This window comes from Phytophthora infestans, genomic scaffold (genome assembly GCF_000142945.1).
Source record: "Phytophthora infestans T30-4 supercont1.33 genomic scaffold, whole genome shotgun sequence".
NCBI classification, from domain to species: domain Eukaryota; phylum Oomycota; class Peronosporomycetes; order Peronosporales; family Peronosporaceae; genus Phytophthora; species Phytophthora infestans.
The window spans coordinates 1204152-1272486 of record NW_003303726.1 but is presented as its reverse complement, the minus strand read 5'-3'; the positions used below and the strand labels follow the sequence as shown (position 1 = coordinate 1272486).

Genomic DNA, 68335 nt, shown 5'->3' with positions numbered 1-68335 from the left:
GTCTATTCCATTGACAACAGGCACTCCGTCGCAAAATGGTGGATCTGCGTATTCCAGAAGACCAAAACAAAGATGCGCTCAGCCCCGGCAAGTTGCACTAACACTCATCCCCGTGGCCGAAACCCGGAAAAAGGTGAGGGTTTAAATTTTGTTATTTAGTCTTGTCGAATATTTGATGTTAACCAAATTTTTAATTAGAATTATGGAGGGAATTTGCTACGTGCGGAGCTTGATCGCCGAGTCTCGCGCCAAAGGCAAGTGGAACGACTTCTGGAGGTACTTTGTGAGGACTTGGATCGAGCGGTACGACGAAGCGACGTGGAACGTGGAACGTCCAGGAAATGGTGCGGTGCGAAGTTGATATCATCAAACGTACTAATAATCCATTGAAAAAGTACAGCCGTGACCTTGCATCGCGGCTCGGTACTCATCCAAGCCTTCATTGCTTTTATTGAAGGAATCAAGAAGATGGCAGAGCGCTACATTCGACTGATCGACGACCTAAAGCACGGTCACCAATCGGCTCCTCATCATGCACCACCGGTGGAACCGGTTGTTCCGGTCAGCTATGCTTCTTCAGCTCCTCGCCCGTTTCAGCAAACAGATATGCATCCTCTTCGACCATTCCGCATTCAATGTCATTCTCTTTGGCAAAACGCCGCATATACTGAACGGCTTCCTCGTTGGCTTCATAGTATAACTTGGCTTTCTCTGCTCCGAAATGATCAAGAAGCTGAACATAAATCAGCCCGTGCTGGGCTGTAATTTTAGCAGTTGTATGCCCGGTTGTGCCGTGCAGAAACTTGTCGTAACGTCCTAAACTTGTCGCTTTTTCAGTTTGTCTGCAAGTAATCTATATTCCGATTTTAGCACAAATAGGACGGTTTAAGACATTTGTAGCACGTATTGTCTTCTACCAGCCCATCCACACACAATTAATAATCAAAGCTTTATGTTCTGTTTGTCACATACGGTATATCAACTAGCAAATATCAGTACCTCACGATTTTAAAATGTAATGCAGCGTAGAAAAGGCCTGATAAATAGGGACAATTGATGAACTCGTGGACACAGGTGGGAATATACAATAGGTAATACGCAGCTTTCGACATTCGTGTACTTTCTAGACAATGAAACCTTAAGTATACTGTAAGGATTTCTACTCACCGATTGTGAGGGCTCCTAAAAAAATGTGCAATTCACTCCGTGTGCTACAGTAGCTGATACTTTCATTTTGCGGGAAAGTCTACAGTGGCATCACTCGGTACATTTTAGCTAAATCAACAATGCACTATTGAAAGGTTTGCAAACAGCAAAGCCGCAGTGTTGATAGCCCTAGTTTCTATAACAAGCTTTTCTTTTTATTAAAAACATTCATCCAGCAAAGTGAATTGGACTGTGAAATTTTCACTTTTAAGAGCAGCTTATCTGTTCATGTATAACGAAACGATACAACCAAACGATATGTTGTCGCTTAAATATGATTACGACAAATGGGCCCGCGGTCGCAATCACTGTTTCTTTGACTCTAGAGTACCTCATTCTGCAATCTACTCGTCAGGCTCATTTCGAATAGAATCTCTCACCTTCGTTGTTGTGCTCAAAAAAAGACAACACGTATGCGCCTCACGTATCTACTCGCAGCGATGGTCGCGGTCACTTTGCACGCAACTGGGATTGCGCAATCTACGGCTCAAGCGAAGGCGATCATTGAAAACGGGGCTGAAGCTTCCTTTCCAGCTTATGCACGTGAACAACGTGTACTGCGTCGTGTCGATGACGACAAAAGTGTCATCGAGGAAGAGAGAGGAAGAAGCATCATGGAGTAACTGAAGAGTGTGGTGAAGAAAGTAAATCCCAAGAAAGGAGTGGATAAAATTAAGGAAAAGGTACAGGAAACTGACTGGCAGAAGCTGCTTAAAGTTCAGGCTCTAAAGGCAAAACGACTGGGGTATGATTAGTCAGTGGACACCAAGTCACTTGGTCCAAGCGTGCTATGATCTGCGCCAACTCGTGAAGCTCATCGAAATTCTCGATTGTATTGCTGCATAGGCGGCAATAACGAAGACTGATACGGCCACGTTCTCTTTTTTTTGCTGTCTATCTATTCTCTCGAAAGCTTTCAGGCTAATGGGTTGATTGTGGTTTACACTAATAAAATCGACAACAGTAGTTTCTACTCGTTGCCAGACTTCTGTTGGCTCACCACCTATGATGCGTGCAGCAAAGGTTTACGTGAGCTTTTGAAAGAATATTTTTTTCCAGTATTAGAAAATGATAACCTCGCTCAAATCGTATTACCTTCTTAAAAAGAATTAAAAATTCTAGAATTGCAAGAGTTTAGTGTGGTAACGTATCTTATCTGTATATGATCGTAGAACAGATACGGTAAAATTTAAAAGCGCCCGATACGGCCTAACGACACATACGAGTGGCTTTATTACTTCGCACAAAATACAGCATGATGAGGGAGAGCTCCGAAATTACCATGTCCAGGAGCCTCAGCGCCTCGATGCTGCATCAAGTGGCAGCAACAAGGCATTGCAGCTTCTATACTGCCAGTCTTCCGACCATATTATTTGCTGATCGACACACACCTCAAAACCTCTGCCTCCTCGACAGCTTTGTTAACAGACATCTTTATAGTTATAAAGATCAACAATATTCTTGCACAACACCTAGCCGTGTAAGAAACACTGAGAACAATATTTTTTCTAAAAATAAATCTCCTAGCATTTACGTCGAGGGGTAAATTGAGCTTTATTTTGTTTTGTACACCAAGTTTCTATCGGTTTATACCCATGCCAAACCCATACTGTGGAGTGAAACTTGTGAAGTTTATACAATTTGGTAGGAAAATAAGCCTTATTCCGGAAAACATGATTCTTCGAAAAGCACATACTTGTTTTTCGCATTTATCCTGCTGTTTTATATATTCGCATCTCATGGTTCAGGCCGATACTTATGGGATAAGTACGATCCTATGAAAACAGTTGGCTACATTTGTGGCCCATACAATATAGGTATAGATGCTTCTACCCAAGCGTCGGTCTATTTCAACGACACCTGGGTTCTGCCTATACAGTATCAGGTACTCTACAAGTGCATTTACAGTAGCTATTCATAGACACTTCATCTTCCTCACTTTCCAACTTGCCATCAACTGGCCAAGGGGGTGACGGGCTGAAGTACTGTGAACGTCACACGCATACCCCTGTGGTGCATTGTGGAGTTTAAGACGGCGGTGTGGTATTAGTGGGCAACTGGCATTAAGCGACTTCCGTGGTTTTTACCGCTTTGAAGTTGCTGCCTAATCCTTTCTAGCTGCACGGAGCCTGATTACATCCATTTTGACGACAAGTTGGAAAGTCAAGCGTAGGGTTATAGCAAACAGTAATCTATTTAATGTCTTTAGTCTTAGGAAGCTAGGAGCAAACCGAATATGACCGGGTAAAGGTGCCTTACAAAGCGTGATTTAGGGAGTCGTCCGATTCAGATTGGGTCTCACGCTGAGATGCGGATAGGCGAGAGCGAACGCTATATGGTCCAGGGCGCGAGCGCTGCTGCTGCCGAGCCCGATATAGACGCTGGGCTCTAGCGCGCAGGGTGTGAGCACGCTCGCTTATTGACTGGTACTTGGACAACACCATATCGTAGTGCTCGAAGTCGTGAGCTCGTAGAGGCATCGAACCTACATGGAAGTTGGTCAACGCCACACGTAGCCGAGCAACACCATTAAACGGTCTTCGTTCCACCTAACCGTCGCATAGGTAGCTTTCCACAGCATACACATCCGGCCAATATAATTCTCAACCAGGACGCGATCTGAAGAAATTGCACGGCTGCGGGAAATATCGTCACGGTCAAGAGTGCCTCCGCGCGATTGTTTCTTTGGCTAAATCGTTCGAAGCACCCGCCCGGCACCCTGGTAACCCTTGTCTACTAGCACGGCCCACATATGTAGAAACTGCGTTGGTTCAGATCCCATTTAATCAGTTGTTCCCTCCTCCTTGCGCAACATCTGACGATGAATCGTGAGCCTGTCGAGCATCATCGTCGGATCCGACGTTGAACCAGGCGAATGATCTGAAACATCAATAGCGAGACCGGATGGTGTCACAGAGCACTCAATCTTGAGCCCATACAGCTTGTGCGTAGCGGAGAAGTAGACCTTATGTTCTGCAAAGCGACCACTAGGCCGATACGCTGGCTGGAACTTGACGTCAGTAGCGTAGAGAGCATGTGGATAGTTCGTAAAGGTGTTTCCAGCTTCCATCTGCTCGGACATCCTTACGCGCTTGACCATCTGGGAGTACTGCACGGGCTCAACTGTCTGAATGACACGGTGAACCATTTTCTCCAGCGTCGAAATCCCAATGTTGAAATCGATCGCGTGCTTCTGCCATGTGTCAAAATGCTTCAACACGGTCAGGGTAATGAACATTGCGTCTTTCTCCGACACAGTTACATCCACGACCTTGCGTCCATGTAATCGTCACCGCAGATTCCATAAGAGCCCAAAGCGCATCCAGCTCGGGCGCAGAGAGGTTGGCCATACCCTTTAGCGCACTATCACCACCTGCCGCAATATACTCAGACAGAATAGGTGAGCCAGAATCGGAGGCTTCCTACTCTATATGGCGAGCGACATCGCCATAGTTCTCGTAGCAAACAACGAGGTTGGAGGTCTCGTCCTCCCACTGTCGGTTGAGGCGGTCGAGCACTTGACTGGCTGTACTGGGCATTTTGGTAATTGACAAGCGAATCTGAACTTCCTCTCTGTGCTTTAACGTTTTTCCAAATTAAATGGCCAGGATCTCGCGAAAACCAGATATGTTATAGATAATACGATGTCGCACTAGCTTCAGATACATATTTTTCAAAAGGATACCACGCTGTTATGTATTCTTGAATGTTACAGCTGCAGCCTAGTTATATTAATAGTGATAAAGTTATATGCAAAAATATCGCAGCTTAGAATTATTATGGCATTTTAAATTTGAAACTGTATTGTTTGCGCCAGATAGCGTTGTATCGTGAACAAATACTGCTATTTAAGGTACATGCACATAACTGACGAAAAATTCACTTTTTTAGCCTGTGGCCTAATGATTGCTCAAAATTGGGAATAAAAAGTCAAAATTCCAATGTTGCGTTAACGACCCCCGATTAACACCATGATGTGGAAGTCATTTTATACACAAACGCAGCGTTAAGATATGATAGTTTACCCTGTCATAGTCTAAAACATGTCGTTCAGATTGGTGGAAAATGTAATTATCCAATACAAAGTAGACGAAAATCGTAATCTATGCAAAAGCGCAAAAATGCCTTTTTACAATGGTATTTTTCACTGTGTTAAAATAGCACCATTAAGGGCGACTTTTGCGCCCTTTTACCACGAACGGGTTAGTATAATTCGCAAGAAATACCGTAATAATAAAATAAATCACGTGGTACTCGCAATCACTAACCCTGTCTCTTAATATATTAATTAAAAGTAAAAGGAACACTTTGAGTGATTTTGACGTCAAAATGCAACTTGATCAAGCCCTGCATCGGCGTCAGAGAATATTGGATGAAACCAAAATCAGGCTTGCGGTCTCCAAGCAAACTTTCCGGTGGGCCATTCACGTAAAAGAAACTGAAAATGAGCCAACGTGTGACACTTGTGTAGAACCGGCCAGCGTACGTGAATATGCCTTTTTTATTTGAACTATGCTGGCTTTCAATCGCATTTTCTCTTTTTCTGGTAGTGCTACGAGTAGTAGCACATACAGCCCTATTCGAGATTATGTGCAAACACCAATAGTAGGTATCGATTCGATACAAATTTCAAATGAGACATGAAATTCACATAAAATCAGATTTTATGCGAAATTAAGCACCATACGCTAAGACACACATTTTGAGACTGTTATCTATTGACATTAATCAAATGTAAAAAATTGGAATACCTTTTTTTGGCCAAAAGCCCGAAAATTGCGGCCTACATGATACAAAAAATGCTAAATCCGAAATTTCCCATCCGGTAAAGAGACCTTTGTTTTGCCATGACCTCATAATAGGCGATGCGAGCAGAAGGTGAGCGCGCTACAGTGGAAGAAAGCTGGGCTCCTGAAAAAAAAAATGTATGTCTGAAGATTGATAGGTAAGTATCCTGACCATTTCTACTAACGCAACTACGAAGCGATGGCACACCGCAACCTAAGCCGTCGACGAGGTGACAAAGGCGCTATCTTGGAAATAAAGACATATATTCTGCATTTCACATTAATCGTTTGCGATGGAAGTCCAAAAAAGACTCCATAGTTTCTTTTCAGATACAAACCACACTGTGAAACTGTTTCTTTAAATTTAACCCCCCTGTTACCGACGTCGTAAGTTATGACGTAATCTAAATTGTAAGTCGTAACTTACGACTTACAATTTTATTGATATAGTAGTTGGCTCAGAAACGGCGACCCGATACTAAAATCAAGTTCAATTTGGGCCACCTGTAATATAAGGCGGGAGAGGTTTTTGCTGCTCACACAAAGACAGTACGAGGGAGCGGGCTAGAGTGCACCTCTCCCGCTGTCAGGCACTGTCAACATTTGATGAGTCGCCAGAAGACTACGTGAATTCTCAGCCATTCGAGATTTTGCCGAGTGAGAAGCAAGTGAAATGCCGACCCGTTCAGCGCGAGGACAAAAGCCGCGGCTCAAGCGTCGGCGTCAGCGTCCACGCTAGATACGCGCCTGGTATACTTCGGCCACCTGTGGCGCCAGCTGATGGCCGATGGGTGGAAGTCAAAGCCACCCACCGCACTGTAGAATGCTTAAAACCGTTAGGCAAAGCTCCTGCAGAGAGGGAAAACATGTTCTATTGTACGGGTTGTTACTGCTGTATTACTATGGGTCATTTCTAACTTGCTGTTATTATGGGTCATTTCTAGCTTGCTGTTCTCCTCCAGGCTCCGCAAATACTACAAGAGCCATTTTCTCGGACTTCTCGACCTGGCGCTCGTCAACGCGTATCTGACGCACAAGGAGGCGAGCCGTCCAGCGGTCGTGCAAAGTGTGCTTGTTATATCGAGGCGAGCTCAAGAAGTCATTTTCAGACGACCTATTACTGCCCGGACTGCTCCAACGGCGACGCCAAGTTTTACCTGTGTGGCAAGGCACGCAGAGGTGGCGACAGAGCCTGCTTTCAAGTGTCGCATGAAGACTTCGCGTGCTGTGGCGCACCCCCAAAGCCGTCGGTGTCCGCACGAAGACTCGCTGTGAGATTCTTCGCGAAGACAATGAGAGTGCTGACGAGGCGGTCTATCCGTGAATGCGAAGGAGCGCCAGACGATGGGTAATGTTAAGGATACTGTGGTTTGTCCATGTATAGTTGTTGCTTTTTCTTGATTTCTGTCGGTAACTGCCAACAAAAATGTCTTTGCCGTTGCGACGAATAGTTATAATAATAGTTGTTTTCGTCGGCAACGGCATATGTATTTTTGCCGTTGTCGACGTAAAGTACATTTTTATTCTGACTTTTTCTTTATTTTTATGTGAGGGCCAGCCCAGCTGGAGGGCCCTCCTTAGTTTTTTCCCCAGACGATGAGTGTGTTCATTGCTTCATAAATTTGACGTGCTTTACCATATGCTCTGTGTCTGTTCATCTTTTAGCATGTCAGTCATCGCAAAGCCCCGCTCTATGTGTGCATTTGCTTGCGTTTTCCCGTATTAATTTTTATGTTTACTCTTACAATGTCGTAAGTGTCGGTGTCCGTGCCGTTTGGGTCATCCTTACGTCGTATGATATACGACATAGTGTGTCAAAAACTTTAAGAACGTATACCTCCCATCGTGTTGGATAGGCGAGTGGAAGATACAACACCATACAAACGCGCTGGTAAAAGCTACGCCGTAAGTTATGACGTAAAATTAGTGGTTCACGGGCTCATTTGGCGGTAACAGAGGGGTTAGTAACTTTTTCTTCTTGCTTCTATGTAGGGTTCCTCGAACTTACAGCAGAAGGATCCCTTGAGGCCGCAGCAATTACCATGCTTCTCGACAATTTGTTTTTGACGCGACCAAATGTCGTTACTATTAAACCGACCAGTCTCAGTGCTCTGGTTGATGAAGCTGTCTCGATCAGCACAAAAGACCTGACCAAGTGGTTCTCGGCGTGATCAACGAGATTATCATTTTGCCAATTAGCTGCAACGATGTGGTATTATGGTCAGGCTTAACGGGTTCGAGATCATCATTTACGATCCGACGTGCTCCAGATATCTGCAAGGTGTTCGAAGTGTCGCTCTCACTTAAGCACCCCTATTCCCAGCACTGACCAATTCCCGCTACGGATTCACCAATACGAATCCGATCTGGGTTTTTAGGCGGATAGCTACAGCTGCGGGGTATTCATAATGGTCATATTTGAAATGTTTGCGGCGCAGATGTGCCATGCAAGGGAAGCAAAAGCCTTATACGTAGTGTATGTGCTTCAGCATTTGAGGATGTAACTAAATAAGATAGTTTTGCTTAAATATGTACCACAACATCGCTTTTTCAACCCGCTTCGTTCTAGCTCACTTACCACAATACATCCTCCGTAAACTTCTCAGTAATGCCTGCCCATAACGACGCAATTCCATTCCCCTCGGCTCTACGGTTTCTCCTACACAAGACACAATATCCAGCGTGTCGTGTTTTGTCGCATCCCTAGCCTCACGTCAATTTCTTCTTGCAGTACTTCTTGGTTGTGGCCGCTCACCTTGTCACCACCTCGCTCGCAGACGGCTTCAAGCGGTATCGCAGTCTCCCCTTGACCTGCCGAACTCTTATCATTCTAATCCTGTCGTTTCTTTATGGCAACTACGTCTCCTCTTTTTCATTTCTTAATATTTTTATTTTTTTTAAATTTAGAATATAAAGCATGTTTTTGGAGAAAGTAGGACTCGAACCTACGTAGAAATGACTTCAACATATTTTCAGTCTGCCACCTGTAACCACTCAGCAATAAATAATCTATTAAAATTTAATATATTTAAAAATATCAAATATGAAAAAGCTTATTCGCTAAATAAAAAATGAACATGTGCTAGCCAGCCACCTAAAATTGAAAAAGTAGTTAAACTACTTATTAGTGATATTTGCATCAGTGCGCGCACTCCCCTCGTGCTTTGGCTTTCGGCTGCCCTCGTCTTGCCATTACCTGTGAACGAGGCTGTGCTACTTTGGTACGTACCTTTCGTCAGCGCTGTGCGCCATTAATAACAAATCTGGGTCCAAGAACGGACCATCCGCTATTATCCAAAGCATTGTTAGACAGAGGTTATACTGTGTGAATGTAGAAGTGATATTTGCTCTGTTAACCATCTTCCTGTGGCAGCCACCCGTGCCACCACTCCTGTGTGTCCGTATAGTCGGCGGCCGAACCGGTCTTTTCTACCGCCTTGAACCGCAGCTGCTCCAGCCGCACGGTCCAAATCCAACACTCCTCCTCGGTCGTCGCACTCTCGGCAGAACTCGTCACTTCAGCTTGAAGATCTCCCGCAGTTCCGCGATCCTCGGCGCCGGTAACGCCTTCGTGAGAAGGTCCGCCATCATCAGGCGTGACTCCACGTACTCGGGCTTCACTATCCCTTTCCTGGCAAAATCACAGATGAACTTCACGCGTATGTCCACGTGCTTCGCACTCGCCATGCTCTCCTCGGATTCTAGCTGCTTAATCGCCGCCTGGTTGTCCATTCTCATGGGCACTGGCTCCACTACCCGGAAACCCAGCTCACGCACCAGCTCCCGAAGTCCCAGCAGCTCGCGCCCCACCTGCGACGCTGACGTGAACTCGGCCTCCATCGTGGAGAGCGACACGCCGGTCTGCTTCTTGCAGATCCACTGCACCACAGCCCCGTCCATCGTCACGACTCCTCCAGTCACCGACTTCCTGTCGCTCTTGTCGGCGGCGAAGTCTGCGTCGCTCCAGCTCTCCAAAGCCATCACGTCGTCCTTCCTCGTCGGCGCCTGCATGGTCAGCTTGACGCTCTTCGTCCCCTTCAAGTACCTTGCGACCCTCTTCACCAGCTTCCAGTCACTCGTGGTCGGCTGGTGTGTCCTCCTCGTGGCCTTATGCACAGCGAAACTAATGTCGGGTCTCGTGCACCGTGCTATCCAAAGCAAACTTCCCACGAGCGACTGGAAACGGCGGATCGTTGGCTCACCCGGCGCACCCACCTTGGTCAACAACTGCGGCTCGTCTACCTCCGCCTCGTTGTGCTCATCACCAACAGGAACCCGCACACTGTTCGCGTTTGCCAGCCCATGCTGCTCCAGCAGCTCCTCGATCGTCGCCTGCTGGTCCAGCGAGTACCCCTCGCTGCTGTCCAGCTCCACGCGCATCCCCAAGAATTTCCTCACCTCGCCCAAGTCTTTCACGGACAACACGCTCATGGAGCAGAAGAAATCGTCCACCAGACTCGGCTTGGACGCGGTGACCAGGAGATCATCCACGTACACGCCCACGAGCGTCATCTCGCCGTCCTCTCGCTTGTAGTATAGGCACATGTCCGTCACGCACCGTGTGAACCCCGCCTCCTCCAGCTTCGCGTGCAGGAGTTGACTCCACAGCCTGCCTGCTTGGCGTAGGCCGTACAACGACTTCCTCAAGCGCAGCGCCAGCTTACCTTTGACGCTCACTCCGAGCCTGCGCATCACCTCATCTCCGATCACCATTCCCTGTGGGATCTCCAGGTAGATCTCAAGATGCTGCTCCTTGTCGGCCTTCACGTACGCGTTGGGGATGTCCCCGTGCCTCGCCGGCACGCCCCAGCGACGAGCAAAACCAGGATGACCTTCACCGTGCTCAGTTCCATGACCGCCGCGAACGTGAGCCCGAAGTCCACGCCAAAGATCTGCTCGTTGCCGCACGCAACGAGCCTGGCCTTGAACCTTTCTATGGCTCCGTCTGCATCAGTCTTGGTCTTGAATACCCACTTAGTGTGCAGTACGTGGCTGCCGATCGGTGGCACCACCACGACCCACACGCCGTTCTCCTCCAGCGCTTTGAGCTCCTCCGCGATGGCAACCAGCCATTTCCTCCAGAGCTTGCTCCTCTTTGCCTGCCGGTAGTTCTTCGGGTCGGGCTCCCGCACGCTGTTCACCACATCCGCGGTCTGTTCCACCCGATCCTCATCAGCGCCTCCACTCGCCACCGCCTCAGCGGGCTTCCGCGTAGCCGAGCGCGTCTGATGCCTATCCCGCGTCCAGCGAGATTTCTTCCCGCGACGCTTCGCCTTTTCCTTCGTCTTTGTCCTCGAGGTGTCTGTCTCCAAAGCGCCCGTGCCCTCCGACTCCTCGGAGTCCTCCAGATGCACGCGCTTCAATTGTTCGTTCTGCACGTCTGACAACGTCTCGACGTTGCTCACATGCTGCGTCACTACGACTACATTATCCTTCGGGAGATACACCCGGTAGCCTTTAATCTCGTCGTTCTTTCCCACGATCATGCCCGCCTTGCCCCTCTCACCCAGGGACTTGTTCTTTGCGTCCACGTGCACCGTACAGGGCGACCCGAAAACCACGATGTCACTCAAATCCGGTGTGTTCTTCGTGAGCATCTGCAGTGGCGACTTCGATCCTGGGTTAGCCTTCGTCGGGCTCCTGTTTAGGATATAGGCTGCATATTCCGCAGCATCCCCCCAGAAACTAAGCGGAAGGCCACAGGCGAACACCATGCTCCGCACCATATTCATAACGGTGCGGTGCATTCGTTCCGCCTTGCCGTTACTAGCCTGGTTTCGCGGCTCGCTAATCTGCCGCCTGATTCCGGTATCCTTGCAGAAGAGATCCAGGGTCTTGTATTCTCCACCACCGTCCGTCCTCAACACGTGTATACGGCAGTTGAACTGCCGCTCAAAGTACGCCATGAAATGCTTAAACTTCTGTGCCGCAGCGTCCTTAGTCTTCGCCAAGAAGACCCTGCAGTAGTTGGTGCGATGATCAACAAAGTTGACCATGTATCGGTTCCCTAGTCGATCTCTCGGAGTCATCGGCCCCTTCAGGTCGGAGCAGATGACTCCTCCGATCACGTCGATGGGCGAGTTAGCCCCGGTGTCCTTGCGCGACTGCTTCTTCTTGGTCTGTTTGCCCTGGGCACAAGCCAAGCAGTTCGCCCTCACCTCGTCCGTGAGTGCAATCCCGGATGCCGGGTCCTTGGCCATCTTAATGATCGTGTCGTAGCTCAGATGCCCTAACCTACGGTGGAAATGCATGAGCGGCCCGGTCTGCACGTCCCTGCCGACGTCCGCTTCACCTTCCGCCAACACCGACATCAACACGTTGCCCTCCGCCCCGTGTCTCTAGACTCCATTGCACGCACGGTGAGAACGTTGTTTGTCTTCTCGACGTCAAACACCGCCGGCCCGCCGTTGATGCCGGCTACCACGCGGTGCTTCCCTCGGTACGCGAGTCCGTACCCCTTCGCCTCCAACAACCCGTACGATATGATGTTCCTTTCCAAGTTTTCCGCGTACTGCACGTTCAGCAGCCGCACTTTGATCATCTTCCCCATCGCCGTGGTTACGAGCATTACGCTCCCGCGCTTAGTTACTTTTAGCGCTCCTCCGTCCGCTGCCACGCATTGACTTTCGTAGTCTTCCGCGTCTTCCAGCAGCTTCGGATCATTCACCAGATGACGGCTGGATCCACTGTCCAGGATCTAGTCCTCCGTCTCTGTGGCCGACTCCTCGACCGTGAGCACGAAGTCAGCGTCCGCGCCTTCGCCCCACCTCTTCTTCTTGTTCGGACAGGCCGCCCGCAAGTGGCCAGATTTACCACACTTGTAGCACTTGCGGTCGTCCTTCTCGTCCTCGTGCACATCGTTGACCACGTCTCGCCCCAGTTGCTTGCCCCGCAGCTCGATCTCCGTCGACTGGGCGAGGTGCGCCAGCTCTTCCGCTTGGCGCAGGTAGTCCGTGCGTGCCAAGTTCAGCCTGGACAGCATCGACACTCGCATGTTCGGATCCGCGTAGTGCACGATGTTGTCTAGGACCAGGTTGTCCGCACCGCCGCACGCCTCGCTAACTGCCACGAGGTATAGGTAGTGCTCTGTCCAGCTTCTCTTGGAGCTCTTCGGTGCCGTGAACATCTTCATGCTCTGCGCGGGTGTGATCTTCGTGGCGAAGGTGTGCAGCATCCGCTGCATCGCATGCTCGAGCGTTGGCTGTTCTTCCCACCAGCCTTCAACCTGCTGGTTGTAGTACCTCTCGGCCATTCCGCTAAGATGGTGACCGAGGATGTCAACCTTGACGTCCTCGGTCCACTGGAACCCACTAGCACGCTCGGCGAACTGTATCTGGCGCACAAAGTGCTTGCCCCACGCCAGGAAACCGCTCCCTAGCCCATGGTACAGCTCCTTTCCGTCGAACGGCCGGATCCCCAGCTTTCTCTGCCGGGTGTCAGGTAACCCAGCGAATCCCTGTCCTGGCGACGGTGGCGGTGGCACTCGATACGCTTGCGGCGGCACATAGTGCTGCGGCAGCGCCGGCTGTGGCGCCTGAGCCATCTCGACGTTCGCTGCTGCATCTCGGTACTCACGTTGCTTCATCCCGAAGTACGTGGCCGGCGAGACGGCAGGCGACGTGCGCCGCGGTGGCGTCTGGTCCAGGGCCTGCCTGTCCATGGCTCTGCCCAGGCCCAGCGACGACCCGAAAACGCTGCTCTCTCGACCCTTGCGTTCTTTCTCCTCCTGTCGCTCCTGCGACTCCTCCAGGCGTCCCATGCGCACTGCGAGGTCCTTGAGTAGGTCTAGTAGCTTGTCCTGCGTTCCTTTCGGTTCGTCGTCCGCCTTCTTGACTTCATCATCTTCGCCGTACTGGCTGCCTGCCCTTTCGCGACTAGGCTCTGCTTCCGGCTTGCCTTGGACTTCGTCCGTGGCAACAGTATGAACCATTGGGCTCATAACCTGTTAGACAGAGGTTATACTGTGAGAATGTAGAAGTGATATTTGCTCTGTTAACCATCTTCCTGTGGCAGCCACCCGTGCCACCACTCCTGTGTGTCCGTATAGTCGGCGGCCGAACCGGTCTTTTCTACCGCCTTGAACCGCAGCTGCTCCAGCCGCACGGTCCAAATCCAACAAGCATCGCCTGTGTTCTGTGGTCTTTCGTTTAAAAGGCGGCGTCTCATGATGTTCAGTCTCCAGGTCTTGTGGCAGCGTACCAGCGTTACATTAACGGTGCCGACCGCCATGACCAGCTATGACTTCAGGCATATTCAATGCAGATGGCCGTAAGGTACGATGCTACGATGACATGGTGTGTTTATGCTTGCTAATTTATGCTGTTTTGGCTATAGATTCAACAATTACTATCAGTGATTATTTCTCGGGCTTGTGGATATGGCCCCTGTGAACGCTTAACGACTGAAAAAAAACGAAAAGGAAGAATTTGCGCTTCAAAGTTTAGGAACAAACAGATCATCGTAGGAAGGAAGAGAGCTTTACGCAAACCCGACGACCATCCGCACAACATGGCAATACAGAGCTACCGGCTTTAGTACAGGACGAGCATACGATGACCCAAAACTACGGACGTTCGCGTCCAGCGCCTACGCCAACGGCAGTGCAAGGTGTGTTCGGTGCGGTGAGGTGGAACGTCTAGCTATTACTGCGGTACGTGCTCACGGAAAGGTCCCAGATTGGTGATACTCTGCAACAGAGTGCGCGATTACCCGCGGAATCCTACCTACACGTGCTCGCAGATTTGACACTTGCTCTGGCAGAATGAAGTGTTTGCCCCAAAGAGAAGTGGTATTCGAGACAGGTCTATTAAGAGCGGTAGCATATAAGGATACATCAGAGTACATGAAATGAAATATACATTGCGCGTTTTGCTAGTGAGCTGGAGCGTGTTTGCTTTCGTGTGTGGAGAGCACGGCTTGTCCTCCAGCGGCTTGGTTGATCTCTAGCGAGACTCAATGTGGCGACTTGGCTTTCTCTGGTCACCTTCTCACCAGAAAAAGATTTATTGGGCGGAACAAGATTGGCTCGAATTTGTGTAAAACGTTTCAAATGAGCTTAGTTACATCACATGCGCAAAGGTGCATTTCTTAATTATAATAAACTATGGTATAATTTATTCGCTACGATTTCTTATGCTGTTTAGAACAGCAAACCGCGCTTTCTCATCTTGTGTATGTCACCCCTCTGTGCTCAAAGGCTAAGGCTTTCTCGCCGAAACAAACACTTGAGCATACATTTTCATTTCATCAGAGATGAAGTTAAGCGCGACAATGTGTGCGTCAAGTACTGTCAAAGTGAGGAGCAGCTCGTTAAGATATTCGCCAATTCACTGCAACGCGTTGTCTTTTAGCGTCATAGAGCTCAGCTACGTGGGCTCTAAGTGGCATTGCATTTATGGGAGGCTGTAGGCTTGTAAAACGCTTGCTGTTTCTCTGCGAGTACCCGAGCGGATCTTGATGACCTCGACGGATTTGACCAAATAATCAAGCGGATGGTAAGTGTCACCTGCCAAGAACTCGTGCCCGATGAGCATGAGACATCAGGCAATACAAGCTTTGAAGCCACATGAGTAATTTATTTTAGTCTATGAACGAGCAACATAGCTTTGAGCGTGATCTTCTAGCGTTTCAAGCTGAGTGTGCGCTACCAGACTATTTCATCGAACATGTTTCAACCAATAGGCTGTTCGCACGGATGCAGCCGCGCTATGAGCTACCTACAAGAAAAGAGCTTGGAGGTCGTATCCTTAAATTAATGCAGAAAGCGCAGAAACTGCGTCGAATGAGAGCCTGCAAGAGAAGCAAGAGGATACTGGCGGGCGGATAAATTACCTTTCTGACGTATAGCAGAATGTCGCTCGACGTCACCCTCTTACATGCCAACTTTGCATGTTTGGCATTGCTGTCCAGCATGAGTTACTACCAGTCGACTCAGCTCACCATGGCATTGTCATAGCCAAGCACGTGGAGGGATCACTTATGAGAGCGTTGACACTAGGATGGATTGTCGGTGCCGTCGTTACTGACAGTGCGGGTCAATGCGCAAGGGCCAGACGAATACTGGCCTTAATATGGCCAAATATTGTGTTTTTACGGTACTTTGCTCATGACGTGAACAGCTTGGTTAAGGCCGTTTTGAAGACAGTGTTCAAGACAGAGACGAAGCAGGCAGCTTCTGCGACGGCAAGTTTGAACAGTTCATTGGCAAAGTGGCTCGTGCGTGCGAACGAGCGCGTTTATGCAATGTATCGGGAAACCTTGGTATTTATTATGCTGTGTGAGACCCGCTGGAATAGCATGCAGGCATGCTTTGCAAGCCTGCTTCGCGTTAGATCGGCGCTAAAAGATTTGGCCCACGGATATCGATATGATGCTAAATTCCCTACATCGCTACATGTATTTCGCGATCCGCTGTTCTGGAGAACTTAATCGATGCTGAGAGCGTCATTCGGCCGCTGTCGGAAGCATTCTACATACTACAAAAAGATGACAACACAATGGCGGACGTCGTGCGGTGCTTTGAAAAAATTAATGCTGCCTTTGTTGCCAGTCCATTCGCTTCTCATCTAGTCCCAGTGGTGAATAAGCGATGGGCGAGCTGTGAGCAACCGCTGATGCTTCTTGCTTTCGCATTGCACCCGCTCTACGTGACCCATACGCGTGCCTTAATCCAAACTCACGAAAATACTGTCTTTTTAATGTCAGTAGACGGCGTCTCCGCTGCTGCTGACTATTACTATCGCCGCTATGTTGTTCTCAACATCAATGGACTCGTAGGTGATGTTGACAAGTGGTTGCGTGACAAATTTACCCCGAAGAAGCACACTGACTTCACTGACCAGGCCGGTGTCCTTCAACCGAATGAGGTAATTGATTATTGGGTCCACGTTGCGGATTCGTGGTACGGCAAGGGCAGTAAACTTCTTCAGCTAGCGAAAGTAATTCTGTCGGTCGCAGTGAGCACTGCGACATGCGAGCGCTACTTTAGCGAACTGGAATTGATACAGACACCGCGGCAAAATAAACTTAAGTTTGATAAAGCTCGACTCATCAGCATCATTCGAAATGAGGTCCGCGAACGCAATCGTCGGGAAAGTGATATCGGCGAGTATAGAAGACAGAAGGAGCTTGTTGGCCCTGCAGAGAGACCAAAACAGCAGATGCACGGAGTTTCCGATTTAACATCCTCGCTGTCCGCTCTGGTTGACGTTACTGATGTAGACTATATGGAGACTGTTGGAGCAGTGGACTTCTGGCTGGACGCCATCGACGATATAGAAGACGATGGAGATATTGTTAATAACGTCGGTGACGAGGAATGGTATGTTTACGACCCAGAGCTGGAGCCAGTTCCTGTAGCTAACCGAAGCCAAGAGCTTCCGGATATAAAAATTCCATCGTTTCCACAGGAAAAGCTCTTGACGGGTTCGAGAGCTCAACCAGTTACGCTAGAAACGGTATTTTCAAGCTGGGTGGAGCTGCCTGCTGTAGCAGCATCGCAGTAAAAGCTGACCGGACGCTAAAGCTTCCTCTCTCGTAGTTATAGATAAACCGTGCCAAGTCGTAGTAGCGCTCTTATTTTCTGCCCAATACAAGGTGCCAACGTTGGCTAACAAGTATTTGCAGCATTTAAATCATTCGAATTCGTCGCTCATCACTCGAAGGAGCCAAGCTATTCTCTAAACACTCTGCTGACGTCATGTCCTCCTTGTCTTCTTCATTCTCACTATTCGATACCATTATCAGCTTCTTGAACGACCTTTCCTCTGCGATTCTTCCGTCAGCAATCACAGCAATCTGGTCGCAATGGCTCACGAAAAGCTCAGCGAGTGCGCCACTAGCAGCACCAGCTTGCCCTTCAGCGACTTCTTGAAGCACGCCTTGAGCCCACATGGCTGTCCACTACAGACAGAACGGCTTCCAGCAGATAAATGTCGACGTCCTGATACACTGCACAAGCGATGGCCACACGCGTGCGCTAGATGCTACTAAGATTGAGGCCCTTCACGCCGATCTCCGTACGGCCTCCAGCAGTCAAGGTACGTCTTAAGTGAGCTCACGCGCAGAGCCTCCTCGTACTTGTCGGCGTCGCACGGCAGTTCGAATGTGATGTTGGTGCACATCGTCTCGTTTTGGCTGAACGGCTGCTGTGATTCGTACTCACCTTGCCAGGAATTGCCACTGAACCAGAGCTACAGCGGCGTCACCCAAGATTCCAGCCAGCAAAATGGGCTTGCCACTACCCACATTACCTACAATGACATGCAGCCCTTCCATTCTGGCTGAAACGTCATTGTGACGTAGCGTAAAGCCCTCAACCACTGGTGTCGTCAGAGCCTTTTCTTCTTCGATCTTCAAGTCATTTATCTTGTCGTCAACCGGTGAGGCAGCGTCCGACTCGGATTTACGCCCTGTATCGAGCTCCTCACCTCGATCAAGCCGCCCTCACTCACCCTGATGCGCTCCTCGACCACCAAGTAGCTACGCAGACGATCAAACTTACGGTCGCTTCCACCGCGCTGTTCGGTACTCGTGACAGCACGAACACTGGGAAGCGCAGGATGTTGAACAGCGCCAGATTTCGTTAACGCCGTACCGACATCCACCAGCAGCATGTATGCATTGAACGTCACCAGCGACGGGACGAAGCAGAAGATCGTGTTGAGCCCCCCCCCCTCCTACCGCCAAATACGTAAGTCCGGAGACGCGCCAGCTCCTAGTCGTGGGACGTCATGACGCGCCCACAGTCACCAACACAGAATAAACTGCCTTTTGGTGATGAAGGATTCTGTCTTGTGTTCGAGATCCGTAAAAACGTGTAAGAACTCGTAAAACGTTACTGTAACGGGGTAAGAGATACCGTTACTAGCTTACACTATAGTGCGGAGGAAGCTCGCAATAATAAAACCAAGTCTTAGGTTTGTGTCAAATTCAACTCTGATTTATTTAGGACCAGGGTGGCTACCCCTGGCCTCGTGTGAACCACTCAAACACATGTCTATATCTGATTGATTAATAAGTGAGTCTGGCTCCTCACTATCAACCAATCAGATGATGACACCTTGGCACACACTACCCGTGTGCCACCTTACCTACTTATGTAATAACTAAAGAAATATCTACCTACTTATGTAATTGGAGTTGGGCCCATTACAGTTACCACGGGTGGTAAAAAGTAAATCACGTCGTTATCGCCAGCACTGGTCTACACTCGCTCGTGTCCACTCCTTGATCTTGTTTAGTCGCTAAATTCCGTCCCGTAAGCTTACCGTAAGCTTTACCCATTTTTTAGGTACCATACTTTTTCAATGGAAAAGTATGGTACCTAAGATCAGTAAGCATACAGTAATAATTTGTACGGATACGTCACATGCTCCACGTCCGTTGCTATTTATTGTGTTAATAGGAGAGAAGGTACACGTACTTGTGTGATGCATGTGATCGTGTAGGCTATAGAGTAGACTGGCTGTGCTTTTAATAGGATGCAAGCAGTGCTAGCGATTTGGATTCACATTTAAATTTTTCACAAGCCAACAAGTCTTTATTCACTGTACTGCTGTTGCGGTTTCTAAATGCAACAGCTTTTTTTTACGAGTGTAGTGCCGCCGATTTTGCTGTGATGACCAATACAAGAAACATCGGTCAAGTATTTAAACTGGCCCAAGGTTTGTAGTTTAACATTTCGGACTCAGTAAAACCGCGAAAAGACACGTGAGCCTATTTTATCGGTAATAATGGATTAAATTAAATCCGTCTGAAACCAACCATCATTAAGTACATGCAGGTGTGACCCAAAAACACTTGAAATAATCCTGTGGTGTCATTCTACAACTGGTCTATTATGACGCGAGGAGGGCACCGTAGAATACAGCGATGGCGTCGGTGGCGCCATGTTCATCAATATCAACAGCAACTTGTTGTCATTTAGCAGAGGATAAATAGGCACCAGCGGTTATACACTCACCTCCAGGGTCCACGTCGAGAGACGGCTCCGTGATGGCCAAGTATGCTACCGGAGCCTCCGCAGTTAAATTTGAGCCGTACATTGCCGACTTCATCGGCCCCCACCGCAACCGCGTTAGACACTAATTGCGCCACTAGCGCCCCCGCCAGTTGTGCCCGGTCCGTTCCTCACAGACCCACCGGATCCGCGTTCGACTTCAACCCCGCCTTCTCCGTGCCAGACGAATACGCCAGCAGCGTCTCGTCAGTTGACTCCTCAGCATACCACATCGACTTCATCAGCTCAAACGAAGCCGCTGGTCGACGCCAGCCGCGTCTCTTGCTCCGTCTCAGTCAAATACGCCACCAGCGCCAAACCGGTAGGTCATCGCCGTATACACATGCCCACCGGATGTGTCTTGGACGCCAACTATGTTGCCTTAACCGTGTCTGACGAATAACCATTTACTCCTTGTTGCATTTTGTCAACAAATTCGCTGCGGTTTTATCAATTTAATACTACAAAAATAGTTCAGATGAGCGAGCCTCCGACATTCTTTTGCTCATGAATACCGCAATATTAGCGCTTCTGTCAGAGGACTTGCAATCATTACCCCCCCCCCGTCACAAATGCCAAAACGTGCACCTACAAATTCTAAGTGCTTCAAACTTTGGAGCCTCAACGAATTGCAAAGTTAGGGGGTAATGCAGTATTACCGTCCACAAAGCTAATACTCGAGTAGTATTTTGCTTAGCCCAAACGGTTAGCGTGAGCTTTTAACCTGCTTCCTGCAAGATCTCCGTTGGTGCGATTGAAATGTGTCAAGCCTGATTAGCAACAGCAGTTATTATACATTGGCAAATTTTAACTTTTACCTTTCAAAAAAGTCCTGCTGTTGCACAGCTACTTTCATTCACTACAAATGCTTTAGCAAAAAAAATCGCCACTTTCTTGAAGAAAACGAAGAGAGTTTCTTCGTTTTGGAGGCTGAGAGACCCTGCGCACAAACAGGCTGTGGAAGAGGCGCTACAGTGGTAAAACCACCATTCCACAATTTATGTAAGTTGCCACACCGAGATTCCAATCGGGCAGCAGACCATTGGTCTGAGACCAACACTCTGTGTGCTGTGGTGAAGCAGCCCATCCCGCGGGGGGTACCATCGACAGACCAGACTTCGAAGCACAAATCGAGAGATGGCTTCGTTGCGCTCGATTCGTACGCTTGGCGGTTGTCTGCAGAATCCAGTCATTTTTTTCATCATGAGCAGGAAAAAGTTAACGAGTGCGATCATCCGAAGAGGAAAGCCTTGTTTCCGTGAGGATTCTTGGGCCACTGTGACTGCAGCGCGGAGCTCCTCCCCCCGGGGGTAGTAGAAAGAAGCTTGAGTACTGAAGAAGTTCTACTCTGCAAATTCTCACTATACATGTATCTCCCCAGTTGATTTCAGGCTAACCAGATAGATACACTTACAGTACTTGCTCTTTATTAAGTAAGTGCTGGATACTCGGTCAGTCCGATCTATAGTAGCACTACAGTACTGTAGCAATCTGTTGACAGTACTAACAGTAAAAAAAATCCTCTGTTTCCTGAAGATACTTGACGCTCCTGTCAGCGACTCTGTCATCTCACTATTCGATTTGCGGCCCGCCACCACAACTATTCCTCGCGTAATATGTTCGCTTTCTACGACGAAGTTCCCACCTCCACCTCCCTCCTCATGCAGTGTGAGTATCGCAGTAAAGTCTGCACCAACCATCGCGCTACTAATCATGATGGTACGCTCCACAAGCTCTGCGAATTTCACCGACAAAAGGCGAATCTGAATCAGCAGCGGCTACTCCGGCGCCAGCGCGAGAAGCGCGTTCGTGTCCAGCACAATGAGTCAACGTCCGAGGAACGTGGGTCTACTACTAAGAAGACCCGCCTTAGTCTTGAAACGATTGAGTGTCCATCCACGGATCTCAATTGCTTCCCCTCAGTGCCACTTGTGAGCTCAAGCACCTTCGGGTTGGTAGACATGGACATCCTGGAGCTGCTACTTATTGACATGCAGCCACAGACGTTGCCGCTGCTCGACGCATATCTGTCATCGAGCGCCGTGGATGATAAGGGATCGATCACAGTGTAGATTAGAACTACGACGTGGAATTTTTCGTTGTTGCGTAGAATAACAATAATCCAGTTCAGCTTACTACAAATTAAAATTAATTTACGTATTGGCCAGATCGGTCACAAGGATTCCGTGGCAGAGGCCACAAAGTCTCCACTCAAACAATTTATCGCTCCGAGATAAAACTGCAAAAACAGTTACGCGGATCGTCACGGTACAGTATATATTATATCGGCTCGTGCATCTTTCCGAACCCGAGCCAGTCAGCTTCTGAACTGACTGCTGCTCACTTCGCCTTTGGAAAGCCGCCATGTAATGACGGTATGTGCGTCCCTCACTTCAATCGCGACTTGCTTCCTCGGAGCAAAACCGCGAGCGCGAGTGCGCTGTACTCGGTACAGTACTGTATCCAGCGGAAATTGACTCATTCGTTGAGCAGCGAACATAGGATTCAAGCCGGAGTGAGTGATGTCTCCACTGCTGTAAGCCAAATGCCCCTTCGAGTGGAAAAACAAGCAGAGGATAACAACAACAGCTCGTCGTCGACCAAAACAGCACGCTGGATGCAGCGGACCATAGAATCTACGGTCTTCTCGAACCCTGCACAGTGCAGTGCTACACTGAGTACGGATTTTTTGGCGGGCTCGGCTAGCGTTGACGCAACTTTCCCATTTTTGACACGAGCCGAGCCGCCAAGCGAGCACAATTCCTTTGCTATTAATAGTGCAGAGCTGTGGCGCACACCAAGATCTCGTTGGTCGCCATACTGGCCCCAAGTGACTCCATTGGCCCATCACCTGGGGGGGCAATCGCAACTACTGTACCACAGGCGCATCCCCGTCAACACACTTTTGCTGACCACACCGCGACGGTCTTCAAGAGTCGACAAGCCTCTTCTGACCAAAGAATCTGCCCGCGAATAGTACTCGGCGATGCGGAAGGTTGCGCGCCATGGCTGTCATTCCGCAAAATATCGCGTAGCGAACAGCTCGAACAGCTCGCTACAATTTCTGTCGCTATGCCCGTTGCCTCTGTTGCCCCGCTGCCGCGCGAAATGCAGTGCGCATACCGTAGCAAGTTCTGCGACGCGCCGCGTGCCACCAAGCTGGACGGCACGCTTCACAAACTGTGCGACTTCCACCGCCGCAAGGCCAACGCCAACCAGCAGCGTCTACACAAGCGCAAGAAGCGCATTCTTGAGCAGCAAGCCGCTGATGGAGACTTCGTCATCCCACAGACGCCCAAGACCGGGATCCGCGCGATGAAACGTGCGCGCTTGAGCCCCGACAGCCCACAAAGCGCGACCGCGCCCGTCGATGGACACACATTCCAGAGCAACTTCGACTTGCTCGAAGTCCGGATTCTCGAAGTTCTGCTCTTTGGCACCGACGGCGCATGCACGCAACAACCCGCGCAGGTGACAATCAAGGACGAGAACATGCTCGGCCCCGTATCCCCCACAACGCCCACTATGATGACGCCAGTACCTGTGTTCGACGAAGCCTGGTCCGTGACGCTCTAACGAACATTGAAAAAAAATCAACTTGAATGGAGAACGATGAACCAGCGCCAAGTACAGTACTGCGTGCAATGAAAAACTATACTTAATACAAATTCAATTCGTACGCGAAGATTAACGGTATACTCGAAATGGTTGCTACTGTACTTGACTTTCACTAGTACAGTACAATGTAGTACACTACAGTAACTTACCGGTACATGTACAGTACTGTATGTACTCTTTACACTGTACAGAAGTCCCCCTCAATAAGCGTACGGGGGCGTCTGATAAATTTGCATAGGCTAAGCAATGCGATCTGGAAAAAAAAAATTTTCCTCCTTCGCTGTGATTCCGATATCAAGGGGTATATGAAGTGCAGGTAGCTCTTTTTCAGGGGGACTGTATGGTACAGTACTAAACTTTGAAATAAGCAAGGCTCGGACAAGCAGATAGAAACATTCATTCTTTGATTAAACTTCTCGCTTTGACATGTATAGTGGTTTTGTTGCCTTTGCTAGTGTGTGCTATCTATGGTCATTATAGCCTGTGGACGGAGATCGGCGCTGCACTTTGGCAGGCTGGTTCATATTTAGTGACGTGTAGAATATAGATCTTGAGCAGTCGGAAGGAGACCTGTTATCAGCGGCCCCAGCAACTTACGCAGTACGACTTGTGCCCAATAACGCAATCAATAGCTCAATATCTTCAGGATTTAGGTCGGTCGGTTCCTCTAGCGGCTCAGGTACATCCCACATATCAAGATCGTCATCTGTGTCGAGCTCCAAGGGGATATCTGCCTTCAAAAACTCGTCGACCATAGCTTGGAAATCATCGGTGTTGACCTGCATGGCTGCGAGCTGTCGGTCGAGCTGCTGTTGTCTGCGCTGCTCTCGCAGACGACGCTGCATATCACGCTGGGTCTTGTTGGCCTTGAGTCGATGGGACTGGCACAGCTTGTGCTGTGTGCCGTTGCGCTTGCGAGCTCGCTCGTTTGGGCACGGCTTGCTGCGGTAGGTGCATCGGAGCTCGCGCGGTACTGTGCTCTGTGCGAAGCTATCGTTCTGACTCATGAGTCGGGCAATAGAGCTGTAGCTGCTTGTTCAGCTGAAGGCAAATGTTATTGTGCTCTTCTCCTTGAGCCGGCGTGACATCCACGCCGACATGCGGAGGAGCTTCATCGTTTCGCTCGAGTGTCTGTGTGTGTGTTTGCGTGCGCGGCTGTTGATGGCCTCCCCATAGTGACGAGGCAAGATTTTTCTTAGACGACCAGATAGTTGGATATCCGACAATATCCCTCGCAAAAGTAAAAAAAAAAATCGCGCTCACACTGTCACTCGGGAAGCTCTCCACTGGGCGTGGATTTTGATCAATGAACTTCATTCACGCGAGATGTCTACAATGCGACGAGCTAAGAGCAACGTTGCAGGAGCTCTCATCCCTAGAGTCGAGTCCGTGAGCAACGCGAGCCAACTAAACAAGGCCCCACCACGATGATCAGCTCATGTTTCTAATCCAGGATGCTTTGTCGGTTGTTTACTTGCCAGTGGCGTGATGCCTCGTACATCGAGTGCGAATCGCATTGCCTTCATTGCAAGCTCAATGAGCTGAGCTCATGTGGACTGTAGGTGATCACTCCAGGTTGCACTGGCAGTGTATTACTCTCATAATAGTTTTTGCTGTATCCATTCGGTTCACTTCAAGTTGACCCTTACAAACCTCCATAAATAGTCGGGTCTTAAACCTAGATTACAACATACCCCGTTGAACTGGGTGTGCTCATCCAAACTTGTTTCTCCGGATCATCAACGGATCCCCCCCCCCTGCAACGTTCGACGAACAGGATATGACATCACTACATGTAATCGATAGAATCCGCTCCTAAAAAGTCTGAGGAAGGGACCAAATGCTGGATTCGAGGTGGCTACATGGCTCTGCTCCTCCAGTGCCACACTGCTTTCGACTCAACAGGGCGCACGCGGTTGGCAAGAGACTTCAGCGACGGAGCTCAATCCTCAATGAGCCACTGACGTCTGCTGCCCAGCGGCATTTTGATCGGGTCAACGCCAACCAGACGCTGGGTAGCGGAAATAGGGGGGCTCACGCGCTTGAAATAGCGGTGCAACGTTGATCTCTATCTAATAGCTCCAGCAGTCCGGATACATAAGACTCCAGCTGGCCAGCGACAGGAAGTAATTTTGGCAATGGCGGCCACAAGGCTGGGAATAGATATCTTGTTTTTGATCAGCATGGCCTGTGGCCTTCTTGATCAAAAGCCATCTGGCTCCTCGGCCGGCAAGCTCACTCCACACCCATGGAACTAGCGACGGCGACGATGCAAGATATGGACACAGATCTGTTAAACTTCGACGCCTTCTTCGCTCCCAACAACGATGAAGGCGTGGAAGGTAAAGCAAATTTGTTGAATCAATCTCCTCAAAAATAGAAATCTGATGCTTTCAAAATGCTTTTTCAGATTTATGGAACCTCGCGGTGACTACAGCTGTAGGCCATGACGACGATCTTCTCGATGTGACTGAGCTGGAGCCTCTCAGCCCGATCATCAAGGAAGAGCCCCACGAACAACGTATTCAAGTTAAGCAGGAACCAACCAACAAGCTGGGACTCAAGATAGACACGAACATGGCTAACAACTCCAAGGAGAGTTGGGTAGCGCAGTATGAGAACGCGAAGACGAATGGCACGCCGACAGCCACGCTGCCGGCTCGCTTTGCGCTCTTGTCTACTACCTGCGTGTATGAGCCGGGGTTCACCACGTCTCCACGTGGTAAACGCCGTATCAGTCAGACGCATGCGCCGGTAGAGACACCACCCGATGTAGACGAAGACGATGAAGAAGATGAAGAAGGAGAAGCATGTGGCGATGACGAACCGTTCATGCTTTCAGACGACTACATCTTGCCTCTGTTTACTGACGCCGAGCTGTCTGCAATGGTCGATTCGCCCTCGAAGCTGTCCACTACGTCAACGTCTTCTGCAGCGCCGTCTCCGACGCGCGGAGTCGACGATGCAATGCCACAACATGTTCCCACTTCGACAACAGACACGGGAGATTTTATGAATGAACAGGAAATCCCAGACGTCATCAATATGTTCAACTCGATCTTCGACACTTCTCAGTTCCTCACGACACAGCAACCAGTATTTGATCTCACAGGCTCTGGGTCTGGGCTCAGCAACAGTATGCCAGCCAACATGAGTCAAGCCATGTTCTTTGAAGCCCCGTATAACATGGCTACTGTAGCCAACTCGGGTGTACCCAATGCTTCGGGGGTACCTTTCGACTACTTCTCACCTTCGGGTTATGCTGCCGCTGCCAACCAGTTTATGGACAGCTATGGACACCAAATTCAGCCCTTCTTTCTGCACCCAGAGACGTTCGCTCCAGTGAATGCCAACAACCACCTCGCAGCAGCCCTGGCTATGGCTAATACTGCAGCGATGCTCAAGATGAACGCAAGTTACGGTGTACCCATTGCACTAATGGATCGTCGAGCCGCCTCGATGCCACTGCCTATCAAAGTTGCTGCTCCTATTAAGCCTCGCCTTCCTGTTCAACGTACAGTCTCAGCATCGTCTGCGAGTAACAAGGTGGCACGTATGGCGATCACGCCAGATATCGCCGATTTTAAGCTCGTTCAGATCTTTCACCAGTTCTGTGACCCCAACACTAAGGTACTGCCTTTACCGAGGTTTCAGCAGCTCCTTCTTCACCATCAAGTGAAGGAAGACACGCCGGGGTCGACTGGTAGTCCCACTGCAGCCACGGCTTCAGCTGACGGCAACGTAGTGGTGACCCCAGATGCCCAAACTCTGTTCAACGCTCTAGATATCAATGGCGTGGGTGTTCTAGATCTAGAACGCTTCATGCACTCGTTCCAGATCTGTAATCGCTGCACCGAAGCGAAACGCCGAGCGCATCAAGCTCTTTGCGCCAGTCAAGGCCAATCGTTCACACCCACGGCACTTGAGAAACAGTTGATGGAAGATGTGGCTCCTGTAGTTGTGCGTGTAGTGCCTACGCGCTTCGAAGGCCACAAGGTCAAGAGTTGCGAACACTATCAGTGGACGTGGTGCGAAGGGTTCGAAAAAACTGGCAACGAAAAGTGTCGAGGCACCAATCGCCACGATAAATGTCCCAAGTACTTGGCCAATTGCACCTTGTGGAAGCACAAACTCCCACCCAAGAGCCGAAAGCCAAAACTTGTGATGGAAAACGTCGACTCGCCGACCAAGAAGCTCAAGCACTTTTCCTAGTTGAACGCTATGGATACTCTGGACTCAAACTAAAAAAAAAACTTTGCCACTATCTAATCTAAAAATATAAAACGTTCTAAATTGTGCGTTATTCGTTGTAAAAGGGCTCAAGAGACGCACATATCCTGTCTGAGCCGTCCATTGGCCTTAATTGGTGAGCTAGGAATGGGGAATATCTGCTCCTGCTGCTCCAAGCGGGAGCGCAGCGTCGAGGATCTCCTTGATGGCTCGCTAGAAGACAAGCTATTAGGTAAACGAGAAGATGAGCTTGAAGCCACCACAGCTGAAGAGGAAGCGTGGCGCCAAAGACGTCAACAAGTTAAGGATGAAGAGGATTTGTCCATGAAATCTCTTGGAGACAATGATGTCGCACCTGCAACTGAAAGTCAGGGGCAAGATCAAAGCCATGCGTTGGTGTGGGACCTAAGTGACCGCAGCACAGTCCTAGCTGTCCACAAGGAAGCGACGGAAATAGTGGACGACGAAGAAGATGAAGAAGCTTTTGGGAGTGCAAAGGAAGACAGTAATGAGGACGATGATCAAGAATCAAAAATGTATGTACATGAGGGAGAAGCATTTAATCTCGACCGATTGACGCAGCTATCAGCAAGGTCTGTGGACGATTCGTATGCTTCGATGCTTGGGTCTTATCGCGAGGATACGAGGGTTTTCCGAGACACCGAGCTGGATCGCGCCAGTGAGGTATCCGACTCTTTCTTGGCTCCGTCGTCAGCTTCGAGCCCTCGAGGGGCCGTGGCGAATAGCAGCTTTCTGGTAGATGACGAGGGACATGAGCAAGAACAGCAGCAAAAAGACGAACACGATGACGATCAAGCGGAGGAAGACAACGATACTGAAAAACATCGAAGCAATTCGAACTCATCGCGTAAACGTTCATCGAAGAAGAAATCCAAAAGTAAGAAATCTTCACGTAAGTGAAAACATTAAGGATTTTATGCTTAATGAATATTACTTTGTTGCTAGATTAAACTTCCCAGACGGCTTCAGCTGGTTGTTGAGTTGGGCCAACGTAAACTGGAGGTGTGTACTTCTCGTAGTCTTGCAATGTAGTCGCAGAAGAATTGTGGATGAGGTTGTAGGAGCTCCAGCGCTTCCAACTTTCGTCCTCGACCACGAGTGGCTCCTTGTTGTCTTTGTAGTGACTGCCGGGATGTCGTCGGGATTGACAGCAGCGCGCCATGATGTTGCTGCAAACTTGGCCCATGCCTCACAGACGCAACAAGATCCGCAAGTTGCAAATCGCAACAGCGGCGCTTCAAAATGAAACCTCTAAAAACGCATCCTTATCCCATATCCAGCTTGATAGAAATGGTTCTTTCTCTTTTCTTCCTGAAAATTGATTATATTATATAGATATCCGGAGGATTCGCTGCTAAAAATCAATTAGAAATATTGCAATTGGACGCACTGTTCACTAAAAACTCAAACCACGATTTCCACATTTTCCATTTTACTTTGAAGTACTTCGGACCTGTAATTGTAATTACAGCACCAAATTTCCACGAGCCTCCCTATTCCTGCATGACAGCGCTGAAGTAGTTCTCGACAGAGCTCCTGATCTTGTCCAGTCCAGCCGAGCTGATGTCAAACCACGACGCATCCAGTGCCGTCGAACGCACGTCCGATCCCGCCACGTCGTCCTCCAAGCCGTCTTGCATGCTCTCGACTACTGAACGCACCGTCAAGTTACGTGAGCGGGGGTTGGGTTCATCGTTGCCTTGAATAACAGCATTCAACTGTAGAAATTCTTCCACTGGCGGCTCACTTTCCGTTGCAAAAAGTGGCAGAAATCTACTCACTACGTTCTTCGCAGTTGCCTTTGCGTTGAGTGCAATACCATGACGAATTTTGGTGCACTTCTCGTGTTCTTTCGACACTTTTGTGTTCATCGTCTTGGTTTTTTGCGCGTGTGCAGACCACATCTCTTCCATCGAGCAAGTATGGGGCACGTAAGAGCACACAGTCTTTGCCACTATAGCAAGCTGGTTGTGCACTGGATCACCTTCGTAGTCGCCCCAAAACTCCATGGGGCTGGACGTATTGGCAACGTTCCATACACCAGGCTCCCCGAAGTCTCCTTGTTGCTTCGCATAGTCGTTGTAGGACCGGATGAAGTTGCTTTCGTTAAAGTTTGGGATCAGCACACTGGCCACACGGACAGTGACGCCACGAGCACGACGCAAGCCTGACACACTCAGTCCAGCGCCGTGCACACGAGGATCCAGCACCATGCAAGCGATAAAATGTTCTTCCACGTAACATTCGAGACGCTGCATGAAGCTTGTGGCCAGCGGGTGCGAGTTGCCATCAAGAAGAGGCGAGCGTGTTGCGGCACCGAAAAGCCAAATCCACAGGGCCAGCAATTGCCCCGACGTTGTGGGTTGCAGCTCACTTAGTGCAAAAATGTAGTTTAGTGGCAAAAGCAACTGAGCGGCGTTTCGTAGTGTGTTCCACGTCATGTCGCTGTTACTCATATCAACCAGTGGACGCAATAGCGGCACCGATGATGACGAATCTTTTGATTCTTGCGCAACTGCAACACGAAGAAATTTTTCCAAACGAGTTGCTTGTTTCACTGACATGGCAACAGAGCGCCAGTTGGCCGCTGACGCTTGAGCAAAGGCATTTGCAGCGTCCGCATTATCGTTATCCGCGTAGATGCCCTGGAGCACACGGTCACGTAGCGATGGCAGAGCATGAAGAGCGTCTGCGATCAGTGCAGCGTTGTCAAGAGCTTCTTCAAGTGACATGCTGCATTGCAACAGCTCATGAAGCAGCAACACCGTCTGCTGCGTCATGCACACGCCCATGAGAGTGATAGGTTTGTGCGACTCGCTGGCATCGCGTTGCAACTCCACACGCGCACGCGCATAAGTTCCCGACGTTGGAGTGCACAAGAAAATTTTCGCTTCTGAGCTGCTTGACGGCAATGTCGACAGCACAGATAGCACTTCAGCAACATAAGGCGACGCCGAGGGGTTGCTACTTTGTGCTACCACGAAGGCGCGTCGCCACTCGTCCACCGCAACATATGTTGCGTTCTTGGTCCCATCAGTGCCAACATCAGTATTGTTAATCGACAATGTAATTGTGTTCGAAGTTGCCAAGATGTCCTGGCAGTCGCGGTCGTACTTCTGAGACAAGTGATCCAGTACTTCGTTGCGGGCACGAGTTGCAGTCAAAGGGAAATTTTCCGATATTGGATGCAAGGTTCCCATTGCCTCACGGAAGTTCACATCGTCTAGCAAGCTCCAAGGCGCACTGGTGGCAATCATTGCAGCGGTGAGTTTCTCTTCAACGACGCGCAGATTGACAGTGTTGCGTTTCGGTGCAACTAGAGGTGAAGCCCTTGGCAACTTCGTTGCAGGCTTTGTCGACGGTGACACAGGCTCTGCCTTGCCTGCTGCTGCGCTCTTGTGCACGACGCCTTCAATCCTATTGGACATGAGCCCCACAGCTCCCACGTACTTCGCTTTCACGTCCTCTGGAACTTCCGGACACTTAGTGGACATGCAGTTTCAGGCGAGCACTGAGCTGCGGCGTGTCCTCGTGGCAATACACGCAGCGCATCGTCTTCTGCTTCTTGCCGGGCGCCGGCGGCGCCTCCTCGAAGTGCTCGTACACAGGACCACGTTTCCGTCCGGCAGTTTGTTTCTGCTTGGGTGCATTGGAAGTTGCCGATGAAGTTGCCGATGGCGACTGGGTTGAGGTTTTCTTTGCCATTTCCTCCGACGACATAGAGGCAGCTGATTGCAGTTGCTGCACCTTAAACATTTCCTCCCAATCTGGGTGTTTGATGCGCAGGTGCGTGAGGAGGTTTGTATACCCAGTGCTTACGGCTTGAGTGTAAACATTCTGACACACTTTGCATCGATGGCGATTGGCGCCACCCAACGTTACGACCTTCTTGCGGCCGCGCTTCTTGGGTGCAGACGGAGATGGAGGCGCTGATGGCGCGGGGGGTGGCGCGTTGGAGTCGTACACAGGCTCGAAAAAGAAGGCGCAGACGTCACCGGATATCGTCATTGCCACAGGAGGATTTCCAATTGTGGCAGGGGGAAATTCTTGTACTACCGGTAGTACGAAATCTAGAAGAAATAACGAACAATTTAGGTAATGATTGGATAAAATAAAAAGCAATTGCTGATAAAAAAAGACCTGAAATAAATTATATTTTGGTGTGAACCTAGGTTGAGATGCATGTATTCAGTAAAAGCTTTTTTAATAACAGTATTATTTTAAAAAATGAAAATTAAACTATTGAAAGAGAATAAACATGCTTGCCGTTCATAAGTCCTACTCAGGCTTTGCAACTATTGATAGACGTTACCATCCGAAGCTGCAACTGGAAGCGTGAGCAGCGACATTATTCCTGTATTTGTCTGTTTTCGTTGAGATACCCGAAAACACGACCGATGTCACCGTATATGCAGCTTAAGTCACCGTTCAGGTCTCCCTCCATTGATCTCGGCCAAGGACTGGATCGGAAGGCCGAGTACATGGATAAAGACGGCGTTTTACGAAGATCTAGTAGCGTGACACGGAGGATGATTCAGCGAGGTGCCTCCATCACTGACGCTGATGATCTCATGCCAGACGAGCAACTACACACATCTGCTGATACGCGTCAGCTGGAGATGCAAGCGAGTCGCAAAGCGTCTCTGCAACTTGGCGAAGAGTCCATTCGGAAGGCCGCAGCCAATGCCGCTCTTAAATACCAAGCCAAGCTCGAAAAGGAGGAGGGGTTGAAAAAGGCGAACCAACGAGTTGCCGAACGGGTACGACGCTTCGAAGAACTCCAACTTAGTTTGGGAGCACTCGAAGATCTTGAGAATGTTATGGAGAACTCGCCGTCCGAGGCCAACACGTATATCGATGAAGAAGGTAATCTCCGTCGGAGGATCACTCTACTTACAGACGCAAATGAAGGCCAAGATGGTTTCGTCCCTGGACCAGCAACACCACCATTTCCAGATCTAAGCTAGGGTGACGACCCGCTAGAGTATTTTTAATCGTCCATGTTGATTGCGCATTTATTTTGATACCGTAATTAATTGTCTTTTTAATCGAGTATGATTGAGTACATGTAATAACTTCGGCAGATTATTAGTAAGCTTATTAATAACTGTAAGTCTATAAACTCTTTGGTTAATCTCAATTTTCAACAACTTTATTCTATCTTTGCTGTTCGAAAACTATTTTTGCCCATTCTCCATTTTGTTTTAGTCGAAGTTGAGCGCTTCACTCGTTCTGTAAGGCGCGATCGGTATCATACATGAGTGACAATGGTACAGAGCTCCCAAAAGATCCAATCGATGTCGTCGACGTCGAATTGGATGCCATGTATCATGTGCGCCTCATCCATAGCTGGCCACCGCTGACGTCTCCACAGCTCGATAAAACTCTCGTCTCGTCATTCTACGGCCTGCAACTCGAACTCCGGGGAAGCGTCAAAGATCGAAACGACTCACAGAGTCCTATCACGCTCTTCAACGATGGCCAGACTGTATCAAAAGCCGGAGAGATCAGACATCCAGCTTCTTCGCCGCTGCACTTTGGCAGCAGCTTGGCGTCCGCGTCATCGTTGCTCGAATCTTTAGATAATATCACTGGCCCATTCGAGCTCATTGTCCTGGGCAAAGTACCAATCCCAGCACCTGACGATCCCACCATTGACGAAGACACACGGGCTGCTCTACAGCAAATGTCAAGTGTGCAAACTGAAAACACCTTGCTAGAGATCAATGGCGAGCGCTTTCTTGTCGATAGAGGTGCCACAGGGGCAGATATTTATCGTCGTCTCTGGCTTGTGGCATCGCGGGCATCTCTTGCAATGCCGTTCGAACTTACACTGCGTCGACATAACCTCGCTCAGGTATCAGCCAAAATCGTGCCATTCGCGCGGCGAAAAGATGTCCAGGACGCTCAAGTTGCGCAATTGGCAAAACTTGCAGCTGAGGAGGTTGCACTACCGATTGCTATTCGTCGCAAAAAGCTTTTTCTCATTCAACAATTAGATTTCGAGCGTGAACACTATTTGGAGTCGTTTCTAAGCGAACCACTTCAAGAGCTACACACAAGGATCATGGACAGTTGCCAGTGGCAAATCTATGAATTTGGCAAAACGCTTTGGTACTTTCACGCCCCGACGGTGCGTTTATGTGCTCAACACCCTTTGCGAAACCACCCCGAGGCTCGGCAACTTATCGATCGAGTGCAACTGCAAGTGCAACAAGCCGTTCGAAGACTACAGCGTAAAACTCGATCACATCAACGTCGGTAGCGATTGATGGTCATAATTCAGGCCGAAATGCGTCGACATGAAGAAGTGAAGCGAAAGGAGCGCGAGCTGCAACACGCAGTGCTTCGAATCCAGCATCGAATACGAGCATATCAGCGTCGTAAAAGGGTTTTGGCCATAATAGAAGCGGAGAAGATACGGCAAAAAGAAATTCGTCGACAGCAACAGCTGGCAGAAGAACGGCAACGCGAAATACAACGAATTGAAGAGAAACGGCAATTTGAGGCCATGCAATTTGAGCAACAGCGATTGCAACAGGAACTGGTTGAACTGAAACAGGAGCTGCGACAGCTAAAGTTGCTCAAAGAGACAAAGTCACAAGTGAGTGTCGAAGTCAATGCCATCGAGACGATGAGGAGAGAAGAGCAACGAGTACTGCAGCAACGACTGGAAAAACTTGAATTGGATTTTCAGAGCCGGAGAGAGAAACCCGCGGTGGAAAGGGAGACGCAAACCAGCAACGAACAAGATGCCATCGAGTGTCTAAGGGTTGCGGAACAGCAGCGTGCTCAGCGGACTATCGAGGAATTGGAGCTGAAGTTGCGGCATCAAAACGCAAAAACCGTAACAGAATCAGTTACACAAACGAGTGGCCGCAACAGTGGCAACTATCGAGATAAAGGCGTTGATACTGGAGAAGATCTGGAGTGGCAGCGTTACTTGACATTATTACGAGTGACCATCAAGAATAAGAAGAAAGCGTCTTCCCCTAAGAACCGGCATACACAGACGGAGGCCTCTTTCTCTGCTTCTCGCAAATTGAACGGCAAATGGACGGGATTTCCATCATGCAACTATAGCGGACATAGCAACAATAACAGCAGCGCCAGCAGTCTTCTCACACTAAAGAGTAGTCCGAGTCAGTTTAATGCTTTGGACGTTTTGACGCTGCCAACGCGAACATTCGAGTCGTTCTTCGCTCCAGAGTTAATTTCGCATGAGCAACCTCCGCCGCCACTGGTTGAGCATTCGTGGAAACAGGACTCGACATTTTTACCACTAAAAACAAACCGAACGCTGTTGGAAGCAGCCACTGGCCACGAGCCATTGACAGTGCAATTGCAGTACCGAGAACCCATTCGGTCGAATCGTAAGACCGGGTATTATGCTCCTTTCACGCACGATTCTCCAGTCTCCGACTCCTCAGCTTGTAGTGCAACGAAACTTCCCTACATAACGCGAAGGCAAAATAAATTTGCCTCATAAAAATGAAAAAAAAATGCAACAAAGCAAAATCTATGGAAAATTCAACGGCCTGCATGTTAACATGTGTGTGTGTGGCAGGTCTTTCTCTACTGGCGACATCGGTCCATCACCGTTTGCTGCTCTTTCGTTGCCGTGTCTCTTTGTTGCAATTAGTTGCTTTGCTTAAGTTGGCGCACGTAATTGCTGAGACGGTGCTGGGCCTTGTTGGCAATCTGTTCGGAATAAAATAGTAATTATAAATATTAGCACCATTTCAACATAGCAGCGAAAATACTATACGTACGTCAATGGAAGGGTTGATGGCGAGCAGCGCACGGATGTCCTGGAGAGCCAGACGGTAGCGCTCCAGGCCTTCGTAGGCCAGCGCACGTCGCAGAAGAGCCTTCTGGTTCTTCTCGTCGAACTCGAGTACATGCGTGCAGTCACGAATGACACCCGAGAAGTTGCTGAGCTGCTGGTTGCAAGCCGCGCGGTTGTTGTAGCACGACAGAGCCAGAGCCGAGCCGGGCTTGTCGCTGCAGGCCTCGATGGCCTCGCCGTACAGCTCAATGGCCTTCTCGAAGGCGGCGCTCTTGAACGCGTCGTTGCCGCGCTCCTTCAGCAGCTCAGCAGGGTTCATGCCCGAGCGCTTGGCCTGCTCGGCGCGGGCTTGCAGCGGCTCGATCTCCGTCACCAGACGGTTCAGGTCGGCGTTGTTAAAGTCCACGCGTTGTCCTGCACGCAGCGTGGCCAGAGCCTCGTCGTACTTCTTCAGACCCTTCAGAGCCACGCCGTGACGGTGGTAAGCTGTGCATTATAACATTAAAATTAATACCTTGATTTTTTTTTTTAAGATGGCTTCACTGATCCCACCGAAAATAGTAATTACGCTGAATAATATATCACGTACCCTTGACGAACTGGGGATTGATACGGATGCACTCGGCAGCATCGTCCACAGCCTCCTGGTACTTGCCCCAGCCAGCGTAAGCAGCGCTACCGGTAGTTAGTAAGGAAAGAGTGACGTCAGTTGAAGTGAAACTACTTGGCGGGAGAGAAGAGAACCCACTGATGTCGCCAGAATGGTGACGCTAGAAGGGTGGACTTTTGTATAAATGGAGGACGCACCTGCGGTTGGAGAAGTACACGTGATTTGTGGGGTCGATCTCGATTGCCTCTGTGTACTTGGCCACAGCATTGGAGTAGTCCTGCTTCTTGAAGGCCTCGTTACCCTCACTTTTTATTAGGTTAATAAAGATAGAGTTAGCGTGGATGCGGTATGAGGAGAAGGGGGATAAAGGACGCACTTCTTCTTAGCGTCGGCAGCGGCGTTGACCATGGTGTTCGCTGGCTTGGAGGAGCGTTGTGATAATAGTACGATCTGGCTTTGTGTGGACTGCTGATTGGCTCCTGGAAACTGAGGTGGTTTAACATGAGTCCGGTGCGATCATTGGCCGAAATAAATGAAGAGAAAAATCGTTTTTATATTCATGGGGCGACAATCGCGCAACATCCGTAGGCCATAACTTGGTATTGCCATGACTTAACTTATGTAAGCTTAAGAACACTCTTCATTGATTGGTCGTTAATGATGTTCTTTTCTGCCCCGATTGCCGGTATTAGTGCGTACAAAAGCGAAGGTAAGAATCCATTTACTGGAAATGCCATATGAGACCGCGCAAAACACTCTAATGATAGTTAACCATTTAAAAAAATTGGAGTTAGGCACCCCATCGCAAAGCTGAATGTCTCCTCTACAAAATGAGACCTTGCGGAAAAAATTTCATTCAGCCGTTTTCACACAAAGTTGGTTTGAAAAAGTTGTCTCCGATTCGCCGAGACAAACTTAAAAAAAAATTATTGGTCAATCCTGTCTAAAATTGTCATACGAATCGATTGGGACCACTCCGAAGCTTTAATTCGGAGCCAATCCCAGTTAAAAAGCTTTGCAAAAACATTTCCTCCACAAATCCAGGTGTATATTTCGGAATGAAGATACTATTTTTAGAGATTCGAGACTAGCATCATTTTGATTTGCTGACAATCTGGTTACCAGCTAGTCCGCGATTTCACGAGTGCATTTCTTCTTCTGCTGAGTTGGCTTCTTTCCCTGTGCTTCACCAGTTACTTCCCCTGCTACATCAGTTCCAGACTCAGACGCTGCCGCCCTCTCACGCTTTTTTTTCTTCGCTGCCTCTTTGCGCTTCTCGGCACGAGCCTTCTATATCTTTTGTGCCTTACGTTCATCCTCATCGTTGGGCGGGTCGTACAGTGGGTCGTTGACAAACTCCTCAGGAGCGTAGCGACGCACCTGGTTGTAGATGGTCTGAATCTTCTCAGAGTTTGGCGGTGGCTTCGGCAGTGGTTCGAGATCAGTCGTAAAAAGCATTTGTACGCGAGTTGCATCCGTCACAATTCCGTCATACTTTTGGCGCAGATCTTGGACGACAGCGTCAGAGTCAGGGCCCTCCTTGCACACAACTACGCCTGGAGTGTCCTCGCGCATCTCAAATAGCTGATACTTCTGTATACCGGCAAGAATCTTGTAGGCATCCTTGACCACATCTCGATATTCTTTGAAAATATGATTTTCCGCCTCAATGTGCACTAGAGCAGACGTAGATGATGCCTCGTTGACCGCTTCAATAAGTTGGTCCGTCGTCCAGATATCCAAACGGGCCAAGTGCTTCCGCACATGACCAAAACCACGGTCCACGGCATTCTTAGTGTGCCCTTTGACAAAAAATTTCAGCTTAATCACCTCAAGGTCGGACATATGGGTCAGTGCCAACAGCATTCGTACGACGTAATTGTTCTTGTTCTGGCCGCCACAATTGTCTGCATAGATTGTGAGACGACGAAACCCAGCAGGTAGAATGATGCGGCGGATGAAGTGGTGCAGCATTGAGTTCACTTCGTCAGTCCCCTTCCCAGCGACGGTCTCGTCGTACACGTAATTGTACTGCATCGCCTTGTTTGCGTAGTAAATTCCAAACATGTTCACACTTCGCAGCGACAGGAAGTACCATTGCGACGGAGGGCTGCTGATACTAGGTAGCGTGAGGTTTTGACTGAAGTCCATGATGATAACAGCGTGCTCTTCGTCTGCCGACGCAAGATCCTTCTTGTATTCTTCCCTACAAAGCAAAATGACGTTAATATCCGCCCATTCAACATACGTGCAAATTAAAATGATTCTAGTGTCCACAGTACCTCATCAGTCTCGCAGCAGCAGTATGCTTTCCGAATTCTTTCGTCTCAGCCGCAGTAGCTCCACTACGCATGCGTGCCCAGTAAATGCTGCACACATCGCATACGTTGCTGCGTGGAGAGAGGATGCGAATGGTAGGGCAGAGCTTGGACAAGTACTGGCGAAAGGTGCTGGGTCTAGGCTCCCGCACGCGTAAACGAATTTGCTCAACGTAATTTTGCATCTCTTGGTATAGTTGATCTCACGTGAAATACGGCGGCAGCAAAGTGTATTCTGCGTCGGAATAGTACAGTTTGACGGCTCCGTTCTCAGTTTTCTGCTTTCTCACGCGTACTGGTACCACATCACCGACAGAGCGAGCAATTTCTTCAAATTAGGATTTCAGCCAGCGGAGGTCAACTGCACTCGCGTGCTGGTTAAGTCGATTGCCGTGAGCTTGAATGGAAAATGTGCCTTCTTTAATACGCGTTCTGTAGCGCGTGACAGTCGCTGTTGACACGCCGTAGCATGCACACCACGTCCACCGACACACACGGCCAACCATAGGAAGATAGTAGTGAAACTGCTGTCGTAAACCATGATCTCGATGACGAAGAACGGTGTCCGTCTGCATAAGCACCGCCAACGTTGTGATGATACTTTGCTTTTTCTCCCCACTCGTCATTTGAGAAATTGAGCACAATAGCTGCTCAATCTCCTTTGCCTTGCCCGTCAAGCACTTCTGCTCGCACTGATCTTCGCGTATGAGCCGACTCACTTGCTCTCTAAGTTCTTCGCCAATCAAAATGATCCTAGTATCCCCAGGGTCATCAACTTCTTCTTCACTTGAATCGGCGATCTCACCCCCACTTGACCCATCGTCTGCCTCTGGAACCCAGTCGCTGTCCAAGCTGCAGTCGCTCATGCCGCTAACAGCCTCCTCGTTGTCGTCGTCGACGCTAGAGTCGTTGCTGGGGCTTTGCGGGATGTCAGGAAGCGCTACTAGCTCCTCCATTCTGAATCTTCTCCGGTGATACACCTGGCCAAATTTAGACAATGTGAAGGTATCACCTTCCTGTTAAAAACCACTTAAATACGAAAATCAGTGGACAAACTTTAACGGCGTTTATCTCGATAACGCAAAATGGTTAACTAGCGTCACGGTGTTTTGCGCGGTCTCATATAGAAGTATGGACGGACCACACCAAATTAATCCACGATAATGTGTAGATCGAAACGCGTAATGCTACCTGGGTCAACATTCGTGTCACCGGCGAAATTTTTTTTTATCTAGCTGCAAAAACGTATTCCTCAATGGATGAGTATGATAAATTCGTGAGTTGTTGACGAGAAATATCTCGGTCTTTGCTGTTGCTTTGTTCGTTTCATGTAATCTGGCGTCTTGTTCATAGAAGCATTAAAGCTCGGGCATTTGCTCACAAACGCCGATAAATGATAGAAAAAAAGTCGCGCATTTGTACGCTGTACCGGCGGTTTGTGCAGATAAAGAAACAAACAATTGAGCGTGGCCGGTAGACACCAGCCATGAAAGCTGATCTGATGAAAGGGGTCTTCTCTGATCTCTTACTTTCTGTTGCAGTATAGAATCCTCTTATCTCTAAAAGGATTGTGCTGCCGACACGACTTCTGTGTAAGAAATTGTATTTGAAGAAAGAATGCTTATCCTCGCAAATTTGTATCCAGTGAATCCAGGCACAAGTTGACCAGTAGTGGGACCCTTGTATCATTATTGAGGTTGATACAGACAGCGGAAAGACTTTTTATAAATTGAATGTTACCTTTCTAAACTCGAAAAGAAAACAGGCCCAATCCGAAAAAAAAGCATCTGCATTCGTCGTAGCTAATTAATATTTATGGAAATTGCCAGGGCATAAAATCATGCTCGAAGACGATGTGGTCACATTCGAGCAATGCTTAAAATGATAGTAAGCTTCGTTGGACAACCAAGTTTTCCGAAACTTAAACATGTTCTAAACGCCTCTTTACAAAAACCAGCAACTTATCTAAACAGCGTTGCCCAGCTCCTAAAATCGGGGAAGTGCTGCAGAAAATGTGGGTGTTCATTCAGTAATAACTTGGCGCGCAGTGTAATACACTCGAATACTGTACCGACTCGTACTTAGGCTCAAAAGAAAGCATATGTTGTTTCCCATCTGCTAATACTATTGGTTGTTTCCAACCAGGGAACCTGATTGGCATTTATACCTATTTTTTTACGTGCGCCAATAAATAGCGTGAGGAAAAGAGAAATAAATAACTGAAGCTTGAACATAACACTAATACATTATCAGTGCAAATTATTGTGCATGTTCACCACATCCTACCTAGATGCAACCGTCGACGGTACTAACGTTCCAGTACTTATGATTGACTTTTAGAAACAAAATCATCTCGAGTGTCAGCGTCGATAGGCGGTTGCGCTCGTAGCGTAATACCATCCGGGCCGTGCTAAACATACGCTCGTTTGATGTTGGTGGGATTGCACCGAGCAAGACGTATGCGATTGGTGCATCGTCCATTTTGCGCCGTTTATAAATTCGCTCAGCGAAACCGACTTTAGTCGGCCTCTCCTGATGAACCGGTAGAGGAGCACGGTGGAGAAATGGCTGTAGCGATAACCTCTTTGCACGAGTCAGCTTTTTAGCTTGCGATACCAGCACTTTCACGACACCCGACTCAAAGTCAGGTGAATGCACAGTTTCAGCATTTGATGCTGCAAACATGGACACAAAATATTTATAAAATAATTAAATTTAAGTTTCCATCTTGTTGTAGATGTACCGAGATAGCCGTCAAATGATGTCATGACCTCCAACAGACCGTTGAGCAGGTCTCGCGCCTCCAGCAAATTTAAATCTTTACACTGCAACTTCATGGCGACGGACTGAGCATCGGCCAGCTGGACGAGAAGTGTCTTGAGCTTGGGGTTCGCCGCCGGCGATGGCATCTCCTCGACCAGCTCTTCGTCGTCCGCGCTGATATACTCGCGGAGCTCAAAGTAGCGAGCCAGCATCGTGTGCGTCGATCTCCACCGTGTGTCCTGAAGTAGTGATCGGAGAGGGGTCTTCAGTATGTAATACAAGAAAAAAGCGTTAAAATCTATTAAAAACAATTAAAATTTGTATTAAAAGGATGGAAATATATCATTTGCATATCTCAATTTAGCAGCTTGAGTGAACGCCTCATGAGGGACTGGACCTGCTCCAGCTCCTTCTCGTAGGGCTCCAGAAAACGCCGGACAGCCAAATTGAGGTGATGACTGGCGCAGCCGACAAGAGGTACGCCCATCAGCCTGGCTAGCCGTCTGTTTACTGCAATATTATCCCCTACCAAAATATAACATCAGAGAGGTCCTTACCAAAAAACGGACGAAACGACGCCAAAGCAGACATGCGGCTTTCGGCGCTGAGCCGGTCATCCGGCCCGTTGATGATTGGAGCCATAGCGAGCAGAGGGCAGTGGTGAGCCCCGTCCTTGTCGAAGCACGCGTGCACTGCAAGGTAGTGCTCGCTGCCGTGAGTCCATCCGTCCAGAATTGCCCCAAACCGCTCTGGGAGCTCACCGCCGATGCTCCGCTCGACTGCTTTAGTGACGCTCTTCATGTCGCGTGCTATGGTCTCTTCACACACGGTCGCCGAATTGGTGTACATTACACATAAATAACTATTTAGAAAAATAATTAATTGGAATCAGTAAGAACGGTACAGTACCTTCGCTAATAGGTACCGTCTTGTAGACTCCATCTCCACGAAGGAGATAGGTAGGTTTCCTTCGACGATCCAGTCGAGCCAAGCGTGTCGATTAGATGCCTTTTGACGCACCCACGGAAGAAGCGTCCCCGTGGCAGCGGTGCTGGCGGCCTCCATCTCGACCTCAAAGTTACCGCGGTCGGACTTAACGTGGGAGACCAGATTAGTGTACCCAGTTTTGGGTGCATGCTCCCGTGTCTTGCCACAGGCCTTGCAGACTTTGCAGGCCAGTGGGGTCCCCTTCCTCGGTGTTGGAATCGACACTTTGCTCAGCATGATACGGCACATTCAACTTGGCACGCGTCATCACTGCTATGCCACAGGACACCGCGCCATCATGTCAAGTTCAACTTCAAGGTCAGGCATTGGAGCTCAAGGGGTGCGTACAGGGCGCACAGGACGTGTAGGTCGTGTAGGAGGCAGTCGCTCAGAGGCTTTTGCATAACACTCAATTTTACTCACTTCTCATTTTACCAAGTTCCTTTCAAGCAGCAACCATCTTAACAGGTTATGAGTGCCAATACCAACATCACGACCGCCTTTACAACCAAGCTCTGCAAGTTCGACGGAGCGGGCTACCGCGTCTGGGCGCGACAGCTTCAGCTGTACCTGGAAGTGAAGGACGTCTGGGGCGTGGTGCTGAAACCAGCACCAACGTCGCTGCAAGTCCAAAATGAGGAGGCCGGCCAAGCTGATCGCCCGTTACAGCAACGAGAACGCCCGCTGCACCAGCTTCAGCTGTAGCAAAAGCTCGCAATGGCCATCATTCTGTCGGCTCACGCGGAAGATCAAGCTGCGTTGGTCGCAGACTTGCAGCACCCGCAGGACATGCTGAAGGCGCTGCAGAAGTCGCACCGCCACGTGTGTGACACGACTGTCGGTGTTCTAAAGAGGTGATACATGTCGCTCTATATTGACGTCGGCGGGGACATGCTGAAGCACATCAAGCAAACTCGTTTGATGCTCGCCGAACTGGAGTGTTACAAGGTGTCGCTCACAGAAGCTGAGAAGAAGAGCAACTTCCTGCAAAGTCTCGGTCCTGATTGAAATGGCTACATCGGGTCATTGGAAGTCTGTTCGACGATGGAGGAGCTTCTTATCAAAGCGGCAGCTGAGGCCAGACGTCGTACAACTCAGAATCAGCGCGGAAAGCGTGGGAGTACACAGGCTATACGGAGTGGCAGTGCCTTCACGGCTGCCATGCATGGCAAACAACAAGCGAAAAAGGGAAAGTGCTACAATTGCGGCAAGCGCGGCCACTTCAAGAGCGAGTTCAGATCGAAGAAGCGTTTTGGAAAAGCCTTTGGCGGTGCTGAATCCAGCCGAGGTAGCGCTGGAGGTGCGGAGAGCGGCTTCGTAATCAACGTAAGCATCTCGGAGCCAGTGGGAGCTGAGTGGATCATTGACTCTGGTGCGTCGAGTCACATGACTGGGACGCGTGGTCTGCTATTAAATCTGAGCAAGATGGCTGAGGATGTCGTCGTCACGACGGCTAGTGTATGAAGCGGAACGCGACTCATCGAGGAGAATCTTACTTGCCGCTTGCTACCGGCGGAACCTGCACGCTGGATGGGGTTCTTTATGTTCCTGGGCTCCAGCGCAACCTCGTCAGTCTTAGCAGGGTCAGGACTGCAGGTCTTACGGCCATGTTCGGTCAAGAGCAGTGTGTGATTACCAGCGGCCATGCTAAACTGGTGGCAAATCGACGCAGCAGTGGGCTATACGTCGTTACCGCTCCGGACGTTAGCAATTACGAGGAAGTTGGCTACGCATCTGGTGGTCACCAAGACGATTTGGCTCTTTGGCACGCAAGACTGGGACACTTGAACAGCCAAGATCTGATGAAGGTGCTGGAAGCTGGTGGTGTGACAGCTCGCAACAAACAGTTGCTCCCCTGTAGTGCGTGTGCGTCTGGGAAGCTGGCCAGTCTACCTTTTTCAGCGAAGAAGCCGCGAGAGCTCAAGCGGGGACAGGTACTCATCGCCATCGACTATGTGGGCCCGATGGAAACGGCGTCACGTGACGGCTACACTGGCCTCGTGAGTATGATGGTTGAGCCCCACCACTTAGCGGCGGTTATTCTCGTCAAAGACAAGAGCTCGGCGACCCAACTGCGTGCGCTGCGTGAATGCATCGCCAATCTCAAGGTTGCGGTTCCAAAGGCTAGAGTCTGTGTGCTGAAGAGTGATAATGCTGCGGAGTATGTCGGTGGGGAGATTGCCGAGTTCTGCAACGAGAACATGATCGCGCAGGAGTTCAGCACGCCGTATCCGCAGCAAAACGACAAGGTTGAAAGAAGCAATCGCGTAGTGATTGAAATGGCGAGGGCTATGCTTCAGGTTGAATGTTTGGAGAAGCGGTTTTGGAGCGCAGCGAAATTCGAAACCGGTGCCCGTCCAAGGTACTCGGAGGAAATACGCCTTTAGAGGCATTGACAGGTCAAGCTCTAGAGCTCAACAAGCTTCGAGTCCATAGTTATGATGCTGAAGTGCTGCTCTCCAAGTCACAGATGCAGAAGATGGACGCTAAGACAGCAAAGGGGGTGTTCATCGGGTACGAGAAGAGCGGAGGGTATCGCTTTTGGGTACCGAGCGGTCATGGAGGCTGGGGTCACGTTGTTACTTCTCTAACGGCAGTGTTCTTCGAGTCGAGAATCCCAAAAGTAATGGCAATCACTCTGGACGGAGAGCTACCATCGTTGGCCGAATCTCAACCAATTGATGAAGCTACGTCAGGACTGGGCAGTATTCAGGAAGACATTGCGATGGAGCCGGCCGAGGGCAACCCACCTACGAGCGTCGATGAGGTGAGGGAGCGCCTCTATGTTGAACCCCGTGCTGAGAAGCAGCTCGTTCGTCGCAGTACCCGCATTAAGAATAAAAGCGTTCGAAGACTCGCGTTTGAGGAGTCGCACAACGCGGAGGAAACGCCGCTAATCAGTGAACTCAGTGATCCAGTTACGCTGCAAGAAGCCATGTCTCGTCCTGATGCAGAACAGTGGCGTCAAGCAATGAACGCGGAGCTGGACAGTTTGCGTCGTAACGGCACCTACGAAGAGATGTTCCGACCACCCAAAGTTCGCCCTGTGCAGACCAAGTGGGTTTTCCGTCGCAAAACACTGGCAGACGGATCACTGGACAGGTACAAGGCGCGGCTTGTGGCCAAGGGCTTCACGCAATAGTATGGAGTGGACTACACCGAGACATTCAGCCCTGCTGTTCGCCATGACTCAATTCGAGCGATCCTCGCTCTTGCTGTTCAATTGGGCTGGGAACATCGCCAACTCGATTTACAGACTGCGCTCCTGAACAGTGAGCTGTTGGAAGAAATATTTGTTACACCGCCGACTGAGGACGAAGACAACAAGGTATGGAAACTGCTGTACGGGCTTAAGCAGGCGTCGAGAGCCTGGTATCAGACTGTGACCAAGTTCCTGTGCGAATGTGGATTCATGCAGTGTCAGTTCGACTTCTGCGCTTTGGTTAAACGCACTGTTGACAGCATTGTTGCTCTTCTTCTGTACGTAGACGACATGCTGATATTCAGTGACGTAGCGTCGGAGCTGGACGCGTTTCAAGAAAACATTACCCGTCGATTTGCCATCAACGAATGTGATGACTCGAGAAGCTTCGTTGGTATGGAGCTACACTGGAGCAAGACGGGTGAAATACTGGCGAATACGCAACAGAAGTATATCAAATCGGTTCTCAAACGATTTGGTATCAGTCGTGACCAAGTGCAGCCTCGCACTCCAATGGACGTGGATTTCCAGCGCCAAGTGATCGAAGACGTTGCAATGATCGATCTGTCGTTTCGTCCTGTCATCGGATCATTACTCTACGCGTCGACGGTGTCTCGTCCTGACCTCGCAACGGCTGTCCGCCTTATTGCTCAAGAAGCGAAAAAGCCAACACGTGCAGTGGAGAGCGAAGTTGGGCGTGTACTTGGATATCTCAAGCGCACAGCCAACATGGGACTCGAGTATCGTCAATCTGGTACAAACAAACTACAGCTTGACGTCTACTGCGATGCTGCTTTTGCGTGCGAGAAGGAACGCAAGTCATCTACAGGGTTTGTCGTGTTCCTCTATGGGTGCTGTGTAGCGTGGGGCTCAAAGCGGCAGCCGATTGTGACGCTGTCGACTACTGAATCGGAGCATGTGGTTCTGACGCATGGAATTAAGGAGTGTATTGGACTCAAGCAGTTGCTTCTTGAGCTGGGATACGATGTCGGCAAGGTACTAGTTCGTGAAGACAACCAGGCAGCTCAGCACATTGCAGAAGGCAAGGGAGTCTCGCAACGCTCGCGTCACATTGATCTTCGCTACCACTGGGTGCGCGAACAAGTGCAGCGAGATGTCATTCAGATTTGCTACTGTGCTACGGCGGTCATGGTGGCGGACTTATTCACGAAACCGTTGGCCCAACCCAAGTTCAGCGCGTTCGTCACGCGGCTCGGTAGGTGCCGAGTGGGAGTGTTGGAATCGACACTTTGCTCAGCATGATACGGCACATTCAACTTGGCACGCGTCATCACTGCTATACCACAGGACACCGCGCCATCATGTCAAGTTCAACTTCAAGATCAGGCACTGGAGCTCAAGGGGTGCGTACAGGGCGCACAGGACGTGTAGGTCGTGTAGGAGGCAGTCGCTCAGAGGCTTTTGCATAACACTCAATTTTACTCACTTCTCACTTTACCAAGTTCCTCTCAAGCAGCAACCAACTTAACACTCGGTATGATAGGGCTTAAGGTAGAAGCAGGCGATCTGCTTCGGCGTGAACTTGCTCTTCGAGCGTGGCGTGGCGAAAAAGGCATCAGACATTACGGTTGCGGTTAAGGTAGGTTGCTAAATTTGCAAATTGCAGATTGAGCATGAAAACGAGCTACAGAACTACTAGAACTCAGAACCAACCACCTAACCTCTGGTTCCAGTTGCCTGAGCAAAATACCGAAATAGATTATGTATGGCAAAAAAAATAAAAAAAATATTAAAAGTAATTTTTTGGGCTCCCAAATAAATCAGAGAAAACTACGAGTGTTTTAGTTTTCGACCCTGAGCCCAATTTCATCCCGTAGATCGCTTTTTACAATAATTTCTCATCAATTGAAGCATACTATTTAATTATGCAGTATCGCAGAAATCAGGGCCTTTCAGTATTAATAGGTTCTTTTTGCAGTACATTGGCGAAACACGACAGCAACTGTATTTGCCGAATCTAGCTTGGGCCAGAGAAGAATAACCCAAAAAATGGCAACATATTCGTTGTTCATCTGTACTTCCAGTATTGACAAGAACCAACGTGCAATGACACAACTGCTCCACTTAGTTCCGTAGAGTCAACTCACAGTGTGGGCTTAACCTCAACTTCGATGTGGTGAGGTGCAATCTTCGCGTCATCCAGAATCATGATCCGCTCGCGATCTTCTTCACTGCACACAGCAGGCGTACGCAGCTTGGCCGAGTACACACAGGTGCTGGGCTCTTCAATTTCGGACAGATGCATGGGCTCTGGACCGCATTCCATCGTGATCGTCAGCGATCGGTTGGGGCCATTCCAGCACTTCTGGCCGTTCGAGAACTTGATCTCCTTCACCGTCAGCGTAGAGTCTTCACCCTCAGTCGACTCGGAGCTCTTGATGTCCTCCATATCGCCCAGTTTGGTGTGGTCCTGTGTGGCTTTACCGAAGAAGCAAACCTTGTACGTGTATTGTCCCGCCTCAGACTCGACGCACTTGTCACGCAGAGCAAAGAACACGTGATCCTCGCCGTAGTTCTTCTCCAGACGTTTCTGAGTCTCAGACAGCTTCTTCTCCTCCTCTGTCAGCTCCTTCTTCGTGTCCTCATGCTGCTTCCGAGTCAACACTGCTTGGACCCACTCGTACCGCTCACTTGCAGCCAGATCTTCATACAGCAAGTCAATGGGACGAGTCTCCACCTCTGGCAGCGTCAGATCTTCCTCCTGCGTCGATGCAGTCTCCACTGTCTCCCCATCTTCGGCAGCTTCAGCCTGCGTCTTCTTCTCTTCGCGCTCTTCAATCAATTTTTCAATGCGACGTGTCTCCTTCTCACGCGCATCGTCACGTTCCTTGAATGCCTCGTCCTTTTCCTCCGTCACAGTCTTCGCCAGCTCTTCCTCGCCTTCGTGAGCTATCTCGCGCTCCTTCCGGACAATCGGCAGCAGCTCGTGCTTCGCCGAGACGCCATTACGTCCGATCTCCAGGATAATTGACAATAACTGCTCTTTTGACAGATCCAGTAGTCCCAATTGCGCCAGAATCTCGTTCTTACTAGCAGCTATACGCTTGACCTTCTCCTGTGCCTCCTGTCTCTCCTCCTCCGCCTTCCTCGCTTCTAGCTGCTCCACCATAACCTTCAACGACGACGCTGACGTCTCAAGCTGCTTCTTCTTCTCTTGTTCCTCGTCCCAAAGCTTCTGAGCCTCTGCGGCCAGAGTGACGCGGTCCTTCAGACCCGCGTCCACCTGCTCGATCAGGTCTTTTTTGTCCGCTTTGAACGCCTCCATCTTCTCGGCGCATTGTGAGGCGCAGGATACACCACTCGCGAACTCGTCCGATCCGTCGCAGCAGTCACAGATGCCGTCATTGACGCGTGACGTCGGCACGTCGGTCGAGAAGAAGCCGGCGTTCACACAGTGGAAGACTGCAGCAGTATGCGAGCACGCCGACGTGCCCGGCTCGTCGCTACCGTCCATACAGTCGCAATAGTTGTCATTCAGACGTGAGAGCTCTAGCCGTTGCTGGCTATTGTCACAAGTGAACTAAATGACAAAAGGAATCAGAATTTGGCGGTGGATTTTGAAGGAATGATGGCGCTGACGTACGCTAGAGACGGCGGTGAGCTTGTGCTGCAACTCGGGGGAGATGCCGCGCCAGTCGGAGGCGTGCGCACATGCGGAGAGCAACGCTAGCGTCGCCGCGAGTCGCTGGAGAACCATAAGATGACGTGTCAGCACGAAGGATACTGCAATACACATGCCGCATTCTTATCTTTGAGCAACTTAATGTTTTAGAAATGCAACTTACGTCACACAGGCAACTTTATTTTTGCAACGTCAAAATACTTGAGCCTTTTTCTCTTGCACGTACAGGCCCATGGTTAACAAGTTTGGGAGCACTTGGCGGGGCAGTTGCATCACTGAAGGGGTCAGAGTACCTGTATCTGGCCAGCATGATTTTGCAGTGCCTAATCGTGTAATGGCTACATGTATCTGTAGACGAACCCAACGCCGATGCCACTCCACACCTCGTCGAATGTTGTAGACGGCAGCGATAAGCTTATGTTTAATTAAATGATATGTAGTTGTGCTGCGGTCTAATGCTGATTGTCTTGGTCAGTCAGCTCGGTGTCATCTACGACTAAATACTTAAAAACTGGTTGCCTACTACTATCTATCTCCGCGCGTACGTCATTTTGCCTCGCTTACAACATAATGGCTGACGTACGCACGCCGTGTTCCTAGAAAAACTCTGCGTCCGACACATTTGGGTACTCGATCTTCGCGCCGCCCGGATCTGGGTCTGAATCGGGAGAAGCCGCAGCGGCGCCGCGCCTTCAAACGTTGACAAACGACGGCGCGCGGAACAACTGCGGCGAACTGCAGTGTGAGACCGGAATGGCGTCGTTCTGCTCCTCGTCGCTGCTGAAGAGAAGCGCTTCGAGAATTTCCAGATCGTTCTGGTCGAACAGCGGCAAGTTCGGCGTCGATCTCGACTGCTGTTGCTGTCTCGGCATCTCCATCCACTGGAACGTCTGCATCGGCATGCCCAGCATCATGTTGGGCGGTGACATGGGCTTGCCACCGACTGGACTACGCATGGCACCGACGGGACTACGCTGCATCCTGTTGCTGTATCGGAAGTTCTGTCCTGCAGCCATAGCGGCCGGCGAATAGCTGCGTGGCCGGTGCATCTGTTGCTGCGCCTGGAGTGCCTGCATCTGTTGCGCCTGTTGCTGTCGCTGGAGTTCTTTCTGTTGCTGCTTCAAGACGCGACGCCGGTGATCCAAGCGCATTTGGTTGCGGTTAGCCTTCTCGCGATGCATGGCGCAGAACTTGTGCAGACCGCCACTCTTCTTGTGCGTGCGCTGGTTCTCGCAGCGCTTGCTCGAGTATTGGCAGCGCAGTTCCTCTGGTACATCAGCTGTAGGTGTGTGCTTGTTGTTGAGCTCCGCAAACGAAGCCTTGGTAAAGTCCACTGCGAGCTGATCAGTCATGTTACGTTGGTTCTCTTTCTCTTCAGTTGTCTTTCGGTGCGAGCTGTCGCTGGCACTGAGCAAATTAAGTTGTGAGCTGACGAGTTCGGTGCCTCCTCAGCCGGGGCGTAGGACAAGCACTAACCGTAAACACCGAATGGCTGAACTCGTCATGGCTCGAGTGGAGGAAGACGCATACTAGGCGGAACGCCATAACGTCAATGGCAGTGGAAATCCAGCGCGAATATTTCGCCTCGAAAGATCTAGGTTTGAAGGAGCTTTCCCGCTATATGACTGGCTAGAATTTGCTCACATTCACTCCTGTAGTGGACATGAATGATGCTCTTCCATTTTGGACCAATCCGGACTGTGGAAAGTTTTGTGAAACGTCTGGAATTTTCGTCGTGTGCGCCACACCATTCCCCTTGAGAAACTTCGAGACGTTCCCCATCTTCCGCCCCTGTCGCACTGGTCACGCCGTGCACGCAAACGGCAACGCTTACAGCTATTTCAGAGCCAGACGTATGGGGAGCGGATACTAGCTGCGTGGGTGGAATGTTGGTGGGTAGCTCCAAAATTTTAGTATGGAGTTGATGCCACGACAAAATACACCGGATCAAATATCGAGGCGAGATTTCACCGCACGTCAAATGTTGCAATAAATCCTTCCAACTTTATCCAACATTTGTTTCAGGAGGTGTGGTACCTCGCACTTCTTTGGTGTTTGCATTCTGCATGTCTCAGCGTCAAGGAATTATTTGGTCTCATAGGTTTTGGTAGTGGATTTCCATGTGACCAGAGGAGACCGGAATAATTCAATATGGGTCCCCTTTCATTAACTGTTGATACTGTGCGGCACCGCCCACCACTGAGTGGCCACAAACCATCATGGCAGACAAGCCGTTGCACAAGTACAGTCATTGTAACAGCGTTGTCGAGTCGGAGTATCTAAAGCCATTTTGTCCAAAGAGAGTTGTGGAGCCCAACGACAGCTGCCGGTGGAATTATTGCTCTCGTTGGCAGAGCGGCAGTGCGTTATTTGTGATGATATGATGTAGCTAGGAACAATCCCAGCGCGTAGTTATTAATAAAGCAGAACCAAATCAAGCTTCTTTCGTGAATTCACAGTGCAGCGTAACATTCATTGCTACTGACGGTTTTCCGCTGAGCGTGCACATGAATCGACATCAAGCCGGTGTCAAAGCTGAAGTATCCGATGTCAGTGGACATGGGTCAGCAGTGTTTCGATATAAGCGGATGAAGCCTCACAGTCTCCTTTGAACGTCTTCACGCTAGAAGTATCCAAAGCCTACAAGTGCACTGGAGTGGCGGAATTTTTGTTGGGCAAGTCGCAGACACCGCGAGCCTGTGGGTAGTGGACTTTGAACTCAGCAATAAGACAACATATTCTTAATGGAAACCGTCGATTGGCGTCGATCACAAACGAACCTTGGTGAGCGTGGCCATAAGCTGTTTGTTGCTTCGATGAAGGCACCGGGATTCATATTTATAAGACGCAGCCAACCATGCGTATCGAACAACGTTCATGTCAGACAATTGCGGACATCCGCTGTATTATCATCGTCTTAATATAAAACATGTATGCAAAATCTCTGTGTAGCCCCGAAGAGCAGTGCAGTGCAGTACTCCGGGTGTACTTGTGTTTGTCGCGGAACTAATTTACTCTATGAAGCGCAGAACAAATGGACGGTGGCAGTCGGTGTCGATGCCCTACAGTGACATGTTGCCTGACTGCATGCCCGGTGCCGGGTAAGCGTTCATGGGCATATTCATCGGGAAATCGGCCAAGAATGCAGCGCTCTCACCGTCGCAGTCCTCGTCGTCAAAGAGCATAGCCTCCAGCATCATCACTTCCTCTTGTGAGAGGTTGCAGATCGGCTCCTTTGGCTCCATCATGTTGGTGACAGCGTTGTACTCCATAGGGGCCTGAGCAGCATCCATGAAGCGTTTCTTGCGCTCCACCATTTGCTGACGAATGAGACGGCGTTTCTGCTGCATGCGCTGCTGGTTCACATTGGCTTTCTTTCGGTGGAAGTCGCAAAGTTTGTGCAAATCCCCGTTGTCCTTCACGGCGCGGTGGTTGTTACAAAGCTTGCTCGGGTACGAGCAGCGCACTTCTGTTGGCAGTATCTGGGCATTAGCCGAAGCGGCGGCGGGTGTGGCACTGTTGTTGATGGTCGACATGGCTGTTTGTGTATGTGTAGGAGTAACTAAACGCTCGTCGATGGCGCTCGTTCGTTTGGTAAATGCGTGGTAGGAGGCAAATTGAATAATGGGGATCGCTTCGGACGTCAATCCTGTCTTATTGATCTGGGTGCTATGCCGGCCGAGTCGCTTACTTGCAACATGGAGCCAAGCCGGCCACACAGCGCCCACCGCTACTACACCAAGAGTAATGACGATGCATCGATCGAGACGCTGGGCTACCTCAAGCCCAAACGTACTCTACTGAACCGTTGGTGCGGGCTACCGGGACAGTCAAGTTGCCGTTCAGATCACTTCTAGCTCGCTTTGGACTACCTTCATGTTATAATAGTCACTGATGGGCTGAAAAGCCGGTCCGTTCTTGAGGACAGTCGAAATGCCTTGTGAAGGCGACACCTTCTAAATAGAAGCTGCTACGGTGTAACACAGATTGTCTCGCTTGCTCCATTGTAGCTACTCACGGCGGAGTGGATGGAGCGAGTTGGCAAGTGCTCAGCACCCTGGCAGGCAGACACGCATACGCGACAAAAGGTTGTGCCGTCCAGCAATACCCTCAAGGCCTTCTTCCAGGGGGCAGAATCTTGCTCATATTCTCGCTGGTGCTTGTCACCCACCGATGGTCCGGCTCACTCTGGTACGAGGGACTTGCTAGTATTATTTTTTAGATGCATAACAAGATCGCCGCATACTTAAGTAACCGGTACGACAGTTTGTTTGATCTACATGTAATCTACGTGGTGTAGAACCTAGAGCACTACCGCCTTCGCCATGTGGAAGCGAGCATGACGGACTAGACCATAAGTGAAAGCCACAGCGACAACTGTATGGGTGTTGATACTACAGTTGCCACTATGCTGGCGGCTTCCAAGACGCAGTTGTGAAAGGCGTCAGGGGCTTCAGGCAATGTCAGCCAGGGACCACCAGCTTAAGGGAGGGGTGACGCAGTGGATCTCGTTGGCTCAACGAATAGCGGGAGGGGTGAGATCACTTCTAGCTTAACAAGTTCTATTGTAGAAATCGTCAATCATGACACCCGTCCTTGGATCGATAAAATTGGACCCATTTTGTCAGCCCACGTGCTGTTTGTTGCTCTGTCTTGAAGACAAGCTAGCGCTCATCCTTTCGTGAGCCGCAGCGTGTTCATAGAGTATGGGCCCAGCCGGGTAAGTGCGCCAGCGGCAACTTGGCTACCAGCAACTACTAGTACTTCCATGTTTTCAAATTTGCCGTTGTTCCTGTCAGCCGTTTTGTCACCTCAATGCGAAAGCTGCACACTGTTACTCCTCTGCAGAGTGGCACATATAGTATCCGGTTGAGTGTGCACGGCTCTAGCGGGCATCCTTCGATGTCCGTCAAAGCTTATCGTTGACACCGTTGTCAAAATTGAAATTGCTCACGACTCGCCGATCGCCAACTTCGCTCAGTATGTGTGAGCCATGCAAATCTAGCATTATGTAAATACCCCCCCCCCGTCTGGAAAGGGTCAGCAGTGTTCATTGTGCATACCTCCGTCGCCAACTGCACGCTGTTAATATTCGTACAAACAGCGTACGTTGCCAGCCTATCCCAGGTCATTATGGCCACACCAAGCTGATCTGGAACAAACTCGGTGCAGAGCCACTTGTTGCCTGTTACCAGGGGGTTCGAAAAGTCCTTGTGAGGCATTCGCAACCGGACGATTGCAATTAAAAATCGATTATTGGGGATCCGATTGCGAATACACTGGCTACCAACGTGTTACATTAGCACAGTAATCGCTTGGCTCGAGGCTAGATAAACTCCAGCCCACTGGATATTCTGCTTCGGAGCTGCACCAAGCGGTGCCTGCCTATACGTTGGTGATCGGCTGAGCTTGACAGTTTTGATTGGTCAATTCACTTCAACTTCCCGTTGTCCTATCGTTGCAAGATCTGCTATAATACCGGTATACTTCTCCTGAAGCAACGGAAGATATTTACATTATCACCTGCGTAGTCCCCAATGTATGAATGAACTTGGGAGATATTGCCGCTTGTTTAAGCGAAGAGCGCAGCTCATAAGCGTCCAGAAATTATAGCCGCGACACGCTAGGTCTCTTTTTATTAATATGTTTAACACAATCACCTACAGCGATCGCAGCATCCTGTTCAATCACGGTACATGTACGCTGCTAGCGTTTATTAAAGGTTACGTTAAGCTCATCCTGTATGCTTGGTACCGTTATTCACTACCTCACTGTGTGGGGTCGGCTTGTTCTCAGCTCAACTGTAAGCTTTTTAACACGTTGCTGAATGCAAGGTTGGAAAATTAGCTGCCGCATCTGGGGAAGTGAAGTTTGGTGTCAATGTCACACAGATCATCGCAAGTATCACTTGCGATACACATGAATGTATCTCCTCGGCTGCGTTATTTAACGTCGTAATTCAGTAGCTTGCTGTGGTGATGTTAGTTTCCAGCTTCTGTTGAGCCTTCTCATTATCGCTGTGATAATTTTGGTACCTTAAGGCTCCACTGCAAAGCATGGGAAGGTGGGAAGGTTTTCTTTAGATAGCGCTCTTGTGAAGGCTCGGCTTCCGTCGAGCTATTTATTCTGAGAGCAACATGCACAATCCCTTGGTTGCAGTTCAGACTTCCGTTTTGCGCCGTCACATTGCATTTAGCACCAACCGCCCAGCTCGCTGTCGCTATGACCAAGACAATGCTTCACACGGGTACTCTAACGGATGTGGCAGCCTCGAACTCCATTTTCGAGATCCTGTTCAAGAACATGGAGAGTCATGACAACCCGCAGGAAGAAGAACCCAGTGTCACAAAGGAGAAGGAACCCGAAAAAGACAGTCATCATCAACCACAACAACTTTTCATCCCCGTCAAGCAGCCAACTCTACTCGGAGATCTGCACTTGCTCCAGCAACTCACCCAGCAGCTCCATGCGGCAACTCTGAGTACTGCTAGCAGCAGCAACAACCACGACGATGGCAACGTGTCATCGATGAATGTCGAGACGGAAAAACTTGCCACTTTGTACTGCCGTCGTGCTGCAGCATTGCTAGCGTTCGTCGACTACGACGCTACCTCTTCAGTGCCTCTCGACATTCTAGCGTCCGATTCGTGGGCTATCAACACGGACAACGCGAACCAACCAGCACCAGTGCGGGAAGCAGTTCGACAGGCACTGCAAGACTCGCAAGCTGCTGCTGCGCTTACCTCGAACAACGCAACACTTGCTGAAGCTCACTTACTCTCAGCTTATTGCTCGCGTAGTCTGGGAGAGCTCACGCATGCACGTGCATTTGCTGCGCTTGCAGCAACAGCGTTACCAGAGAGCTCTGCTATCAAGAATTTGGCTGAGCAGCTAGACGTGGAAGCTCGTGCTGAGGTGGCAAACCTTTTGCCAAAGCTGCGTATGTCGTCCGCAACACTGTCGACGCTATTTGATCAAACCGCCGTGAGTCAACACGAAAATGAAGAAAACAATAACGACCAAGACGAACAAAAGGCAACAAAGGTGACGTCGTCGGCTGCACCGACGCCTACCGTCCCAGTAGCGCAAAACTCATTCTGGAGTCAAGTAGCTACACACTTTCAAATTCTCGAAGAAGCAGCCCATTCGACGTGGTTGGGAAAACTGGAGCGTCTTATGCATCAAAACGTCCACCATCGCTGTGCTCAACCTCCCGAGACACTTCAACTAGATGCTGCACTACAGGCTACACTTGCTACGTTGGCTCTACTCCTCCAGAGTAGTGCTGCGTGCTCAGTGCTTGGGCTGAACATGACAGAAGACGCGGCTGCTCGAACACTAGAGAAACTCCAGCAAGCTGCTGCGTCCTCTTCACAAACGGTAGTGCAGAACCGCACTGCCAGAAAATGGATCGTAGAGACCTGGGCCCCTGCAGTGCGTCGCGTAGTGGTATCATCTTCCAAGTCGCCACTCGTCGACTTGTCCAGCGACGTTCTATTGATGCTGTCACGTCTACTACAAGCATCGGGGAGCTGGAGACAGTGCACTGCGATGGCTCACAGCTTGGCGTACGCCGAAATGAGCTACGAGCTAGCAAAGCTCTTCCGTGGGAACTTCACAGACCCGTCAGCATGGACGCGTCTGGAGATGAAGTGTGCTGAAGCTTACGCTGTGGCACAACTACAACGAGCTTCTGGACATACGGAGGCACTGAAAACGTTCCGGGAAACGCTGCAGGCCGCGCTTCAGGTCGGAGACCAGGAGTACGAGCTTCGAACGCGTCTTCATGTAGCGCGAGTGTTGCGACTCAAGAACGAGCCCGATATCGCACACGCCGAGCTAGTCCTGCTGCTAGAGCGCAGTCGAGCTCTGAACGACGTGCACTACGAAGCGATGGCAGAGTACGAGCTGGGCGACCATTTCGTGCGCCAAGAGAACATTGAGGCAGCACAAGAGCATTTCCAAGCAGCTCAAGCGCTGTGCAATCGCACAGGAAACTGCGCAAACTCATGGCGACCGTCGTCTATTCAGCAAGCCATTGCTTTCTACGCACGTTTGAGACCCACGGTTCGTCGTGGAGCCATGCGCTGTAGCGTGTCGAGTCTACTGCACCCAGTTAACGACGGGGACAATGTCGACAATGATGAGACCGAGGCGCAAAATGACGAAGAGAGTGATAACGAAGAAGAGGAAGAGCGCCAACCTCCTAAAAGGCGTCAAGCGTTTTGTCGGAAGGAAACATCGCTACAGCCGCGCTCGTTAATGAGCACGATCCTGAGCACGACCGGGGCCAATGCGCTGTACGGCCCCAAGCCGAAGCGCACGCTGTCTTGGCGCGAGACCGTATTCGCGACGATGTGGTCTGGTGACTGCGATGCTGAAGAAACTACGCTGTAGAAGAAGAAACATTCAAAGAATATCACGGCATTCATATCTTTCTCATGTTGAAGCTGTATTTGGTGGTCCACACAGCCAAAACTAACTCTTTTGCGTCCAAATTAGAATTTTTGCTCACATTTTACTAGTCAAAATTCGTACTCACAAGAGGCCATGAGCCAGTCAGATGATCGGAAATCAGTTTTGCTACCACCGAACACACCTTCAATCGCCTTTATAATTGGTCAAATTAAGCTTGTACAACATCTGCCACAGTCCATACTAGAAGAGGGAGGTCAAACGAGCGGCTCTGAACCACAGACACCCAGACTCGCCGCCCCAAGGCAGAGCAAGAACGACAGAATGGTCATGATGATATTCGTCAAGAACTCGGCGCCCGTTCTCAAGTGCGTACCCACACTGTCTTCTCTAGACGCTCTTCTATCCATCCATGCCGGTTGCACCCTCCACTCCTCTCTATATCGATCACTAGCAGCACCTTTATCCCGTGGTGCTAAACGCCGCATAGGATCGTTACGAGGTCGAGTGAAGCAACCACAACGACCAACATTCTAACGTTATTGCAATTCACTATTCACTTTTGCAGGACCGTCGGCCAGCAGGCCCGCGGCATGGCCACGGAGAAGCAGATTCTGCAGCGTATTACGGCCACGTCCAACATCGCCAAGATCACCAAGTCGATGAAGATGGTGTCGGCCGCCAAGATGCGTGGCGCTGAGAACCGCATGAACGCCGGCCGCCCCTTCACCGCGTGGCTGGACAATGTTAAGGGCGCTCACGACCGTACCGTCGAGACGGACGGTGTGGCCCCGGTCGAGGAGCTTGAGGGTGACAACGTCTTGATTGTCGTCTCGTCGGACCGTGGTCTGTGTGGCGGTATCAACTCGGGTATTGCTAAGACCACCCGCAGACAGATCGCTGGCGTCGAGGACCACTCGCAGGTCTTTGTGATCGGCGACAAGGCTCGCGCTCAACTGCGTCGCGACCTCGGCGACAACATCCGTGGCAACGTCACGGAGACGTACCAGTCGCCCCCGAACTTCACTGTGGCCAGCGCTATCGCTGAGGCCGTGGTGGCCTCGTCTCCGTCCGAGTCGGAGAAGGTGCACGTGTTGTACAACAAGTTCAAGTCGGCTATCTCGTACATGCCGTCCGTGCGCTCGCTGGCCGTGCAGCCGGACTCGGACGCTTTCGACCTGTACGAGCTCGAGCCTGACAACAAGGACGAGCTGCTTGCTGACCTCAAGGAGTTTGAGATCGCCACCGCCATCTTCCAGGGCATGATCGAGAACTCGACCAGTGAGGAGTCGTCCCGTATGGCTGCTATGGAGAACGCCACTACTAACGCTGAAGACCTCATCGGATCGCTCACGCTTGTGTACAACAAGGCTCGTCAGGCCCGTATTACCACGGAGCTGATTGAAATTATCTCGGGTGCCGCTTCTCTGGACGGTTAAGTGTCCGGAACGGAACGGATGCTCGCGCGAACTTGTAGCTAGGAATGCGACGACAAGCGCGAGCAGGAAATCGAGGAATTACGAGCAACAAGAAGCGTGGTGTCTACGGAAATAAACAGCAAAACCATCTCCTCGACTACTATTTACCTAGTCATTTTACCGCGTCAATTGATAAATGTGAGTCGGCACAAGATGTGTACATGTGGTGACGTGGACGTCAAGTGCTGTTCGTGATAAGCAACTGAAATTAGGTAGAATAGTAGATGGGTTTGCTTGAGGCGAGAGAAATCATCTATAGGATAACACAGCGCAGACGTCCGCCTGGAGGCTGACAAAGTGCTTGGTTCCCTTAGTTGCTGGAGAAGTACTCGGTGACTTTGTTCATTACGAGCCGTAGAACGCGGCACCAGACCCTTGTACAGTGCAATGACGCCTTCTCCTCGGCAATTACGACCATCACCCATGCCTTTGCACCTGCCACCAGTACTCCCTTTAGCTTCCTGCGCCATAAGACGGGTCTCAGTGGGGAAATAGCACCGATTATACAGGCCTTCCCACGCTAATATAGTGGCGAGTACTTTGGCGTTGTCGACCCATCCAGCTCGCTCTGTAGTAAGCTTACATTTACTGCCAAGAACATACTCAGCCTCATAGCTCGAAACCAGAAACAGCTTTGGACGCATTGTGATATTGCCTCTGAATTTGCTCACAAATGTTGGATTGAGCGCAGCACTGAACAGTTTAAAATGGATGCACGCCTGCCGAAAAGCAGCGTGACGAACATGCCGTTGGAGCCCGACCATGCGACGAGGCGCCAACTTCAACCCCCACAAACCTGGCGTTTTGTAGGTCGCAACATTTTTGGTCTTGGTGTGGACACGCGCTTCAGACACTACACCTGGCGTTGCCAAACGCCCCCGCATTGCCGTACATGTAGCAAATGACACTATTGAAAATGCTCGGGCTTTTGTCTGGACGTTGCCTTCTGGATGAGGGCTTCGTGCAGCAATTCCATCGTGGTGACGCGGGCGACGAGATTGGAGCTCGTCGCTCTTGAAGATGCCCACACATTTTAGCAAACGGTATTTGACCAATCATCTATCTTGAAACACCAAGCAGAAATATACGTTGCGCATTGCAGTTTTATCCAGATATACTTTCATTTCTCTGAGAATACTGAAATACGTGAATGCAGGTACGAGTGAGCACGCATCAGCTCGTTCATGTAGCTGCTGTTTGTGCTGCATCGAGTACTCCTGAGTTTACCGATATCCAGGATACATGCTAAGCTACTGTGCTGGTGCGGCTGCTCCAGCTAACATGTAAAACGAAATCATACGTAGATTGGTCGGACACTTGTATACGTCGTATACACCAGTACCCTGAGTATTCAAGCACAAGGGACGAGATGGGGTGCGTCGATTCGCCTTGCGGTCGCAACAAAGCACCTGAGCGAACCACCAAGCTCACGCTTCCCCCCACTTCCAATCTCCCTCTCGCGAGCCGAAGCCTTCCTCCTAGCCGTAAACTTGCATCACCATGGCCGACGCTAGCAACCCCAATGATGCCACGGCAGAGCAGCGTGCCAGACTCGTGCGTCGCAACTCGCGCGTTACGGTGGACCAGCTACTGCGTGAGGCCTTCGCGCGTGTGGACACCGACATGGATGGCAAGGTGAACGCCATCGATATCCAGCACGGCTTGCGTGTGGCTGGCGTCAAGCTGTCGGCGGACGACGTGGGAGAGCTCATGAAGCGTCTGGACCCTAAGAACCAGGGTCAGCTCACGTACGACGACTTCCATGCATTGCACGAGGCCCTTATCCTGAAGACGTTCCGCTCGTTCGATAAGAAGAAAAAGGGCTACCTCGTTGACGAAGATCTTCAGAACGGTCTGCAAGCATTGGGCGTCACCGTCACGCTTCAGGAAGCCACCAGTATGATCCAGGAGCTGCATCCGCGTGACGCACACCGCGTACATGAGGCTGACTTCAAGCACCTGTATCTGCTATTGCGTTCCAAAATGGCTTCACCCACGGCGCTTGAGCACTTCCTGTGGGATCCGGATGTCCGTCAGCTCTCCAAGAACTGGTGGAAGGCCAGTGTCGAGGTGGGCGAGGGTGGGTTACGTGTCCCGCTGCCGGCCGACAAGGACGGCCAGGTGAAGAAGGTGTCGCCTGTCATTAAGTTCTTCGGTGGTGCGTTGTCCGGCGTCATTGAGGCTCTAATCCTCACACCGCTAGATGTGGCCAAGACGCGTATGCAGCTGGATAAGACCGGCCAGTACCGCGGTATGATCGACTGTGGCAAGAAGCTCGTCGCTGCTGAAGGGCCCAAGGGTCTTTTCAAGGGTTTTATCCCGTGGACAACACACGGTACGTTTCAGTTAAGTTTCTTTTTACTTAACATGTTATCATGTGGCAGCCAACAGTTATTTGTTTTTCTTTTGTCTTGCAGTCGTGCTGAAGAATGGCACGCGTTTCTACTTCAACGCCATCTTCCGTCGCATGCTGTCGGACCAGAACGGCCAGGTGAGCGGCGGCAATGAGTTCATCGCGGGTGCGCTTGCCGGTGCTACCGAGGCTGTGCTGATTGTGACGCCATTTGAAGTCATCAAGACGCGTCTGCAGGGCCAGGATATCGTCAAGGGCGAGATCCCCAAGTACCGTGGCCCTGTGCACACTGCCGCCACGGTTATCAAGCACGAAGGGCCGTTTGCATTGTGGAAGGGCTTGGCCCCGACTATCGGTCGTCAGGGTCTTAACCAGGCCTGTAGTTTCTGGTCCAACAACTTCATTAAGAAGCACGTGTGGAAGCTTCAGGACGGGGAATCCTTGCCTGCATGGAAGAGCGGTCTTACCGGTATGATCGGTGCCATCCCCGGTCCGTGCATCAACTGCCCCATGGATGTGGTTAAGACGCGTCTCATGGCGCAGGAGGCTGCCGCGGGTGCTGGTGGCAAGTATAGTGGCATGGTGGACGCCATGGTCGTGATTGCCAAGGAGGAAGGCGTCGGTGCGCTGTACAAGGGTCTGGTACCGCGTCTTACTCGTCTATGCCCGTCCTACGGTATCCAGTGGCTCGTGATGGACCAAGTCACCGAGTACTTCTCCAAGAACTAAGAGAAACAAGCGCTTTGTAAGCCTCCAGGCAGACGTCCGCGCTGTGTACGTCCTATGACTGCAGCGATAGATGCTTTATATCGTCGCCTGCACCGGCAGCAAAGCCATACAATACCATACAAACTCTACATGCACTCTTCCTTCTCCTCGTCTACCGGTTACTGTGAAGTACTTTACCGGTATGTAATTGTGTACACCACACCACTCAACTTTTGAAAACCGCGCGCAACCGATTCGTCTTGGCTTGGACGTGCCGCTTCGTCGCCATGCTGAGCCGCGTTGACGACCCGCGTGTGTTCGAGAGCTCCGAGGACGTGATCATTCGACCTTCCAGTCGCCGCTACTCGCGTCATCAACAGCTAAACGGCGGCCAAAATCAGCTCCGCAGCCACAAAGCAGACGAGCAGATTGAGATCGAGGAGGACGAGCAACTGCACCCGCAACATCCGTATCGCATGCGCAAGCGTGTGTTGCAACAGGAATACGAGAGTTTCCGCGATCTAGAGGAGCATGGCGACCAAATATCAGCTCCATCTAGACAGCAGGAGCGTACCAGACCCATGGAGTTCGTTTTCCTGTCTTCAGGCGAGATCAGAGCCCGGGAAGACTGTCCACCAGGCTTAGAACTGCCCAAACTACAACAAAATACCGATACAAAACCGTACAGCAGACTAGAGTACCCAACGAATGATTTTTTCAGCGAAGAGGAAGAAGAAATGGAGTATCAGAACCAGAACAAGACACGGACGCCGTCTAGGCAGCAGGTAGGACGACAGCCTGTAGCTCGACAACATAACGAGCGCTTCACCTCCTCTTCTTCGTCTTCATCACGCTCATCAGAGTCGTCAGTGTCGGAAGATGCAGACGTATCGTCAGACAACGAATCTCTTGCGTCCCAGATGTCAGAGGAGATCGAACAACGGCTAAAGAACCTTCAAGTACAAAGCAGACGACAAGCTTATCGCAATACTAACCGCCACAGTAAAAATCTCGAGCGTTCGGCAAGAAAAAGCGTGAGGAATACGCCAAGACGCTCATTAAAACTGGATCATCTCTGCTCGGAAGATGACGATGTCAGTGCAAGCGAACACTCGACTCATCGCTCCGCTTCAACGCGTTTAGACAAGTCTCCAAGTAGTGACACCACGCGGGAGTCTAGACAACGTCCAGCACCTCTGGAGCAGCTGTCTAAAGCCCCCCATTTGGAAGAGGTCCAGATACCTACTCGTCGAGTCAAGCGATCTCCGAAGATGGAAGTGAGTCATTTGAATTCAAGCGAGAAGGGGAAAGTCGCTGTAAGTACAAGAGAAGAGGAGAAAGTGAGTGATCCGCTGGAATCGGAGCTGCAGAAGGAGAAGAAGCGAGTGCTGGAGAAGATGACGCAGTTGCTGGATGAACAGCGTAAAAACCAGCAGCTACGTGATCGAATCGACGCCCTGGAGACTCAACTCACTGCCAAAGACAATGAAACTAGTAACAAGCTCCAAGAAGTGGAACGGGAACGAGAAACTCAGCTGCAATCTATCGAGAAACAGCAGGCTGATGGTATTAACGCGTTGGAGGAACAAGTTCGTCTTCAAGAGACTTCAATTATTCGCTTGAAACAAGATAAAGAGCAGCTGAAAGCGGCGTTAAAACAGCTGAAGAAGACGACAAGTAACTCGACTACTGAGCAGAATTTGGACGGCAGTGAAGCCACGAACTCGAAGAAAGAACTAGAGGACATGACGCGACTTCTCCAAGAGTTTTTAGCAGTGGTGGAGCGTTGGAAACAGACCACCAAGAAAGAGCTGCAACACTGCGAAGATATGAGCCAATTACCTGCTTTAGTAAAGCAAAAATGGCTTGAGTTCCCACAGCTTCCAGAGGTATCTACACGACCACAGAGGGACATCACAAGCGCTTTATCTGAGCAGCAATTGACACCTGGAACCGAAGAAGCTGACGCTGTTGTCTTCTTGAAAAAGAGACTGCGTCAACGAGAAGAAGAACTGCGACAGACCCATGTCAAGTTCGGCGAGTTAAAGGAAATCTGTGCTCGCCAATGTGTCCGTGAGGCGGACCTGCAAAACTTTATCAACGAACATCGTCTGCGTGGCAACCTCGTTATTCGCAAGAATAGTAGCGACGTTAAGCAGCACGAGGTTAATAACCAAGAACCGGTACAAGAGGAGCTTCCAGATGAACGACGCAATGGTAAACTCAAGATGATTTCGAGTCGAGGAACGAACACCCCGGCGCCTTATGAGGATCAGTTTGTCAATGACGAATACTCCGACAATCAGGGAGATAACGATTATGACAGGGAAGAGGTTGAGTATCCTGTACGAACACCCAAGGTGTACGTCCAAGTAGGTCGCGATGGAGTGTATGACCATGTGTCGTCTACAGACTCAGCAGTGGCTCAGAAGCTCGCAGCTGATCGAAAACAGGGGAAACGGAAGACACAGCAGCGAGTGGAGCGGATTCGATTAGTACCGTCCCCAAGTCTGGCTCAGAGATATGAACGAGTACCCACACCGACTACTACAACGCGTAGGAAGAAAAATACGCAGCACTTATCGCAGTCGTCTTCACGACCTCATGTGCTGGGCGAGTGTCCACCTGGATGTGGCAGTCGTCCTTCCTTCATGAACAGGAAAACAGCAACCCGAGCACAAGTGAAAACAACGAAGAGATCGGTGTCTACATCCACGTCCAGAGGAGCTGTCGGAGTAGTTCGTCCGTGGATGTAAACGGTTAAAATCTTCGTGGTTGATTTTTTTCTTTAACTTTATTTAACGAAAATTTATAAGATAACCCAATCCGGGTCTAAAACCCGGCGTGTCATTTTGACTTTTTTTTTTTTAAATATCACGGCTAATTTCTATATCTGTGGATTAGTTGTATGATGAAGATTTTATTAACCCTTTTGAGGCAAATGGGGCCCTTTCGGCTTGTTTGCGAAACCTGCTTAGAAAGTTGGCACGTTCTAATCAAATGACTACACTTTTAGCACCGTGGTTCACAACCATTGAGCAATCGTGGGCGAACTGGGAGATGGACTGTTGGACCGCTTCAGATATAACAAGATTACTTGCATATTGTAACGGGGTACGTAGCCCTAAGTGTACCCTGGTTACATGAAGTGTGACACTTCACACTTCAGGTGTATGACACGTCATACTCCGGGATATTTGGTACAGGGTACCAAGGTCGTTCAAAGCCAACCATTGGTCAAACGACATTGCATTTCTATAGGTAACTTATAGTTTGTATTAAACCCAAACTTAACCTACCTATAAATAAACTCAGTTTACAATCTACCTTATTTAGGTCACTTCGCTCTCGAGGGGACCTGTGAACTGCCGTTCACTGAGAGTTTGTATACTCTCGGAAGATAACTTCCTCTAGCGCAAGGTGCTGTGTGACCCCGTCACACTTGGTAGCACTTGTAGTCAATCCACGCCACCGCGGGTAGACTACCTGAACCTCTCCGAAGTTCGTTGCCATGGATAGGAACGACTTCTCCTATATGAACGACTCTCAGTTCGAGTCGGTTCCGAGATGGCAGGCATCTTCGGGATGGAGGCCCTGCAGAGCCTGGTGGTGTCAACACCGGCTGAGCAGCTCGAGCGCGTCAATGCATTCGACGCGTACGAGCAGGGCCTCATCGCGCATGTGCGGGAGAACCTGCAAACTCCGGCGGCGAAAGCAAATCCGCCTCACCCGAAGCCAATACGGCTGAAGGCTAAGCCGTATGAAGGGAAGGAAGGCGAGAACCTTCACTTCTGGGTCCGAGAAGTAGAGCTCGCGATGGACGCGGCTCTGATCTCGACCGAGCAGCTGCGTGTTGCTTTTGCACTCTCCAACCTTAGCGGCCGTGGTAAGAGTTGGGTGTACACACGGGAAGCAGCATCCCCTGGATGTTTCACATCCTGGGTCAGCTGTGCGATCAGCTCCGAGCCGCGTTCCTCCCGGCGAACTACGAGTACCGCCAGCGTTCGCGCTTCCTCTCGTGTAAACAAGGAAGGCGCGAACTGCACGAGTATGTGCAAGAGATACGGGAGCTCACGGCGTCACCCACTCAACGAACTCATCAAGATGACTGTGTTCATGGACGGCCTTCGAGTGGGCCCCGCACGCACTCAGCTGTTCCTGGTGCAGTCAAGCACTCTTGAAGAGGCGATTCAAGTGGCTCTTCAAGAAGAGTACAGCCATCGCCAGGCGCGTACGCCGGCCTCAGCATGGCCTGGGAGGTCTTTGTCGGCTCCCGGCCGAACAAGCCTCAACGGACCAGTTCCCATGGAACTCGGGTCCGCCGAACAGCGTGACATCCGCTGCTTCGGCTGCGGGAAGATGGGCCACTTCAAGCGCGACTGTCCTGCGGAAAGACTCCGCAGACGGTCCTTCCCCAAGCCCGTCCTCAAGGGTCGCTGACAGAAGCCAGGATCCCGGGGACAGGGGAACGCTGGGAACCAGTAGGGGCGGGGCGCCCTACTGGGGAAGAACTAAGTCTTCGTGATGGGCGTGCGGGTGGCGCGTACCACGGGGACTTAGCCCCTGAGAGTCTTCGCACTCTCGAATCGGCGAAGAGCAGCGGCGGGTTGCTCGTAGTACACAGATGTGTACGGGAATACGATCATCCCTTTAGAATCTTGATCGATTCTGGGGCGTCGAAGAATTTCGCACGCCGCCAGACGGTTGCTCGCAACAGCAACAAGTTGTCTGATGCTTTGAGAGAAAGCAAGGGCAACGGGACGGTGCCAGTGCGACTGACCGACGGGAAGGTCGTCACTGTCCCAAACGTCCAAGTGGATCTGGCCGTCAAGTTTGAAGACTATGACAGCCTCGAACAGCTCACGGTTCTCGATATGGATCCATATGATATGATCCTGGGCATGCTCTGGCTTGAGAAGCACGAGCCCTGGATCGACTGGCGAGGCAAGGCAATCGGTGGCAGTCGCCCTGCGCAGTCCGACAGAGCATTGGTGAGTCATGTTCCCACCTCTGTCAGGACCCGGGGCGCCCGCAAGGGCTGCCAGGGTACCAAAGCATCCGGCAGGTGCTTGGGAGTCGTCGACGTATATGACGACTCCGAGGATGTTTTGATGGTGGCAGCGCCCAGAAGAGGCGCTGGCCAAGTGGGTAACTTAGGTCCACAGGCGGGTAACTTAGTTCCGCAGACAGCTGCAGCTGACACGAACACTGAGAACAGCGTGTTCAGAGTGGGTAACAGAGTTCCACTCACGGTCGCCCAGACCTTAACTGAAGAGGAAGACGTCGGATACGCTTCCTGTGTGGGTAACACAGTGCCACACGCGGTCGCCCAGACCTTAACTGAAGAGGAAGGCGTTGAACACGCTTCCTGTGTGGGTACCATAGTACCACACGAGGCCACGAGTGCCTCGGATGTCGTAGTGACGACATCCCTAGACGTGGGCAGCAAAGCTCCCCGTCACAGTCGCCGTCGTCAACGACGCCGCCGCTGCCTCAAGTCGGATCCGAACTTCGTTCCGATCGACGTCGCTTCAAGCGACTCGGAGGCCAGGGCCCGGGCTCCTCCTACAAGGCCGGTGGAAGAGTGTTATCACATCTTCGATGGCGAGATCGGTTTACCCGTCAAGGCATCTGGTGTCCACTTGGAACCGTTGCCAGAGGTTGCAGAGATACTGCACCTCAAGGAAATGACGGCTGAGTCTTTCCTGACCAACCTCAAGGCTGAAGAGATTGCGGAGATGGTCCTCATGAGATCTGAGACCACTCGGGAGGAGCTGAACTCCTCCTCTGTTTTGGACGAGAACGTCCTGGAAGACCTGAACAAGCAGCGTCAGGCGCGCTTGGGTTCTGAGATTCTTAAGGACCCCAAGGATCCGGTGTATCCTTTGGTGAAGGAGTATGTGGACGTGGTGAACAAACACCCACCGACCCAACTCCCACCGGATCGAGGCGTACAGCACGAGATTGATCTCGTGCCCGGCACAAAGTATTGTGTCACGAGGTAATGGCCTCTCCCGCGCGAACAGTGCGAGGTCATTGATGCCTTCTTCGCCGCGAAAGCGAAAGCAGGCATGGTGCGGGAGTCGTAATCCCCGCACTCGACGCCGAGTTTCTGCGTTCGTAAGCCGAACGGAAAGTGGCGTCTGGCTCACGCTTATAACAAGCTGAACAACGCAACGGTGCCGGCCCAAACACCACTCCCACGAAA

The 68335-nt window shown here is 50.3% G+C and overlaps 18 protein-coding genes across 18 annotated transcripts; 11 read left to right on the top strand and 7 right to left on the bottom strand.

Annotated features, from left to right (window-relative positions):
• Positions 1–9678: 9678 nt before the first annotated feature.
• On the top strand, positions 9679–10527 carry PITG_23031 (uncharacterized protein; the record flags this gene model as incomplete). Its single annotated transcript, XM_002899076.1, has 1 exon — positions 9679–10527. One exon carries the CDS (start codon positions 9679–9681, stop codon positions 10525–10527), a length of 849 nt encoding a protein of 282 aa, XP_002899122.1.
• A 6031-nt stretch (positions 10528–16558) lies between these two features.
• On the bottom strand, positions 16559–20234 carry PITG_14951 (uncharacterized protein; the record flags this gene model as incomplete). The annotated part of the gene is made up of 10 exons (XM_002899075.1): positions 16559–16656; positions 16804–16921; positions 16976–17129; positions 17808–17894; positions 18015–18184; positions 18422–18670; positions 19153–19197; positions 19417–19442; positions 19957–20044; positions 20136–20234. The coding sequence occupies 10 exons, from the start codon at positions 20232–20234 to the stop codon at positions 16559–16561; spliced, it is 1134 nt and encodes a 377-aa protein (XP_002899121.1).
• Positions 20235–21608: 1374 nt separating this feature from the next.
• PITG_14950 (uncharacterized protein) lies at positions 21609–22064 on the top strand (the record flags this gene model as incomplete). Its single annotated transcript, XM_002899074.1, has 2 exons — positions 21609–21801; positions 21952–22064. The coding sequence occupies 2 exons, from the start codon at positions 21609–21611 to the stop codon at positions 22062–22064; spliced, it is 306 nt and encodes a 101-aa protein (XP_002899120.1).
• Positions 22065–22537: 473 nt separating this feature from the next.
• Positions 22538–23697, top strand: PITG_14949 (uncharacterized protein; the record flags this gene model as incomplete). The annotated part of the gene is made up of 2 exons (XM_002899073.1): positions 22538–22670; positions 22970–23697. The coding sequence occupies 2 exons, from the start codon at positions 22538–22540 to the stop codon at positions 23566–23568; spliced, it is 732 nt and encodes a 243-aa protein (XP_002899119.1).
• Positions 23698–24203: 506 nt separating this feature from the next.
• On the bottom strand, positions 24204–24738 carry PITG_14948 (uncharacterized protein; the record flags this gene model as incomplete). The annotated part of the gene is made up of 1 exon (XM_002899072.1): positions 24204–24738. The coding sequence occupies one exon, from the start codon at positions 24615–24617 to the stop codon at positions 24204–24206; it is 414 nt and encodes a 137-aa protein (XP_002899118.1).
• A 1141-nt stretch (positions 24739–25879) lies between these two features.
• PITG_14947 (uncharacterized protein) lies at positions 25880–26714 on the top strand (the record flags this gene model as incomplete). Its single annotated transcript, XM_002899071.1, has 4 exons — positions 25880–25952; positions 26021–26347; positions 26453–26549; positions 26645–26714. 4 exons carry the CDS (start codon positions 25880–25882, stop codon positions 26712–26714), a joined length of 567 nt encoding a protein of 188 aa, XP_002899117.1.
• Positions 26715–26775: 61 nt separating this feature from the next.
• PITG_14946 (uncharacterized protein) lies at positions 26776–27822 on the top strand (the record flags this gene model as incomplete). Its single annotated transcript, XM_002899070.1, has 2 exons — positions 26776–27313; positions 27356–27822. The coding sequence occupies 2 exons, from the start codon at positions 27007–27009 to the stop codon at positions 27820–27822; spliced, it is 774 nt and encodes a 257-aa protein (XP_002899116.1).
• Positions 27823–27955: 133 nt separating this feature from the next.
• PITG_14945 (uncharacterized protein) lies at positions 27956–28761 on the top strand (the record flags this gene model as incomplete). The annotated part of the gene is made up of 1 exon (XM_002899069.1): positions 27956–28761. One exon carries the CDS (start codon positions 27988–27990, stop codon positions 28759–28761), a length of 774 nt encoding a protein of 257 aa, XP_002899115.1.
• A 593-nt stretch (positions 28762–29354) lies between these two features.
• Positions 29355–31061, bottom strand: PITG_14944 (uncharacterized protein; the record flags this gene model as incomplete). The annotated part of the gene is made up of 1 exon (XM_002899068.1): positions 29355–31061. One exon carries the CDS (start codon positions 31059–31061, stop codon positions 29355–29357), a length of 1707 nt encoding a protein of 568 aa, XP_002899114.1.
• A 283-nt stretch (positions 31062–31344) lies between these two features.
• PITG_14943 (uncharacterized protein) lies at positions 31345–31869 on the bottom strand (the record flags this gene model as incomplete). The annotated part of the gene is made up of 1 exon (XM_002899067.1): positions 31345–31869. One exon carries the CDS (start codon positions 31867–31869, stop codon positions 31345–31347), a length of 525 nt encoding a protein of 174 aa, XP_002899113.1.
• A 1678-nt stretch (positions 31870–33547) lies between these two features.
• PITG_14942 (uncharacterized protein) lies at positions 33548–35350 on the top strand (the record flags this gene model as incomplete). Its single annotated transcript, XM_002899066.1, has 2 exons — positions 33548–34081; positions 34127–35350. The coding sequence occupies 2 exons, from the start codon at positions 33548–33550 to the stop codon at positions 35348–35350; spliced, it is 1758 nt and encodes a 585-aa protein (XP_002899112.1).
• A 6-nt stretch (positions 35351–35356) lies between these two features.
• PITG_14941 (uncharacterized protein) lies at positions 35357–36700 on the bottom strand (the record flags this gene model as incomplete). Its single annotated transcript, XM_002899065.1, has 5 exons — positions 35357–35562; positions 35634–36136; positions 36240–36325; positions 36458–36565; positions 36637–36700. 5 exons carry the CDS (start codon positions 36666–36668, stop codon positions 35500–35502), a joined length of 792 nt encoding a protein of 263 aa, XP_002899111.1.
• A 10842-nt stretch (positions 36701–47542) lies between these two features.
• PITG_14939 (glucosidase, putative) lies at positions 47543–49270 on the bottom strand (the record flags this gene model as incomplete). The annotated part of the gene is made up of 2 exons (XM_002899064.1): positions 47543–49071; positions 49135–49270. 2 exons carry the CDS (start codon positions 49246–49248, stop codon positions 47635–47637), a joined length of 1551 nt encoding a protein of 516 aa, XP_002899110.1.
• A 2965-nt stretch (positions 49271–52235) lies between these two features.
• On the bottom strand, positions 52236–52709 carry PITG_14938 (uncharacterized protein; the record flags this gene model as incomplete). Its single annotated transcript, XM_002899063.1, has 1 exon — positions 52236–52709. The coding sequence occupies one exon, from the start codon at positions 52707–52709 to the stop codon at positions 52236–52238; it is 474 nt and encodes a 157-aa protein (XP_002899109.1).
• A 2660-nt stretch (positions 52710–55369) lies between these two features.
• On the top strand, positions 55370–57570 carry PITG_14937 (uncharacterized protein; the record flags this gene model as incomplete). The annotated part of the gene is made up of 1 exon (XM_002899062.1): positions 55370–57570. The coding sequence occupies one exon, from the start codon at positions 55396–55398 to the stop codon at positions 57568–57570; it is 2175 nt and encodes a 724-aa protein (XP_002899108.1).
• A 342-nt stretch (positions 57571–57912) lies between these two features.
• Positions 57913–59027, top strand: PITG_14936 (ATP synthase subunit gamma, putative; the record flags this gene model as incomplete). The annotated part of the gene is made up of 2 exons (XM_002899061.1): positions 57913–57956; positions 58157–59027. The coding sequence occupies 2 exons, from the start codon at positions 57913–57915 to the stop codon at positions 59025–59027; spliced, it is 915 nt and encodes a 304-aa protein (XP_002899107.1).
• A 1539-nt stretch (positions 59028–60566) lies between these two features.
• On the top strand, positions 60567–62148 carry PITG_14935 (Mitochondrial Carrier (MC) Family; the record flags this gene model as incomplete). Its single annotated transcript, XM_002899060.1, has 2 exons — positions 60567–61401; positions 61484–62148. 2 exons carry the CDS (start codon positions 60567–60569, stop codon positions 62146–62148), a joined length of 1500 nt encoding a protein of 499 aa, XP_002899106.1.
• A 1376-nt stretch (positions 62149–63524) lies between these two features.
• Positions 63525–64883, top strand: PITG_14934 (uncharacterized protein; the record flags this gene model as incomplete). The annotated part of the gene is made up of 2 exons (XM_002899059.1): positions 63525–63804; positions 63862–64883. 2 exons carry the CDS (start codon positions 63525–63527, stop codon positions 64881–64883), a joined length of 1302 nt encoding a protein of 433 aa, XP_002899105.1.
• Between the last annotated feature and the right edge of the window lie 3452 nt (positions 64884–68335).